General features: G+C 33.5%; 4 protein-coding genes across 6 annotated transcripts; 3 read left to right on the top strand and 1 right to left on the bottom strand.

The window, feature by feature from the left end:
• Positions 1-18,959: 18,959 nt before the first annotated feature.
• Positions 18,960-25,649, bottom strand: LOC130956095 (uncharacterized). Of its 2 annotated transcripts, XR_009077002.1 has the most exons (2): positions 23,465-25,649; positions 18,960-19,185 (listed from the first exon to the last, which is right to left on the bottom strand). XR_009077002.1 is itself a non-coding variant. In XM_057883125.1 (1 exon), exon 1 carries the CDS (start codon positions 25,555-25,557, stop codon positions 23,542-23,544), a length of 2,016 nt encoding a protein of 671 aa, XP_057739108.1. In that variant the 5' UTR covers positions 25,558-25,649; the 3' UTR covers positions 23,284-23,541. The 2 variants fall into 2 exon arrangements, 1 of the variants encoding a protein (XP_057739108.1); XM_057883125.1 differs by lacking the exon at positions 18,960-19,185 and having other exon boundaries at positions 23,284-25,649.
• On the top strand, positions 19,074-21,800 carry LOC130956097 (AP2-like ethylene-responsive transcription factor At1g16060). Its single transcript, XM_057883126.1, has 7 exons — positions 19,074-19,580; positions 19,721-19,803; positions 20,061-20,149; positions 20,250-20,323; positions 20,410-20,460; positions 20,550-20,626; positions 20,858-21,800. Exons 1-7 carry the CDS (start codon positions 19,240-19,242, stop codon positions 21,352-21,354), a joined length of 1,212 nt encoding a protein of 403 aa, XP_057739109.1. The 5' UTR covers positions 19,074-19,239; the 3' UTR covers positions 21,355-21,800.
• Positions 25,650-38,558: 12,909 nt separating the features above from the next.
• Positions 38,559-45,169, top strand: LOC130955954 (FACT complex subunit SSRP1). Its single transcript, XM_057882969.1, has 16 exons — positions 38,559-38,700; positions 39,599-39,784; positions 39,894-39,999; positions 40,553-40,689; positions 41,219-41,302; positions 41,384-41,478; positions 41,638-41,746; positions 41,895-41,981; positions 42,076-42,168; positions 42,342-42,539; positions 42,640-42,785; positions 42,875-43,022; positions 43,378-43,476; positions 43,592-43,768; positions 44,552-44,630; positions 44,729-45,169. The coding sequence occupies exons 1-16, from the start codon at positions 38,647-38,649 to the stop codon at positions 44,854-44,856; spliced, it is 1,926 nt and encodes a 641-aa protein (XP_057738952.1). The 5' UTR covers positions 38,559-38,646; the 3' UTR covers positions 44,857-45,169.
• Positions 45,170-55,102: 9,933 nt separating this feature from the next.
• LOC130957304 (pectate lyase-like) lies at positions 55,103-58,681 on the top strand. 2 transcript variants are annotated; one of them, XM_057884172.1, is made up of 3 exons: positions 55,103-55,305; positions 56,251-56,935; positions 58,167-58,681. In XM_057884172.1, exons 1-3 carry the CDS (start codon positions 55,103-55,105, stop codon positions 58,629-58,631), a joined length of 1,353 nt encoding a protein of 450 aa, XP_057740155.1. In that variant the 3' UTR covers positions 58,632-58,681. The 2 variants fall into 2 exon arrangements, with proteins under 2 accessions (XP_057740155.1, XP_057740156.1); XM_057884173.1 differs by having other exon boundaries at positions 55,240-55,305; positions 56,272-56,935.
• The last annotated feature ends 13,408 nt before the right edge of the window (positions 58,682-72,089 follow it).

Below are 72,089 nucleotides of genomic sequence, written 5' to 3'. Positions count from 1 at the left end.
AGAATCAGTGAAGTTAGGAACAAAACAATCCATGATCTTTGAAGGTATACTCCCATCATGCCATATTCTTTTGCACCGTATGCTTGACCACACAATGTTGACAAAGCACTCGCTATTCCTAATTGCAATAATTGTCATTAAAAACATAAATAAAATCAGAGGAAGAATTTAGTAGTGTGAATAGGAACCATATTATGATTGCAATTGCATTTGCAGTACAAACATGTCAAGACAATTCAACAAAATAAATTCATAGCATATGTTAAATTGAAACACAAAATACAAACAAAAATGCACGGATAAAACCCTTGAAGTAACACCATTTTGATTGTTCTGATAGCAGAAGTTCAAAAGGTTGAAATCTTTTTTTTTTCATTTAAAAAAATTACAAAAATCATTATTGATTGATAGCAGAAGTTGAAGCACACCAAAAAATATTACAGAAAAAAAAAGAAATTGAATTGTAATTGATAAAGCAGAGGAGAATCCTCCATATCCTTTTAACATAAATATTGTACTGTCCCCAAAATAAAAATTAAAAAAAGGAGAGAAGAATATCTTTTTATCAAATTTATTTAATTAATAATAAAGAAAATTTTAGCAAGCCACTAAACCCAATCCATTTGAGCATCAAATAGAAAAATCAATGGCTTGTAAACCCCAATCAAGAAAAGACCCAAAACATAATATTGAACCCAATCATAGAATGGTTGTATTACTGCTCGTTCAAGTACAGAAGTAGAATGTCGTACTCTTGCTGACACTACTGCTGAGGTTGTATCGATTCGTTGGCTTCTTGAAGATTTGGGTGCTCCTCAATTATTCCCGATTGATATTTTCTGTGACAATTGCAATGCTATTCAGATGGTCCATAATTATATTTTTCACGAACGCATAAAACACATTGAGGTTGATTGTCACTTTGTTTCACAATGTTTCCTTATTTATGTTGTTCGTCTCATAGCTGTTGGAACTTTGGATCAAACTGCAGATATCTTCATGAAGGTTCATCATCCTACTCATTTTTGAACTCTAGTATCCAAAATCAAGATGGTATCTTTAGCTCCCACTTGAGTTTATGGGAGGATGTTATCATAGAATTAGAATCAATTAAGATCAGTTAGTATTATTTATATTTATATAGAATATTTGTGTATTTATTGTAGATTTTGTGCTTTTATTGATTTTATTCTTCTAGCACCTATATATACCCTTTTACATTGTACCTTTGATTCACACACAATGCTACACTCTTCAGAATTACTCTCTTGTTTCTAACACAAAATTTTGGATTTTTATTTTTATTCAAGATTTATTTTTATGTTTTATTTTAGTTCTGTTAATCAAAAAGTATTAATATTAGTTTTTGTTTTTAACTTTTAGAATAAATAAAAAGATGAAAACTTTTTTATAAATTAGATGATTGAAAAATTACTTATTATAGAAAAAGTTAAGTCTATTTTTTTACTATAAGAGTACATATAATTCACTCTTGAATGTATTAAAATAAATATAAATTTATTCAATTTTTTAAAATTTACATTAATTATTAAAATTATGATATAATGGATGTGCTCCTATAAAAAATGAAAATGACTTCGTAACTATTTTTTTGTTAGAAGAAAATATGACTCAATAACTATAAAGTCTAATTTAAACAACTATAAATAAGTAAAATAAATAATGAAAAATGGGCATAAAATTTAACTTTTCTGTTATTTGGTACAATATTAAAACACTCTTCTACCTTAGCCCATGACAATAATAAAGAAGTCTCGTGACCCACAAATTTAACCCAACAAAATACATAAATTTAGTTACAATTTTAATCTTTATTATCTTATCTTATCTTTATGTTATCTTCTTATCTTATCTTATCTTTACTTTTATCTTTCGTAGACAATATTCTATATATATATTTGGTTTTACTTTCATAATTCAATCAATCAACAATCAATAAAATTTCTTCGTCTTTTCTTTTCTTTTTCTATTCTTTCATAATTTTATTATGTTATCAGAGCTCCTTTTGAACTCTGCTGACATCCATGGATAAACCAACCAATTCAGATTTTCTTTGAATTGTTGAGCTGTCTCTCTACTCTATCCTAGGTCAAGGAAAAAGGGCACACCAACAATTTCATCAGGAGCCTCTTTTGGATCTCTCGTCAGCCCAACACTCTTCTTTCATGGCACTTTTTTCCAATAAAGAAACTTATCATTCAAACCAACTTGGGCTTTTGTCAAGTCCAACTACTCATTATCTTTGTTCTTTCTGTACTTTTTCTATTGTTAACAATTTTTTAAATCGAGATTCATTCTTGAACACTTGGATCATTGATTCCAGTGCCACAGATCACATAGCATCAAATTTGTCTTGATTTATTTCTTTCACACAAATTTCTCCTATTATTGTTTATTTATCAAATGGTTCTCAAATTACTATTTCTTATAAAGAAATTGTTCAATTTTCACCATCCTTGATTCTTTATGATGTTCTTTGTTTACCTCATTTCATCTTTAATATTATCTCCATCTCAAAAATTATTTCAGCACTCAAATGTGTACTCACTTTTTCATCTTCTTCTTACACTCTATAGAGCAACAATTTGGGGACGATTGATTTGGGTAGAATGAGAGAGGGATAATATCTCCTTGAACCCAATTTCGGTAAAAATTCATCCACTACACATCCCATAAATTCCATCCAATCCCCACCCATTACACCTTCAAATATATGGCATTTTTGTTTAGGACACCTTTATGGACAAAGACTTAAAATCATTTACATAAACATTTTTCTTTTATCTCTATGCATCATGACGAGACTTGTGACGTTTGTCATATTTCTAAGTAAAAGAAACTTTCATTTTCTCAAAGTTTTAACAAAGTCAATGCAAGTTTTGATTTATTACATTTTGATATTTGGGGTCCGTTTCAACAAAATTCTATTCATAATCATAAATATTTTTTTACTATTGTTGATTATTTTAGTCGCTTTTTACATGGGTTATTTTATTAAAATCAAAAGGAGAAGTGCAAAATCATGTAAAAAATTTTATTACTTTAGTTGAAACATAATTCAACTCTAAAGTCAAAGCTATTCGTTCCGATAATGGACCAGAATTCATTTTACCTGATTTTTATGCTTCAAAGGGCATTATTCATCAACGTAGTTATGTTGAAACTCCTCAACAAAATGGAAGGGTAGAACGCAAGCATCAATATATTTTGAATATAGCTCGTGCTCTTATGTTTCAATCTAATTTACCATAATCTTTTTTGTCGTATGCTGCTAAACATGTTTATTTACTTAACAGAGTTCCATCATCCGCAATTAATTTTAAAATACTATTTGAAATTTTATTTAATCATCCACCAAATTATCACGACCTTAAATTTTTTGGATGCTTATATTTTGTTTCTACCCTAAGGGCAAACAGATCAAAATTTGATCCAAGAGCCAAAAAGACTGTGTTTATTGATTTTCAACATGATTTTAAAGGATATATTGTTTATGTTTTAGAAGATAAAAGAATTGAGATTTCTAGAAATATGATTTTTTATGAAATAATCTTGCCCTTAGTCACAAAAAATGTCTAATTCTATATACTCAACCCAACATTACCAAACACGCCTTCTCAAAAAAAGATTCAGTTAGTCTTCCAGTTGGACCCTCACCCATACCCATTGACGAACTTCCATAAAAAATTTTATCTTCGAGTAAAGTATCATTTTTGTCTCCAACGTTTGGGGTAAGTCTCAAAGTTATCCCTAACGTTTCAATCGTTCTATTTAAGTCCCTAACGTTTCAAAACTGACTCAATGTTGTCCTGCCGTTAGGGATCCTTTAACAAAATTGACGGCGGGACAAAATTGAGACGATTTTGAAATGTTAGGGACTTAAATAGGACGAAAACGTTGGGGACAAAAATGATACATAGAAATAAATTTTAATTTTATCCTTCAATAATATCAATTTTTACTATACATAGTATTCAATTATTTTTTAATCACATTTAAGTAAATTACACTTAATTATGTTACTTTTATTTTAAATAAATGATTTTTTTATAATTTTACTCTTAAAGATTTTTAGTTATCATGAAATGTTTGTAGAATGATTAGTATATAAACTTACAAAAAAGAAAAAAATAATATATATACAATAAATATAAATTATACCTTTTGTCTCTAATGTATCAAAATTCTTTAAAATTATAAAAAAATAAATTTATTTAAAATAAAAGTAATGTGATTAAGTGTAATTTAATTAGATGTAATTAAAAAATAATTGAATATTATGTACAGTAAAAAATTAATATTATTGAAAGATAAAATTAAATTAAAATTTATTTTATGTATCGTTTTCGTCCCTAACGTTTTCGTCTTATTTAAGTCCTTAACATTTCAAAATCGTCTCAATTTTGCCCCATCGTCAGTTCTGTTAACGGATCCCTAACGGCAGGACAACATTGAGTCAATTTTAAAACGTTAGGGACTTAAATAGGACGATTAAAACATTAGGGACAATTTTGGGACTTACCTCAAATGTTGGGGACAAAAGCGATACTTTACTCTTTTTCTTCTCCAACAACCCCTCTTTCTTCCTCACTGTCGTGTCCTGACCAACATGAACCCATGACCCTCGAATCCATTTCAAGTCATACAACCTCTCTGTCTTCCGCAATAGACATTAACCCACCATCACCTCTTCATCCCACGTCACCTTCCTCGTCACCTGAGCAACATCGTCCTCGTAATTCCGACTGACCTCACCGACCTCCAGCATATCTCTTTGATTACTTGTGTAATTTCTCTCTCACCTCCACAAATCTCTCTCCCTCAAAGTGTCATTATCCTCTATCTTCAGTTATGTCTTTTTCTTTTCTTTCATCTTCTTATCATAAGTTTCTATTATCTCTACATTCTAATGTTGATCCAAAGTCTTTCAAGGATGCCAATCAACACTCTAATTGGCGTAGTGCTATGAAAGATGAGTTGGATGCTCTTGAGTTGAACAAAACTTGGCGTCTAGTTGATTGCCCTGCAGGCGTTAAGTCGGTTGGCTGTAAATGGGTCTATCGTATCGAATGCAAATTTGATGGTTTAGTTGATCGATATAAAGTACGCCTTGTGGCTAAATGATTCACTCAAGCTGAAGGTGTTGATTTCTTGGAAACCTTCTTCCCTGTTGTCAAACCTGTCACTATCATATTAGTTTTGGCATTGGCCTCTATGAAGCATTGGCCCATACATCAATTGGATGTCAATAACGCTTTCTTACATGGGGTTTTTTTTAGGATGTTTATATGACTCTGCCACCCGGATTTACATCTTCTCGACCGAATCAATGCTGCAAGCTGCTGAAGTCACTGTATGGTTTACGACAATCTAGTCGTATGTGGTATGAAAAACTTTCTCATCTTTTGCTATCTCATAAATATCAGCAAACCTTATCTGATTATAGTCTATTTGTTAAATTCACTGGTACTCAAATTTCTATCCTTCTAGTCTATGTTGACGATATTGTTCTTACTGGTAATTCTATTTATGAACTTGCTACCATTAAGTCTATTTTGCACTAACACTTCCGAATCAAAGACTTGGTTCCATTTGAATATTTTTGGGTATTGAGGTTGCTCAATCAGCGAAGGAAATTTGCTTATCTCAAAGAAAATACTGTCTTGATCTTTTGGAGGATTCTGGTTTATTAGGTGCTAAACCTGCATCTGTTCTAATGGATAGTACCACGAGACTATATCAAGACAAAAGTTTCCTGCTATCTGACTATTTTGTATATCGCCGTTTAGTTGGGCGTCTTATCTATCTCACCGCTACTCGACCAGACATCATGTATGCCACTCAACAATTAAGTCAATTTATGGCATCTCCTACTGAATCTCATTTTTAAGCTGCAAAGCATGTGTTACAATATCTGAAAACTAGCCCCGGTGAAGGACTTTTTTTTTTCAAGAGAATCAGAAATTCAGCTTCATAGCTTCAGTGACTCTGATTGGGTCGGATGTCCTAACACTCGACGATCTTTAACAGGCTATTGTTTCTTCTTAGGCGTTTCTTTAGTCTCTTGAAAGACCAAGAAATAAACCACCATTGTCCGCTCATCCACTGAAGAAGAATATTGTTCACTTGCCAACACAACTTGTAAACATCAATAGATACTAAATGTGTTACAATTTTTACGTATCTCTCCTATCGACCCACCAGTTTTATATTATGATAATCAGAGTGCTCTTCATATTGCTGTTAACTCGATTTTTCATGAACAAACCAAACATTTAGAAGTTGATTGCCACTTGGTTGGACAAAAAGCTCAAGCGGGAGTAATGAAACTTCTCTCCATTTCCTCTTCTGGGCAGTTAGTTGATGTAACACCCTACCATACAGAGTCTTATGCTTAAGTCATAATTCAGAGATGGCAAGGTATTACGACCTCTAAAATAAAAAATTTAGTACATATAGTAGTATGAATGATTGATTATAACAAGGAGCCTTTGTAGAAAAAGGTGGTAAACAAAAAACCGCAACTCAAAAGCGCAACACTCCGATCGATAACGTAACGAACTAGGATAAACCAACGCGAGATTATATATATATACAAAAGAGTGTCAAAAACAGGAATATCAAGGCTCAAAATCCGGCTGCGAAGATAACCGGTCCGAGCATAACAATATATACATATGATAAAATAAGGAAAACCCCAAAGGAAACCCAAAGGGACACAAATACATAAAACCTATTCTCCAAATCCTCCCATAAGAGGAGTCATCACAGTTCGTATTATTTAATGGAGATAAAAGTATCTAAACAAAACGTATAAGCCAAAAATAGCCCCGAGAACAAAGGATCTTCGCAAGTATAGAAGTCTCCAGCATGCCTCAGCGGGAAACCTCACGTCCTGCATCTGAAAACCACAAAATCCGCATGGGTGAGAACCAGAGGTCCCCAGCATGGTAACAGCTTCCACATATATAATATATAATAATAGAGGAAAGCCAAAGGCAATCTTATAACTCCCCCCAGATAATATCGAAGCTTATAAACAAGCTAAACCATATAAGGACATCTGACTAAAGATTCTTCAGTCTAACTAATACTTCCCTTTCCAATTCCTTCAAACCTCCCAACCACCAGCAGGAGTATATTATAGCAAACACAGATATCAAACAAAGAATATACAAATAGTAGCAATTAAGACATTTAGACAATTAGCAAGTAATATGCAGTCAAATAGGCAATCTCAAACAATTCACATATGCATATGATGAATGCCTGTCCCTAGTGGCCGATGATATCATCTTGTCGGTTATAGAGCCAACCCGACAAGTCCTGGTCGCTAACCATTGGACTGTCCCTCTGTCGTGCATCCCCAAACTCGAGTTATACTCGTTATAAACGTGATCATAAACATGATCCATATCCTTCACCCTCACTGGTGAATATTTACGGGGTTCGAGCTCATCCGGGCCTTTCACAGTGCCCGGCCACACTTACAACATAGGGTTAACAGAGCTTCGAGTCTCAACCTGGAGCACGTGGTGGCTAGCCACTGCTACTACCCAAGGAAACTCGTACTCAGATAGTGGAAGTGCAATTTCACAATTATCAATAATTCAGCATCAACATGCATGAATTCTCATCCATGGATCAACATCCATACCAGCCATTCCGGCTCACGGTTCAATCCAGAACCAGCCAATATTCATAGCATACACAGCTATTCCGGCTCATGGTTAAATCCATAACCAGCCATTTCATAAACAATTACAGCCTTTCGGCCCATGGCATAACAAACACTTCCACCACCATCCTCCGCATCTCACATAATCATCTTGATCCTTATTGATCATACATTTTTCCCTTGCTTCACTCGCAAGTTATCACATTCACTAGCCCCTTTCTAATAGCTAGGCATATTATGATGATTTAAGACATGAATGGTGAGATCGGAGGCTTAGAAGTATGAGATTTGGCTTTTAAAACTCAAAAATCAACTTTGGGATGAAAACAGGGCCACGCGTACGCGCACTCCACGCGCACGCGCGGATGGCCTCGAAAACTCATCGACGCGTAAGCGTCATGCACGCTAACGCGTGGATTCCAAACTTGCCCATCGGCGCGCACGCGCGTCAACCACGCGTACGCGCGGGGTTCTCGTGCCCCAGGCACAACACCGGCACAGTTCTGGCATAACTCTCGGGAAAATGACCGGGCATTGGGTGCAGCACAATCGGCGCGCCCGCGCATATCACGCATACGCGTGGATGGCACTTCTCGGAAGATCGGCGCGCACGCGCCAGGTGCGCCCACGCGCAAGGGTTCATTCTGCTAAAAATTTTCTAAGTTAAAAGCTGCAGAATTTACAGATTTAAACCCCAATCTTCCAATGGACATAACTTCCTCATTTTAAATCGTTTTTCACCCGTTCTTCGAACGGTATGGACATCCCGGATCCAATTTCATTTCTAAACAGGTTTGGTACAAAACGGGATCCGTAGTCCAAGTTATGTCCCGTCAAAGTATGCCCAAAAACCATATTTTCATATAAAACCACAATATGCCATTTTCAAAACAAACCATTTTCAACTCCTTTCAAAGTCAATCAAAACATGCCAATTTCATCCCTTTTCTTTGAAAACAATCAAAATGTATCAAACTCAACATCAAGCCTCCTCAACTCACACATTGACACATTACCACAATATACCAAATCACTAACTCATCATTTTAGCCCACTTCACCCAAGTGGCAACTCAAACATATTGACATATCATATACTATTCCTCATGCCAATTTTCAACAATACCAATTCCAATAAACCATTATTGTACACAATCAACATCATACTCACAATCAACATGGTTCACCCACATTCAACCATAACCAATCATTAAGCATATCTCAACATGCATATTTCTCATACATCATACTATCAAGGCATCAATACTCATCATCACATATATGACCACACCATATATCTCAATCATTCAACAACTTCAACCATTCAATGCCTATCTTAGGGCCTCTGGCCTAAGTATTTCCTACCACATTACATATTAGATACGGGAAACCGAAACCATACCTTAGCCGAATTTCCCAAGCTCCACCGGAGCACTTCCAAACCACTTGTCCACAAGCTCTCAAGGCCTCAACACCTCCAAGAACAGATTTTTCACCACCAACCCTTCCCAAGCTTTTCAAAGTCACCAATCAAGCTCCAACATTCACATATACACAACCTAAGCCACAACCATCATACCCATACACAACATCTCAAAACCCAACATCATAAAACAACAAAATACACTAGGGTTGAGAATCTTACCACACCCAAGGTCCAAGGAGACAAGATTAACCTTCTCCTTCAAGAGAGTTGGGTCCTATAACATCAAAGAACCCAAAATCTCAACATTTAACCCATGAAACTCGAAAATAGGGCTGAGATTTCGAACAGCAAGGTGTGGCTTACCTCAAGATTGATTATATGGGTTTTGTAGAGCTCTCCGCGGTGAACGCGTGGCCGCAAACGGGGCGGCAATCGGAGCTCTAGATCAAAAGTTATGGTGATTTGAAGATCAAGTGAGAGAGAGAAGTTGAGAGAATGTTCTTCCCTTCCTCTCCACCATTTCAGCTTGTGTGTGTAACAAATGAGGAGAGAGAGTGCTGAAAACTAGGGTTTTGGTTAAGTTATGTTGGGCCAAGGGCCCACTTTGGGTCCGGTTGGCCCGGTTTGGCCCGTTCGGTCCAATCTTGGTCCGAATTCTACAAAATTGGTACCAAAATTCTCGTCTCAATCTCCTCTATCACATTTAGCCATAAAAATCACATTTTAGGCTTTCTAGAATAAATTCTCATTTATGGGTTAATTAGCCGTTAATTAACCGGGTTTTACAGTTGACATCTTTACCAAGCCTTTATCTTCTTAAATCTTCCATCTTAATCTCAATAAGCTTGGTATTCTTGACATCTTTCATCCTCCAGCTTGCGGGGGCATATTAAAACACTCTTCCACCTTAGTCCATGACAACAATAAAAAAGTCTCGTGATCCACAAATTGAACCCAACAAAATACATAAATTCAGTTACAATTTTAGTATTTATTATCTTATCTTTATGTTATCTTTACTTTTATCTTTTGTAGGCAGTACTCTATATATATTTAGTTTTACTTTCATAATTCAATCAATCAATCAACAATCAATAAAAATTTCTTCGTCTTTTCTTTTCTTTTTCTATTCGTTCACAATTTTATTAAAAATAAATATAATAAAATAAATAATTGTTCTCGTACATAAAATTTAACATTATCCCTTTCTAGAACCATATATTTTTTTAGTTTGTATCCTTATTTTTGTGTTTTATTTTAATTTTGTTAAACCAAAAAGTACTAATATAATTTAACTTTAAATTTTCAACTTTTATCATAAATAAAAATATGTGACTTTGTATGCATTAAATAATAAAAGAATAAAGTATCGTTTTTGTCCCCAACATTTGGGGTAAGTCTCAAAATTGTCCTTAACGTTTGAATCGTCCTATTTAAGTTCTTGTTTTAAAATTGATTCAATGTTGTCCTGCCATTAGGAATATGTTAACAGAATTGACGGCGGGACAAAATTGAGACTATTTTGAAACCTTAGGGACTTAAATAGGACGAATACATTGGGGACAAAAACGATACATAGAAATAAATTTTAATTTTATCCTTCAATAATATTAATTTTTTACTGTACATAGTTATTCAATTAGTTTTTAATCATATCTAGGTAAATTACACTTAATCACATTAATTTTATTCTAAATAAATTTATTTTTTATAATTTTACTCTTAAAATTTTTTACTCATAATAAAATATTTGTAGAATGACTAGTACATAAACTTGTGGAGAAAAATGATACATATATAATAAAGTAATGTGATTTTAGTCATTTTACAAATATTTTATGATGAGTAAAAATCTTTAAGAGTAATATTATAAAAAAAATAAATTTATTTAGAATCAAAGTAATGTGATTAAATGTAATTTACTTAAATGTGATTTAAAAATAATTAAATAACTATGTACCATAAAAGATTGATATTAGTGAAGGATAAAATTAAAATTTATTTCTATGTTTTTGTCCCCAACGTTTTCATCCTATTTAAGTCCCTAACGTTTTAAAATCATCTCAATTTTGTCCCACCGTCAATTTCGTTAACAGATTTCTAACCGCAGGACAATATTGAGTCAATTTTAAAACGTTAGAGACTTAAATAAGACGATTCAAATATTAGGAACAACTTTAATACTTACCCTAAACGTTGGGGACAAAAACAATACTTTACTTAATTTTGGCCGCCACCATTTGCCGTTTCTCGCGTAGTGTACAATAATCTTTAACTAAGAGAAGGAAATCGATAAAATTTTGGGATAAAAACCTTCAATAAATAAAGAAGTCTCTCATTAAGTTTATATCAGATTTAAACTAAATATTATACGTGAAAGTTTCCACAAGAATTGTTTCTAATGCAAAAGAGATATATTTATGTTTCTTCCATTATCTTTGTTCGAGTTTTCTTTTTGCATGCTTGATTATATTTGTATTGTTTTCTCTAAATTATTTTTCTTTTAACCGCTGAAAAAAATTATACAACATGCCATGTTTTTTTTTATTTCAAAGAATGCACCGGAGATAAATATGAAAATGTCATAAAATATGTCTACTTATTAAAAATTCTTAAAAATTTTTAATTCTAAGACCGTTAATGTTTAATCATTAAAACAGAAATACTTGAATGTGAAAGTATACCTAAATTCAAAAGCATAATTTGAAAGAGTTTGATTATTTGATCTTCCTCAACCAAAGTCTTATATATTCATAATAGGACTGAATCACAACTCCTCTGATGCGAAAAGGGTTGCGGAGGCAATTTTGATGTGTTGAGGACCAAAATCTTGAAGTCACTATTTATATTTGAGTGTAGCACCAATTAAACCCTAAAATCCAAATAAATTAGTATCTCTAGTTTTATTCTCATTTAATTCTAATATAAAAATAATAATGACTTATTTAATTTAGCATTTATGACAATAAATCAAATCGCTGTTATATAAGACATTTAATGTGAAATAACTTAATTTGTTATTATAATTAATATATGTATTGTTCATAAATAAATTAGGAAATAATAATTTCCTAACAATCTCCCACTTGAGCTATACATATATATTTTCCTGAGATAATCACATCTTATAAATTTTATGTGTGCATCTGAATGCTATTTCCTCGATTACTTTAACAATCTTGTCCGTCTCATATATCAATTATAAAATTACTTCAGCTTTTGTCACATTGGTGTCATGACGAAACCACAATGATTACCATACTAATATACTCAACGACATAGATCAAATTTAAATGAGAAAATTCAAAATTTTATGCGAAAATGATTTCATGCATGCTTATTTCCAACTGGTCCAATTTTAATACCTTTATAAGATCATGAGTTAGACTGAAAACAAAACTAAATACTTTATTTCTGCAGAAATATCAATTTTCGTAAATATATCTAAACCATATAAGAATCTAAATGCGCACTCCCACTGAAATAATATATCATAAACCAAATATGTATGCATTTATGGAGTTTGTGCTAATTTTTTCATTAGACATTTAAACATTTTAAACGATCTTGTTTAATAATTAATAATTTAAAATATTAGACTACTAATACATTATTACAAAATAACTCAAGTGATCTTTTAAATATATATATCGATAATTTATGACATGTGTTTGTAGTCACCTAATTGAATACCTTCAAAAGGTGTTTAATATTCAAGTGCTTTAGTGAAAAGAGTAATAAGTATCTTATTAATACTTTTCAAATAAACAAAAAAACTCTTTCAATGAGCATATGAATATATCTAGGATCAAAATTGTTTTAATATCCAACAAAGTCAGAATATGAATACCAAATGATCTTCAACTTTAGTTTCTGACTTCATATGTGTGAATATGTAATATTTTGCTATAACAAATTTGTTTGTCTACTATTTAGTGATCCATTCTTATTTGACTCAAATATTTGTCAAAGATACTAATAAAGTATACAATAACTGTAAGTGTACAAATTCATTATCCATCAGAATACTGCTGAAGTATAATAAATCTTATCTACTTTTGAGTTTTATGACTTTTTTGAGGCACCTAATGAGACTATACTTGTATCTTCTATAGTTGAGTATATAACCTTATTTATAGTTTTGCATATCACTGACATACAAGAATAGTGAAAATATACTTACTCCCACTGAATTGATATAAATCATCAACCACATTTATCTCAAAAGGCCATATAAGATAATAATTTGATGAAATATAAGTTACTATATCAGAAAGTCTCTTTTTCTTTAATTCCAAAAAAATCTATTTAAAAATAAACTAATATTAGCAGATATAACTTTAAAACAAAATAATATATTCACACAAACTACATATCATATGAATAAAATTCATATAATGGTGGGCCTATCACAAATATCTAGCACAACATTAATATTTAGTTTTGGACAGAAATATTAATTTGTAAACGATATTTTTACGGTAATTAAACATTGATAATAAATACTGCCAAATAATAAGTTTATCTTTGGATAAATTTATTGTTTACATGGAGTCAAACAAGTATCACATGTTTATTACCATGAATGTGTATGTAATTTGGCTAAGTACAGAACTTCCTTTGAGCTAATCCGTATTTGCATAAATTACATACACATAAATTTAATTTATTTAGTGTAGCTTACTAAATATTCTCAACAAAATTCTGTCAAACAATAAACTTATCTTTAAATCAAGTTATTGTTCACATAAAAACTTGAGAATTATATTTATTTATTATCGCATATTTTTTTTTACTAATTAACCAAATACCAATATACTCTTGGACCGATTAATAATTGCATAATTAAATAGAAAACCTCAATTTTATTTCTTCAATTGAGCTAACCCGAGAAGTTCCTTTAATTTATTTTCATTCTGTCTAAAAAATTAATAAGGTGTTTATAGACCACCAAAACTGAATAATGAGAATATAAACATGAGTGATCCAACTGAATTTTGAATCTATGTTTTGAATCAATTTGACATTCGTTTTTCCAAAAACAAAAAAAACTGATTGAATTATATTAGATTTCGGTTGGATGTAAAATATTTTTAGTTCAATTTTTTTTTATGGTATCTTCCAACTCGCTAAGTTAAGGGCTAATTTATCGCAGATCTAAACTTCATTTAATGGTTTATCATTTATAACATGTTTACAATCTTTTTAAGCTTGGATCCCACTAGGGAGACAATGGCATATTTGCATAATGTGTACAATGAACGAGTTACAAAATGAACATCTCTCATACTATCTATAATAACCATCCGAGTACTAGGGATATGATACCACTCATCCCAAAAAGTTTCAACTGATGGAAAAATGTAACACTAATGGTTATATCTCTAATACTCCATAAATCTCCATTGTATACATTGTACAAATATTTCATTGGCTTCTCATACTTTTCCTTTAAGCTTTAATGAAAGAGAGAAAGTGGAGGTGGTGCTATGGTAGTAGTGACGATAATAAAAGAAAAAGATGAGAAAAAAAAAAGAAGGAAGAGAAGAAGAAGTAGTAGATCAAGGTAGGATGAGGAGTAAGAAGAAGAAGAACGCATGATGTGAAAAACAGTTATAACAACTTGGTTGGACTTGGTTAAATATTTTGTTTGGTTGAAGAGTTTTACTCTTCTAATATATATAATATACAATAAAACTCTATAACCAAGCATAATAGCTAAGCGAGTACTGCGCGCGTTCTTTTCTTCTTCTTCTTTCTCCTAATTTTTTTCTTTCATTATCATTATCGTCGTCATCACCACCTCCTCCTCCTCCTCCTCTTCCTTCTCCTCCTTCTTCTTTTCTCATTTGATTTTTTCTTTTCCTTTCTTTTCTTCTTTTTTTTCATCACCATCATCAATATTTTTATCATCGTCATCGCTATAGCTATCCTTTCTTCTTCTACGTAAATAACACTATTCATTTTTTCAAATGTTTGCACTTGTTCTACTTAAATTTGCTATGTTATCTACTGATTTTTTTACTTATTTTCTTTTCTATCAAAATTTGTAAATTTGCAACTCAAGTTTTCATGAAATAAATTCTTAGTTCCATCACAATGTTTAGATGAAAATTTTGGTATTAGAATGAAGACATTTCGATGTTATTCTTTAAAAATTTGTGTTATTTTATATATCAGATACGTCATCTTTTTCTTAGACATAAATGTCACTGTTCATTATCTTTTGAATATTTATACTTGTTATGCTTAATTTCGCTGCATTATCTACAGATTTTTCCACTTATTCTTTTTTCTATTAAAATTTGTGAATTTGCAACTCAAGTCTTTATAAAATAAATTCTTAGTTTTATCATATCATTTAGTTAAAAATTTTGATATTAGAGTGAAAATATTTCGGTGCTATTTTTTAGATTTTCATATATGTTTTTATATATGAGATAAACATTCAATCCATTAAATGTGTAATATTTTTAGAAAGATTCAATATTTTTTTGTGTCGTGTTACTGAACTTCTAGTGTTAATTTTAAGTAATTTCAGTACTATCTTATTTCATTTTATAAACTCAATGTGATCTTTTAGTATGCAATTTATTTTTACATTATGTATCATTGTATTTAAATTCTGGTGTCACTTTAAATAAATTCCAGTGCTATTTTTAATTTTGACAAGAATTTAATCCAATTAGTGTGAACCTATTCCTTCAACTAAATAAAAATAATACATTATGTTCATTCAAGTCTAGTATGAAAAATAATGCTCTTAAAAGAAAGAGTAAGAACAAAAAAAAAAGAAGACTAATAAGAAGAAAAAAATACAATATTAAAAAAATTTTGCGTTTTCAATATTAAAATTAAGAAATTTTTGTGTTATTATTAAAAAATTTTAGTGCTATTTTTTTTGATAAATTTTGTACAATTTAAAATTTTGTGTTCTCCTTCTTATCTTTTGTTTTTTCTTTTTTTTATAATTATTTTTATTTCATTTTTTAAGAGGAAGCAAATTAAAAAAAACTGCAATAACACATAAAGATGAAGAAATAACAATAAAATGTAGTACTAATTAATAGAAGAAAAAAGAGAAGATAAAAACAGTGCACGAAAAAAAATAAAAACATGAAAAAGAAAAAAATATATAATTTTACGAGTTTGTTGTGTGAATAATTTTGTTAAATTTAAATTAATTTAATTGGATTTAGTTACTAAAATAATATAGATATATAACAAGACTAAAAAACTTAGATGTATGAGAATTTTTTTTTTAATATTGTATTATTAAGAGTAAAATCCTCTATAATAAACCAAATTGTGTATTAAATACTATTATGGCTATATAGTATATACAAAACATTAGTAATGTTTTGTGTTTCTTTAATTAAAATAATATTTTTTAACAAAACATCAATAACATTTTGTGTTTTAATAATTAAAATAATATTTTTTATTATAAAATGTCAATAATATTTTATTTTTTTATAATTAAAATTTTTTTATTACAAAACATTATTATACCATTACAACTCTATAAACACTAAAATCATTAAATATTTTTGTATTTTCCATTCAAATTCTTCATATATACAAATTTTAGCCGATGTATGACAGGACGCAATGATATATATCAGCGATATAATAAAAGAAAGGGTTTAGATTTATACCTCGTTTAATTTGGATAAAACGGTAAGACTAACACGTACATTAATCAAAATAAAATTGACTAAATAGTTGATAAAAAGGAATAACAAAAGCATGGTTTAGATAAGCTCTTTGGACTACATATTACTTCTTTTTAATATAAATAAAAGTTTAGATGTTCAGCTAGTATTAATCCATTGAGAGAAAGATATATATTTAAATGCAGTAAGAATATCAGGAAAAAAATTAAACTCACATTCTTTTACTATATATTCTGAGTCTTTATTATTATTATTATTATTATTATTATTATTATTATTATTATTATTATTATTATTATTATTATTATTATGGAGCGCAACTTAAATTTGCTCACAATAATAAAATGATACTAAAATACAAGGCCTACCATTAACTTGTATTCTTATTGTAAATTGTTATTAAATAATTGATTGTGAACACAACCCATACAGCACTCCCAAAGCGTACAAGTGTTTCTGTCTTTCTGATAATAGGTAACGCCGTACAGTTATTTATTTATTTATTTATTTCTAAACCAAAAAGGAAATGGAACTTTGAAATTATTTGTAATTTATAAATTATAATTGGTAAATAAAATGGACACCAAGCTTAAGAAGCCACTTCCTACCCGCATCATGAGATTGTTTTGAAATTCAAAAATATATATACACTAATAATTAGGATTTTTTATTTTAATAAATAAAATAAATATAATAATTACCAAATTAAATAATTTTAAAAAAAATTATCGAAATCTGCGATTTGCACGTATTTCGTTTACGCTGGTGTACTGTCGGAGGGTCTCTTGGTCATTTGTAGGAAGCATTTGGCGGATACGATCCCGCAATCAAACAAGTTTGAGCGTGAACGACTCGTTCCTCTGGGCAGCCTGCTATGGAGTCATCAGGCCTGGCACCAAGCAGTTGTTCCACCAACGCCCACGTCTCTGTGTGGTACCATCTACCGAAGTCACAGAGGCACCTCCCCCAATTGGGGCCCGTGTACGCGTAGGCCTAGGTGATACGCCACGTCTTGCAGTGTGATAGTGACCTCACTCCACGGGAGATGAAACGTGTGCGTCTCCGAACACTATCGCTCAACGAATGTCGAAATCAGGGAATTGTCAAAAGTGAAATCCTTTAGGAGCACCGTGTCGCCGAATCCAGCCTCAACCAGATACGAGACGATGGCGCCGGATGGAGGAAGGGTATGATTCACTCGACGAAGCAGTAGAAGGCGAGGCCTCTAAAGAATAAAAAAAATCAGCCTTATAAAAAAATAATTTTAAATTTTTTTTTGGTATTGAATTCTTACACTTTTTATTAGTTTCGTAATTGGATCAATTTAATATGATATACAAAACATTAAAGTTACAAAAATATTTCTTTCTAACTCACAGCTACTTCTACTTAAAAACATATTTCTATGTTTCTAACTTACACATATTTTTAAATTACATACTACATACTAAACAAAACCTAACTAAAACGTTATAAGTAGTAACAACCTAGTATAAGTAAAACAGAGTTCTAAACTAATAATTACGTCGTAATAACCTACCACAACCAAATAGAGTTCCGAATTTCTAATAAACACCTATTGCTAAAGTTACAAACTACCCTAACCATAGCTATATACAAAAAATATTTCCATATGGGATTGAACAGAATTAAACACAACAAAACTAATCTCAAAGTCGGCTACTCGAACGTAATACGACGTCTCGTTCAACCTGTTGATGTCTCCGTCGTTCCCTGCCTGGCGCGCTATCGCAGTATCAGTCGATAATATGGTCAGAAATGAATAATAGAAAGGAGAAAGCCGTTGAAAAGTGTAGAATGGGGGCACAGTCAATGTCTGCAAACGACATCTATTTAAATACGTCATCCAGTGTAAACAAGATAAGACACGTTAGCCTGACACGTGTATATCTCGTTACGTGCAAAATTATTTCGTTTACCATATAAACGAGATAAGCAAAAGATGCGAATTTCGATAATTTTTTTTAAATGATTTAATTTGGTAATTATTATATTTATTTTATTTATTAAAATAAAAAATCCCTACTAATTAGCCACCAAATCCATCATCAAATATTTATTTATTTTTTATCTATATATAAAATAATTGTTTAAAACTATAACATCATTTTAATCTTATAGCAACAAATAATTACGACCGGAATATTTATCATTAAATTCGGTAACTAATTCCTTGCTAGTTTGTAGGCATCTTGACAACGTTTAGTTAAAGGAGGACAAACCTCTTCCCTTCAACCACACTCTAGGGTTTTTATAGCAACAAAGATGAAACAAATTCAGAACTCTCTGACTTCGGTTGGCAAAAGAGGCTAAAATAAGTTCATCCTCTAGTTTCCATGTAATTATCGCTCCCCTTGTTTTTAACTACAAAAGAACAAAAAACATAGTAAGGCCAAAAACAAATGTGCCTACATAAGAATGCATACCCTTCTCTCTCACACACACACACACACCCCAAGTGAAGTTGCAATTGAGAAGGAAAAGGTAAAGGCTCAGAAAATAACAAAAGAAATGGAAATGATGACAAAGAAAGAAGAGAACATGAAGAGGAGTTGGATGTCAATGCCACAAAGTGAGTTCCAAGTAGCAGCAAGGGGTAACAAGAGGAGAAGGAGAGAGCTTACTGCAGTTGCACTAACAAATGAAGAAAACCAAAGTAAGGAACAAACATTGCAGCCACACCAACAGCAACAGAAAGTTGATCAAAATTCCACTACCAACACTACAAAGAGAAGTTCAAGATTCAGGGGTGTCAGCAGGTCCTAAATACTGAACTTATTCCCTGTTCTATATACTAATATTTAGTTTCAACTTCCAAGTCATGTTAAGGACCAACTTGACTTGTTCTTTTTCCTCCCTCTCTTTGGCTAATCCATTTTTAACCTATGAATTGAAACAGACATAGATGGACAGGTCGATATGAGGCTCACTTATGGGACAAGCTCTCTTGGAACATAACACAAAGGAAGAAAGGGAAGCAAGGTATTGGCAGCTTCTGTTTTTTTTTTTTTTCCTGGTTTAATGTCAATTGTTTTGTTAGTTAGGCAAGAATTTGTTTATTCTTCTGACATAATTTTTCCTTTCACAATCCTCAAACTTTGTCTTTGGAACTTGGATTGGGATTTGACTATTTTAACTACAGTTTACCTTGGTAAGTAGCTTAGTACAAAAGCCAAGATTTTACTTTGGTAACTGTTATTCAATAATGAAAAGGCAAATAATCTTCCATATTATCACAGGGGCATATGATGAAGAAGAATCTGCTGCTAGAGCATATGATTTAGCTGCACTTAAGTACTGGGGAACATCAACTTTCACCAATTTTCCGGTATGGTGATAGATATTCCCTACTAAGTGATAGTCTATTTTAGCTTAAGCTTAAATGCAAATTATTTATGACCTAATGATCCTCATACTTCTTCCTACAGATATCAGATTATGAGAAAGAGATTGAGATAATGCAAACTATGACAAAAGAAGAGTACTTGGCTACTCTAAGGAGGTAAGATAGATAAAATTCACAAGATTGGTTTAAGAGAATTACCAAGATCACTTCACTCATATTTTCACTTTCTTTTTAACTTGCAGAAAGAGCAGTGGCTTTTCAAGAGGTGTATCAAAGTATAGGGGTGTTGCAAGGTGATACTACAAATGAAAATATGAACATCATGAGTTCTGGATTGCAATAGATGAATGTGAATCACTAATACATGGTTAGTATATTGCAGGCACCACCACAATGGTAGATGGGAAGCACGGATCGGAAGAGTTTTTGGAAACAAATATCTCTACCTAGGCACCTACAGTAAGTTAAACGGCTAGACCCCATAAGAGCTCTACAAAACTAGACTGAAATTCTGCGTGCACACACACACAAGCAGTAGTTAACCAAACTTAACTTGGATTAGTTGAAATTTAGTGGATTTTAGTACTGATAATTGTGTTAAAACAAAATTGCATATCTATTGACTTTCATTCACAACTTCTCTAGACATGTCGTCGACCAAAATCTGAATCTTCCACTGTCCTGCAACAGGCACCCAAGAAGAAGCTGCTCGTGCTTATGACATAGCAGCCATTGAGTATAGAGGGATCCATGCTGTAACCAACTTTGATTTGAGTTCTTACATACGGTGGTTAAAGCCTTCAGGGGAGAACATCTCAGAATTGAAACAGGAATCAGAGGTAACACCGGAGTCTCAGACAGTGGTATCTCAAACTCATTCACCAATAGAGGGGTCTAAATCCTTGGCCGTTCATACATTTAGTCCAGATTATCTCGATTTACCTCAAAATCATGAAATCTTTGAAAACAAAACATTCCAATTCTCCAGCAATAAGTCATCTTCTCCAACCGCACTCAGCCTCCTCCTCCGATCATCGATATTTAGAGAATTGGTTGAAAAGAATTTGAACATGTGTGGAGATGAAACTGATGGAGAAGACAAAAAGGATCAACGCCCACAGATAACTAGTGATGATGAGTTGGGTGGGATCTTTTACGATGGAATTAGCAATCTCCCTTATCTGTGATCTCACCACAGAAAGAAATGAAAGAAAATGAGAGACATCCAATCCATTTCTTTGAACATGGAGAGATTCCAAAAGAAGAGTCATCCCTTGAAGGCAGAGTGCACAACTGCTAGAGACTAAAGGTTACTACTACAAATCAGAAGCATTATCTAAGAGTTCCGATTGAATTTGAATTTCTGCAAATGTGTAAATGTGAATTATTTACAGATTTGGACTAGACAATAATGTTAACCATAGTTGTTAAAATAAGCAGCTTGATTGCCCCAGTCTATGCACATGGAAGCCATAGTTGACACGGTCTAGCTTGACCACAAAGCACCTGGTGCTCATCCAAATAGCTTAGTCATATTATTTAGAGCAAATAAGTTAAGAATTCATGTATTAAATATATGAAACTTGTAAGTTGTAACACATATAATGCTAATTATTTTGTTTTAAAATTTATTGCTGTGGTACTTTGCTAATCATTCTACATTCATAGGCATATTTACAAGATAGTTTGTTGTAACTCCTACTGTCAAATGTTTGAAAAACCAGTCACTTTTTATAATAAAAAAGGGGAAGGGGAGGAGATAGAGTATGTTGTTTATAATGGGGAATAAAATCATATTCAAAGTTTCAAATGTTCAAAAGTGGGAAAAAAAGTTGCTTCTTATTCTTAAGCAACTGCAAGTCAAACTTGACCTTAACTAATGCATAAATAACAAGATAAGTTCCTGTTTAGTTAATGAAAAACAACTGCCTAAACCTGCAGTAGCTGAACATGGATGGTGTGACCAAGGGGTTGATTAGATAATGAAAAACCATGACATAAACAATCATATGCTTACTTTGTCTCTGTTGGTCACTTTTCATTCAACTTTCTTTTGACAACTAAATATTAGGTATATCCCTAAGGTTACAGTTTTTTTTATTTCACATAAAAAATTGAAGGAGTTGCTAAGTTTTGGGCGATCTTCATTGGTCCAAAATGACAGGTTCAACAGGAAAGGCAGAAGGGCAAACTAACCAGGATTCTTTAGAAACTAGAGATCAATTCTCTAATGGTTTTAATTGCAACTACCCATTCAATAGATAACAGAGAAAAAGGCCACTATTTCTAACCTACATCATTAAAACAATGGTAACATCCTACAGTATTTTATATGATATAAAGTAACGATGAGCTAATGTCATTATTCTAGAAAGGTAAACCCAAAAAAACAAACTGATCACAGAGAATGAGCAGACTGATGAAAACACCAGTTTATCTGGAGTAAAAAATTCAAGCAAAATCTAAGAGTGAAAAGTAACTGGGATCCCTAAAATTGGGAGAACAAATTGAGAAAACAAATTGCAAGATATATAACCTTTTATATGGATCGGAAGAGTTCAATTTTAACCCATGAGCTAGAGCTTGAACTTGCATTCTAGCTTAAGGCAAATGATGCAGAACACACTGGCTCACTCATAAGTCATAATATGTTGGATGATGTTTGAGATACTACAATAATGCAAATCAAACGTAGCTCAAACTTCTCTTTCAATAGAATTATTTATATTTACTTTATGTCTATTAGCCAATCCATTCAAGTTACTTTGGACATTATATATAAATATCCTATGACTTGGGACTTACTCTCTGCACATTAAAAATTGAAGTGGTTAATAAGTCATTGAGAAAGCAAGGCAGAAGGCAACCCCGGATATAATTTGTTCTTATCTAAAATTCAACTCAGTATAAGGGTTATAAGGATTTTAATGGATGTTACATGGAATACTTCTTCAGGCTTTATTAATAACATAAGCAAATGCCAGCCCTCTTTGACTATCTTCTAGATATTTTTCTTTATACTTTTCAATCCCAATTTTAGTATTGCTCTTAAGCACTGCAGATTCAATTCTAGGATTTCTAACCTACATCAGTAAAACAGTCATAACATCCTACAATTGAATAACTTTGGTTATATTGATGTGCCATATAGTAATGATGAGATAATACTACAATGCTGAAAAGGTAAGATATACCCAGAAAACAGATGGATAACAGAATGAACGAAGTGATGAAAACACAGGTTGATCTGAAATCAATACTTTAAGCAAAATCTAAATGCTAAATCCATCAGCATACCTCTTCTACAATGATACATGTGTTGGGTTTTGTTAAAATCTTACAGACTTTCTGTCCTCATGTGATGGCATCAAAATTTAAAATTGCTTTCTTTTGTTTCTGAAAAGCTTATCTCGTTTCGCATAAACATAAGAGAGGAAAAGGAAAGCCACTGCCGAGAATGAAACTGAAGCCCAGGGAAATGAAGGGTCCTTAAAGCACACAAGGGATGCCTCAATCTCCTGAGAAGCATGATAAACAATTGAGTGAATGGCATACAGATCATGATCGGAAGACCTCAAGTAATACAAAGCCATCTCGAAATCCAAATGCGACAGTGCAGACACAGCCTTGTTCAGCTTGTGCTTGAAAAGGTTCCACCTCTGAACAAAATCAACATGTTGCTTCCCCTTGAGCAGATTCCTGTCTCCCCCATGTGTTTCAATGGACTGAAGGACATCTATAGCGCTTGATATGCTGTAATTCATTGTCGTCAACAGAATATTCCTCCGCGCTGCATCTTTCTGCACAAAGGACAGAGACGACAGCTCAGAGAATGGCCCAAACGGTGTCTGCCCTATGCTCCAAGTATAATCCACCAGGGTACTGTTGTGCCTTGGGCTCCAAGAAAGATGTGTTGGTGAAACTCCCCACATGCTCTGCAGGATCGATCCAACCAGCGGCCTCACGAGCTCTCTCGTCTGTGTAAACACATGCCGGCCATTACAGCTATAATCACTGACAGTCTGTGTATTCCTGGTCCTAACTGCAATAACCATATCCTTAAAAGCAACACTCTGATGGTACCTATCCAACAACAGAAGCGAATTGTAGTCCAAATCAAACACATACACCGGCACAATCCTACCAAAATCCTCCTCCGGCATCCCGGCAGACTTCCTAATCTCGTCAGCTGAATCAGATAGAATCTGATGCAGCCTCTTAGAGTCCAAGTACTCACTCACAATCAATGTATAATTATCAAACAAGAACCTAGAAGTATACGAATTCATCGACCGTGAAATTGCAAACGAACAAACAGCACACTCAGTGTACTTAACCTCAAAGGACTTAAAGGTCAATGACTGAGAACCCAACAAAAGCCCATTCTCACCAACCTCATCCTTGAAAACCTTCTCAATCGCGCTCCATTCCAATCCACGAGGGTCCTTCTCCCCTGAATAAATATGCACAAACTGCACAACCAGCGAATTCTCGAAGGGAACCGGAATCCTCAGCGAAGGCACCATAAAAACCTGATATGCACTCCACACCAAGGAGGCAAGGTCGGCGGCAAATGCCTTCTGGGACTTGGGGCGGCCATGGGCGGCAGCGAGCGGGTGAAACTCGCCACGGGGGATGACACCGTCACCGGATATTGCAGGGCCGTAATCGAAGGGGCCGGCACCTAAGTCGATCCAGACATAACGCTCCTTAGCAGTCCAAACGCTGCCGAGGCATTTAGTGACAGCTGGGGACGAGTCACCGGAGCCTTCGTTGAAGCTATAAGCATAGGGTTTGGGGCGAGACAAATTGATGAGGTAGATGTAGACGCCTTGGACGGGCTTGAGGGAGTGGTAATCGCGCTTGATGATTTCGTCGATGGGGGAGTAAGGGATTGGGGTGAGGGAGGAGCGGAGAGGGGAGGGGGTGGAGTTGATGAGGGAGGAGAGGGCTTGGGAGAGGGCTTGGGAGAGAGAGGAGGGAGAGTGGGAGAGGTGGAGGTGGAGAGTGTGGGAGAGGGAGAGAGGGTGGGGTTGGGAGGGGAAGGGGGAGATGAGGTGGAAGTGGTGGGAGGGGGAGGAGGCGGCGGAGAGGAAGGAGGAGAGGAGGGAGGGGGTGTCGGAGGGGAAGTCGCCGACGAGGCGGAGAGAGAGGGAAAAAGGGAGGGAGAGAGACAGGAGGGAGGAGATTAGGGTTGGGATGTGGGGGTTTGGGTGAGAGTGGGAGAGGGACGATTTGATCGTGGATGGGAGGATGAGGAAGGTGTCGTTCGTGGCTTCTCGGTCGATGCGGGATTGCTGAGATAGGAATGAGTCTAGCCCTATGATTGGGGCGCCGCCGCTGCTCGTGGTGGTTGTCAGGAGGACGACGAGGAAGAGGAGAGTGGACATTGTGACTTATGAGTGATGATGCGGCGGCGGAGTGGGTTTGTGGGTCTCAGCTCCGAACCATTTGGCAAGTAGCAGTGCCTGAGTGAACTCTATCAGTCAACTATGCTTGAAATGAAAATCCATTGGTAGGGAGTGAAAATCAAATATGGTTAAATTTTCACTTTTTTTTTAACAAAATAACAATTAAATTAGTTTCTACATTTTTCAAATGAAAATTTATAATTTAGCGGTGCACTTAGCCAAACAATATAACTCAACGCAAGAGGAGATAAATTGATAAGGAAAAGAGTTGGATGTTTTACTGACAAGCCCGTTGGATGCTCTAAAGTCTCCTTTTATTAAGTTGAATTTCGATGACTCTGTTATTGGAATGATCCCTTAAAGTGTGATTTTTAATATTTTTTATATTTTTTATTTTATTTATAAAATTAATAGTAAAAGATTATAATTTATTTTTTTAAGTGAGATAAAAATAGAAAAAATTTAATTTTGTTCTGTTATAAAAGACGATCAGATTTTAGGAAGAAATATTTTAATTTCAAAAGTCTAAAAAATAATAGATAAGATATGATGATAGAAATACAAAAAATTTTCATATGCATACCATTATTATAAGAAAAGCAAATAAGATTCATGAATTTTTTATAAGAGATAGAACTTGGTCTTTTAATTCGGATCTCCTTTAGCAATAGATGTTGAATTTCTATAAAGATCTCTTTTACTCAATTGACCCGATTGAGGTGGACTCTTTAGGAGATTTTTTGAGAACTACTCTTAACAGAGAAGCTTGTGAGAATCTTACTAAACCAATGTCGATGTTGGAAGTCAAATTAGCAGTGAACAACATGAGTCTTCTTAAAGCCCTTGGATCGGACGAATTCCAAGCATTCTTTTTTAGAGAATATTGGGATGTAATGGGTCAAGATATGTGAGGTTTGGTTCATAGAGTGTTTCAGGGTGACACGATTAATCCAAGTATGCTTGAAATTCTTATTGTGCTCATTCCTAAGATTGAAACCTCTAGCCAAATGAAAGAATTTAGATCAATTAGTCTCTGCAACGTCATTTAGAAGATAGTAACTAAAGTGCTAGTAAGTCGTTTGAGACCTTACTTGTCTAATATTATTAGTCCGAATCAGGGAAGCTTCATTCTTGGGAGAGGATCTCTGAACAACATCATTGTGGTGCAAGAAATGCTCCATTTCTTAAAGAAAACGAAGTCAAGAAAGGGCGCTATTGCTTTTAAGATCGATCTAGAGAAGGCATATGATCAAATAGACTGGAAGTTTTTAAACTACACCTTGAGTAGTTTCGGTTTTTCTACCTCTACTAGGAGTCTCATTATGAACTGTATTCAAGTGTCATCTCTTTCAATCTTATGGAATGGGAGTAGGTTAGATGGATTCCAACCCAATAGAGGGTTGTGTCAAGGAGATTCGATGACGTCATATCTGTTTATCCTCTGTACATGGTGATGCTAGCTGGCTTTATTTCTAATCAAGTGGAGTTGGGGGCTTAGGACTCGGTTGCTGTTTCTCGAAGAGGATCACGAATCTCGCATCTCATATTTGTCGATGACCTTTTTCTTTTTTGTAAGCAAGCAAGAGTCAAGTTCATCAGGTCATGCATTCTTTGAACTTGTTCTGTAAGGCATCTAACATGAAGCTAAACTTAGATAAGTCCAAAGCTGTGTGTTCAAAGAGTGTGTTTAATAATCATAAAGTTGTACAGGCCGGTGTGTCATCTATTAAATTTGCTAATAATTTGGACAAGTACTTGGGGGTTAACCTCAATCATCCGAGGGCATCTAGAGCGGCTTGCCTGGAGGCGATGGAGAAAATTAAGAGTGGATTGTCTAGTTGGAAGGGTCGACTTTTTAATAGAGCCGGTAGATTATGTTTTATAAAATCTGTGGCAGCTTCTCTACCTAAATACCAAATACAGGTCTCCTTCTTCCTCAACAAGGTGTGTTCTAAGATTGATTATGTTATGCGTAATTTCTTGTGGAAAGGAAAGACAGATGAACGGGGTTTAAATTTGTTGAATTGGGATACTGTGATTACACCTAAGAGGTATGGGGCATTGGTGTTTGCGATTCTCAGTATGCTAATACTGCCCTTCTTGGCAAACTAGTTTGGCAACTCTTTCATGGTAGGGACAAATTATAAGTGCACATAATTCTAGCTAAATATGTTCAAGTAAACCTGGGTTTGGATCTTAAGTGTCTTATGCAAGCTTCGAGTATATAGCACAACATCACAAAAACATCTAGTAGGCTAAAAACGGCTATATTTAGTGCGTTGGTTCTTTAACTCAATCCTTATGGTATCATTCTTGGAGGCCTTTGGGGACTCTGGTTCAAGAGGTTCATTTTGTGCATATCTCTAACACTTGTCTCTCTTTAGGCGACATGTGGTCTGGTGGAGATTAGAATTTAGAAGGTTCGTACACTGTATTACCTGAGTCCTTAAAGTTAGAAATTACAAATTACAACCCTTATGTGCAGGAAGGGAATGAACCAAAGTGGTGTTTAATGACCCAAACGTTTACTCAACAATGGATGGTTATGAATGGTTCCTTGAAAGGAAGGTTGCCTGGGATACAAATGAAAATTGACTATGGATCTGGCATTTGGGAGTATCTAAGAAGGTCAAGAGAGACTAATTTGGCTCATTTTGCATGGGGCCATTCCCACTGCAAGCTTCCATTTCAGAAGATGCTTAATAACAACGGATCTTTGTCTTATATGCAATAAAGCACCTGAAACTGTAAATCACTGCCTCAGACTTTGTAATAAAGTGAAGCTGATTTGGGAGAGCTTGAAGGTGGGAATGCGAACTTCGGATGTCTCCTTCGATTTTCGAAGCTGGCTTCATATAAATCTTTGGATCAGGGAAGAGATTTTTGTAGTAGTCCTTTGGTGGATTTGGAGGAATTGAAACGATATTTTTAATCGAAATGACAACTGGAGCATGAAAAAGGTTGTCAAGCTCATTAGGCACTCTACAGTTATGCAACTATATATTAAGCGTTCTAATCAGGTGACTCATCATCCCTCTTTGTGTGATTCTTGGTATCCTCTCCCAATCAATGTTGTTAAATTAAATAATGATGCTAGTCTTTTTGAACAAGAACAACTTGCTGGTTTTGGGTGTGTTATTTGGAATAGTACAGGTAAATTGTTATCAGGCTGTTACGCAAGCATTTCGATAGAGACTATTATTTGGTGTGAGCTTTTCGCAATTTAGAGGGGTATTTGTTTGGCTTGGGAGAGTGGGCACAAGGAAGTGATTTGTAAAACAGATTATTTATAGGCTTTTCTTTTGACTAATAGGCTGCATTTGTTTATAGATACAGGACACTGAGACACAAAATCGTGTTTGGCAGAAGAGACATGGACAGAGACAATGTGTCCAGAGACACTGAATTAGTGTATTTTATGTCCATCTTGACAGAAAGGACACGGAGACACTAACAAGGGACACATCTTATTTTTTATTTTTTTCTTTTATTATTTTTGTTAATTTTTCATAATTATATTTTTTATTGTTATATTTTTCATCTCAAATTTTTTGAATGAAAAAAATGAGAATAAATTGAATTTTCATAATTTGTACTAATTTATCACCAAACAGAATACAAAAACACAAAAATTTGTGTCTCTGTCCATCAGTGTCTTGTCATGTCCTGTTCTCAGTGTCTTGTCCTGTCCTGTTCTTAGAAACAAATGCAGCCATAAGGATTCATTTCCAATGCAGAGGGAAGACAAGGACCTTCTTTTGAAGATTTCTGAGGTGCTGCAGCGCAATTGAGTGGTTCATATTTTAGTTAATTCAACAAACATTGAATTCAGTGGATAACCGTTTAGCTAAGACGGCTGCAAGTCATTCTCGTCCTTGCATTGAGTTTTTACTACCTTATAGTGTTGTTGATAAGATTATTAGGAAGGAGATGATATCTCTAACTTAGTTGCTCTTTGTGTTTTTCTCTATTAGTCACAAAAAATAAAAAGACAGTAAAGCGACTTGTGGTGGGATATTAAGAGACCATAAAAGTAAGTTCTTGGTTTATTACAATACGAATCTAGGTAGTTGTGGTGAAGCTAGCAGAGCTCTAGGGTATTTTATTGGGTTTGGACCTAGTCTTAAATCTTGAACACATAAATATTTGTATGGGAATGGATTCTAAAATAGTAGTAAGTATCTACTTTTAAGAAATTATCGAGTTGCACCCTACAAGAACGTTATTTTTGGCTATTAAAGAATGTTGCAGTAGGCAAAGTAATTGGAACATCTATCATAAGTTTCAAGAAGCGAGTGCTTGTGCAGATAGATTGCTATGGAAAGGTCATGAACTTTAGTCGGGATGTCATTTTTTCTTTTCTATTCTCGAGTGTATTTTTTTAAATTTCATGTAAATTTCATTGGAATTACTTTTCTAGGATAGTTTCTATCTGTTTCACTTATTTTTGGTAACCTCAACAGGATGTTAAATCAAGCTTATATCAAGATCTCAGTTCAGAAAGCAAATATGACTCCTCTAGAAAAGAATGGGCTCGACTCGGGAATTACTTAGCGTTTGTGTTGAAAAGTGTATAAATTTATCAAATTATGGCAAATAATGTAAAGAACTATAATAAAAAAATAAAATAAATGAAAGATTTAAATAATTAAGAAAATAAAATTGAGATTAAAAAAAGTAAAATACTTGAAAATAGGAAAAGAAATGCTCAAAGAAAATGAAGATAAAATAAATTAACAGGAAAGGAAAGGAAAGAACAAAGGAAATAAAAGAAAAGAAAAGAAAGGAAATAAATAAATAAAAAGTGACTCCAGACACTCACATACACTTGCACTCCATTGGTTTTTGTTGCGTCAGTGTGACTGAAAATTTGCAGAGTTTTGTGTGATGGCAATGTGTTCAGATTGAAGTCCCTGAACTCTTTTGAAATTCTCTTATTTATAGATAATGAGGAGTGGATTGCAAAATGCTCCTCTTGTGACACGATTTAACTTCCTCCTTTTTCGTAGGTTTTCACAACCCACTACCTTGCCTTGCCTTGTCTACCAAACTCGACTTCCTCGAGTGAATCTTGTACCTCAACTTTTTTATTGTACAAATCTTCTGAAAATAAATCAGATTTCTCGAATCTTAATGGGTCGAGATCATATATACAATCTACTGCACGTTCACCTGTACACTCCTTCTTCTCAGCCATGTAGGCTGAGAGTTGAGCCCAATGGCTTGCTATATCCATTAAGTGGATTCTGTGGCCAAGTTTTCCTTGGCCTTAGGGACCAACTTTATACCTTGGGCCGCAACATTTGATTAGAGAGGTGCTCATATCAATTTCTAGTGGTCGAACACTAGTATGATATTCTTTAAAGCTGACATTCATCTGTTCAACATAGCAGGGGTTGTTGTCTGCTTCAATCTCTTGGATCCTTTCATCCTCGTCGCAGAGCACCAATTTCTAATGCAGAGTTGAGGAAATTGCCCCTACTCCATAGATCCAGTCTCTTCCCAACAGCATGTTAAAAGTGGCCTTGGTAGGCACCACTATGAATACCATTCGTCTTTTGACACTTCGCACCTTCACCCTGAGTGGGATCATACCCAAGGTAGTTGTTGACTTACCATTGAATCCTATAACAGCTCAATTTATTTTGAACAAATCCTCGACTGTCTTCTGGAACAATGGCAACATACTTTTGGAAAACAAATTAATTGCTGCTTCACTATCGACTAGTGCGATTGATCACTAGTCCTTCCACCTTAGCCTTAATGTGTAAAGGTCAAATATGACCCTTTGTTATTTCGTCGAGCCTTTCAAATAGTTTTTTTTATCAACCTATTTTTGACAAATCTGTACTTGTCTCCTGGGATGACATCATTATAATCTCCTTCGACACCTCCTTTAGTTTTTGGCCCTTGGTCGAGGATACTTTATCCTCCTTCTTACTATGTGACTTTCTCTCCTTATTCAATTCTGGTTATGGACCTTCTGTGTTTGACATTAGCCCCTTGTACCTGAGCCACTGCTCTTAGAATGAAGGGAGTTTTTTCTTGAAAATTACGTCAAGATCTAGCTCGATCGCCACCTCTTTTACTTGCCCTTCGTCGAGAAATACCTCTTTTCCGGCTTCTAACCCAATTTCCAAAACCTCCTCTAAGAACGTTAAAGGTAAGGCAAAATAAAAGGTGTCCGCCTAGACTACTGCCACTTTCTTATGTGAATACCGAGTTCTTTCACTCCTCAATCTCACTCTTTAGTGAAAGTCTCTATTTCACTTTCAAAAAGCAGTCTACACAAAATTACCTCTTCGATGCTAAGAATAGGGTGCTGTCTCTTTCTAGTAAATAGAATCATTCCTATCATGACTGTAAAGCAATGGAATGAGCGATCTCAGATGTCATTCTTGCATCATGACGCCGAGAACCGTCTGCTCTCTCTTTTCCGCAAACTTAGTAGATGGAAAGAAGAAAGAGTAAGCAGAGATGGTACCACTAGGAGACAAGATCAAATAAAGGAACTTCACTCAAAGCTGGGGGTTATAATTCCTTGAGTAGTTTGGAGTATTGTTCTGTACCCACTTATTATTTGACACATTAGCAGGCGAAACTCTAGTTCGATTTGACACCCCATGGGATTTCTGATCGACAATGATCACCGTACGCATTTGCTGCTTAACAGGGGCACTTGCAGAGTTTTGACTCTTACTTCCCCACTTTAGTCGAACTTGCCTCAATCTTCCTGATACACATGCTCTCAACTCTTTTTGTGTGAGTCAAAAATCTTAGCAGCTGAAGTGTCGAACAAAGCACTGCATCGAGGACAAATAGCAACATTTTCTTCCTCTTCTCTTTGTCTTAGCAAAAAATCCAACAAATCCTCTCCCACTTTTGGGTAAACTGGCCTTTCTGCTTTGAACATATCTAGCTCAAATTGATCATTTTTTCCTTGGGCTCGACAAAAGCCATGTTGATTGAGAAAACCATATCTTCAGTTTCAGCAAAGTTTAATGTGACCTGGAAATGATCTAAATCTACTTTCATCTCAGGTTTCTCTGTGAACTTTAGTCGATCATCTTCAATTGCCTTCTGTATCAAGTCTTCGAAACATACACAATTATTAGTATAGTGGCTAAGAGCTTGATAAAATTTATAAAAGTTCTTATTTCTAATTTTAGAAACAAATGACATTCGTTTTCCTTCAAAAAGTATGAGTTGCTTGTCTTTTAAAAGCATGTCAAACATTTGTTTTGCTTTTGTCAAGTCGAAAGAATACCATTTTTCTCCTAATAAAGGAGTTTTGTCTTTTGCTAGATTAAGAGATCGATACACATAATGTGGTCCATATTTTAGTTTTGCAGCAAAGACGGACTTATTATTCAACTATTCTTCTCTCATACTATCAGCATAACTCACTTTCTTATTAAAGAAAATTTTCCTTTGATCAACTCATCTTATTCTCTTTCTTTATTCAACTTTTCAATTTGCTTAACCTTATTGGCTAACTGAGCCTAGGAATTGCTGGTTCACTAATTTCTTTCGAACATTGAAGTCAAGACCATTGATGACCATTTTGACTATACCAGGTTCAAGAATAGGAGTGAAATATTTGTTTTTCATATTCTTGAATTATATCAAGTAGTCATCGATTGACTACAATTTTTCTTTTTCACTGTGAATAAATCAGATGAAGTTACTTTCATTTCACCTCTAAAGAATTAATCATGAAAACTTCTTTCTAACTAAATTTAACTATAGATTGAGTTACGTTGTAAATTTGAAAACCCTGTGAATGTATTCTTTATCGGAGAAGAGAAAAAATACCTAATTTTCAAGTATTTATTGCCAGCTAATTCACCAATTTCAACTGTATAACAAGCTATGTGCTCGACAATTGGTTTCCCACTCTTACCTGCAAATTTAGTGAAGAACTTTGGAGTTTTGACTCCCTTGGGGAGTTCAGCTTGCAAAACATAATCTAAAAAGGAAGAGATAAAATAGGGTTGATTTGTCACCCCTATATTAAATCCTGCCCTATTGAAGATTTGTTCGACAACTTAGGTTATTTTTTACCATAATCTTGAGCAACATTATTTGCTCTAAACCCGTTTAAAACCCTATTTGGATCATATCCTCTATTCAGAATTACTTAAGGATTGTTTGCATGCATTCCACTTATCAGCGATACAAACGGTCAATTAATTGCTCCTACAATATCATCGACATGTCGAGCTATCTACTCTATTCTTGCATTATCATTTTTCACGATTAGATTTAAAATTATAGCCATTTGCTGGGTAAGTATATTAACTAAGTCTTCTATTTGTTGTCTAAATACAGCAAAAGATTCAAGCGTGTTAGGAGACATTATTCCAACAGAAACTTGTCTCGACATCTCTAGAAATATAGAAGCACATCCTTCACCAATTGGCAACCTTACTGGGTTGCCCCTGTACCCTGTGTCAAAAAGACGTTTGGCATCATCAATGTAGGTTGTGAAGACATGGGTACTGATTCTAAATATGGGGGATTATTCATTAAATACTAATAAGCATTATAATTTTCTATATTAGGATTATAGTTACCTGGTATGCCCACTGGAGGGTAACCTGTAAGAGGTGTAAGGTTATACAAGTGATTCTCCCTTGTAGTGGCTGTACCTCTCATATATCTCGTGTTGGGATTTTTCAATGGCAGAGAATAATTTAGAGGCAATTCATATAGAGGCCATGTAGTGAACACAGTCGAAGGGATTTCTTCTGTAATCACAGGGTTCATCCTTCGACTTGAGGTACTTGCAAAATAGCCTCTATTTCTAGGCCTTTTGTACTTTCTTCGGTATCACTGTTCGACGTATTAGTGGAAGTAGATGTTCTATCAGACATTATTAATTTGTCACTGCGTAATTACATGCAAAGTTTGACACGTTGCTTAACTCAGTGTCCCACTAGACGTACCAATTTGTTTCACTTTATTTTTTGTAACCTCGACAAAGTGTCAAATCAAGCTTATATCAAGATCTCAGGGTATCAAAAAAGAGTGAGATCAACTCGAAAATTACTTAGTATTTGTGTCGAAAAGTGTATAAAGATATCAAATTGTGGCAATTAATGTAAAGAATTGCAATAAAAGGAAATAAAATAAATAAAAACTTTAAATAAATAATAAAATAAAATTAAGATTTAAAAAAAGCAAAATACTTGAAGAAAGGAAAAGAAATGCTCAAAGAAATTGAAAATAAAATAAATTAAAAGGAAAGGAAAGAACAAAGGGAAAAAAAGAAAATAAAGGAAATAAATAAAAAGTGGACTCCATACACTTACATGTACTTACATTTCATTGGTTTCTATTGTGTCAGTGTGATAGAAAAATTGCATAGTTTTGTGTAATGGTGAGGTGATCAGATTGAAGTCTATGAACTCATCTGAGTTTCTTTTATTTATAGATCATGAGGAGTGGACTAGAAAATGCTCTTCTTGTGACACGATCTAATTTTCTCTGTTTTCTTAGGTTTTTACAACCCACTACCTTGCCTTGACTATGAAGGACCTTGCTCTCTAAGGTGGACACCTCATGTCTTTGATTTTACCTTGGTCTTTAAGGCTGCGTTTGTTTACAGAGACATGACACTGAGATAGGGACACAGAGACACAAAATCGTGTTTGACAGAGAAGACATAGACAGAGACAATGTGTCCAGGAACACTGAATTAGTGTATTTTGTGTCAATCCTGACAGGAAGGACACGGAGACACTAACAAGGGATATAAATTTTTTTTCTTTTATTATTCTTGTTAATTTTTTATAATTATATTTTTTATTATTATATTTTTCGTCTCAAATTTTTTGAATGAAAAAATAAGAATAAATTAGATTTTTATAATTTGTTCTAATTTATCACCAAACAGGATACAAGAACATAAAGTTTTGTGTCTCTGTCCTTTATGTCTTGTTCTCACTTCTCAGTGTCTTGTCTTGTCAAATTGTCATGTTCTAAGAAACAAACGTAGCCTAAGCTCCATATTTTGTATAGTGCTTATGGATAAAAACCAAGTGCAAGTCTAAACTTTTGACGGTCCTTCTCGACTTGACTCATCTCATAGACAAAGTTTTGCTTCCTTAAGTCGAGTCCTTATTATGTCAGAACTTCAACCATGCATGATCAACTGGTTTCTTCCTAGATCTTTTTGACTCAATTCATATGAGTTAGTAGATATCATATTTGAATTTCTCAATAGTTTAAAATTTGTACTAACACTATCTAATTTGTTTTGTCTGGGCTTAATGCCCCGTTGTTTATAAAAAAATTACAAAATTAAATAAAGTACAGTTTAATATTACTCAAATACAATAATTAAAAATAATTACATTCTTATGTTTAATGCATATAAATTGCTATAGGATGTAAAGTTTTATAAATTTACATATAAACTTTCTTATTAACTGAAAATTTACTATTTACAAATATTTGCATTAAACCGATGTTACCTCTCCTTAAATATCTAAATATCATTTTACTTTGTAAATTGATAAATTATATTATATAATGTATTATGTTCTGGCTCAGCTCTATAGATTGGGGTCCACCAAACGGATCTGACTTTGTCCGTACGCCATGACACCCCGTACATATCTCGATCTCTCGAGATTTGATAGCTGGTGGAAGCTTTCGAAAGGTTAGGCCTTGGCGAAAGAAGGCCCACCCAGATAATCTAGGATAAAAGGAGAGGGACCTACCCCTATCCTCATGTACGTCACTAGAACCCTAATTAGCTGCCTCATCGTACGGATCCTTACTTTGGTATCGGAGTATCCTTACAGGTGGCTCCACCTGCCAACCAACCGATGACTCACAGGCTCGATCCCTCACCTTATCTCTCTCATTCAGATCCTGATCCTCACTTCCAAGGATCTTTCTTCAACCGGTCTAACTGACTACCGAACAATAACGCCATCTATGGGGACTTGACGCGAGCTGAGGATGGAAGTTTTCCTCCACCCAGAAGACGAGGCTGGAAAAGAGGCGAACAGTAAGCGGCAGGGGGTCGCCTTATGAATAGATTGAGCATGGGGACGTCCTAGAGGCGACAAACCCCTTTTGACCATGATTTTTCCCATGAGCAGTCCCCCAAAAGGCGTCCGTTTGGAGGGTACGAGCAACGATAATTCCAGGATCATGCAAGAACTTAGGCATAGAGTTCAAAACCTCAGAAGAAAGTTGGCGGCGAGAGACCGATATAACCCTGAGGTTAGCTGAAACACTTGCTCACGCGCAGAGGCCCAACTTAGCCATTTTTACACTCGGTCCCCGTTGAGAAGATAAGGAGAAAGACAACTTGAGGGGGAGGAGGACGAGGGGCGCGACCAAACCAACAGTCGTACCCAGCCCTTTTACTCCCGAGACAAATCGAGAAGCCGGGAATGTAAAGAGGAGTAGAAAAGGAAATGCCAAGATCCTATGGTGATCAACGCCACCCCCTTCCACTATTCCATCCTCAAAGTCTGTCTACCCAATAACTTTGACAAGCCGATGGATATGAGGTATGATGGTACCAAAGACCCACAAGAGCACATCACGGCCTTCGAACCCAGGATGAACCTAGAAGCTGTGGGAGATGCGGTTAAATGCTGGGCGTTTCCATGACCCTGGTTGGGTTGGCGATCTCTTAGTTCAATTCTCTTCTATAAGGCTCCATAACCACCTTTTTAGACATTTCTCTTAAGATTTTAGCCTAGTTCGCCACTCGCATCGCCAAGACAAGCACCCACTCAACTTCTTGGGGATAACACAATGGGTTGGCGAGTCCACGAGATTACTAGAAAGTATTTGGACCGTTTCAACGATGAGCGCTTAGAGATTGATGGCCTTACGGACTCCGTGGTCAACTTGTGCCTCACTAAAGGCCTAATGAACAAGGACTTTCAGAAATACTTGACCATCAAGCCTGTTTGTACATTACATGAGATACATTGCATGCCAAGATAGTATATAAATAACGAGGAGGTCAGTCAGGTGGTAGCCGCCAACAAACGGCAGCTAGCCCGCTCACTCGTCAGGTTGTCAACCCGGAGAAGCCAAGGGACCCTTTGAGAGAAATGACGTTTAGGAGACCATTCAAGCCTTTTCCCTGAATAGAAAAGTTCACAAATTACACCCCCTTGACCGTCCCGATAGTGGAAGTTTTCCAACAGATCATGGATAAGGGCATTTCACCTAAACTAAGGCAATTGAAGGACCGAACAGGAGGAAACAAGAACACATCATTAACAAAAACACTTCGAATTCATTTCTAAATCCGAATGAACCTAATTAAACTAAAGAAAACCCAAATTTACTTAAGAAATAAAAAATTTGATCAATACTTATTAGTAGTATCAAGTGAACATCAATTAACACATAAATGAACCGAAACAAATTAAGAAATGAACCGAAATTATTTAATGATGGCAGTAGAGAAATAAGAACCAATAAATATGTTTGCAAATGCTGGTGTTATTGGTGATGAGGATAACAAAAAAGAAGAAGAAAAACCTGCATGCGTGAATTTGGAAGAAAAAAATAAGAAGGAGGAGGAGGAGAAAAAGGGAAGAAGAAGAACCTATGTATGCAAATTTGGAAGAAGAAAAAGAAGAAAAATAAAGAGGAGGAGGAGAAGAAGGAAAAGAAAACAGATAAGGAGAAGGAGAAGGAAATAGAGAAAGAGAAAAAGAAAAAGAAAAAGAAGTAAAAGGAGAAGTAGAAGGAGAAGGAGAATGAGAAGTATAATTTAAAAAGCTGTTATAACAATTTAGTTAGATTTGGTTAAATATTTTGATTGGATGTAAAGTTTTATTGTTAAAATTAAAGATTGAAAGAGGGCTTTTACTCATTACATAATCATCACATGGCGGTTAAAAAATATGACCGAGTCCGGTCTATCTAAAACACGGACCTGACCGGCTCATGTGGTCATTAAATAGTACCGTTCGCGCTTCCGCTACTTTTGATGAAATAAATACGAGAGACATTTTCATTGCCAACATCCCATCCACACCCTCACCCTCACCCTCGAGCATCGACAACAGCAGCATAAGGACCATGGCGGATGGTCATCAATTCAACAACATCACCCTCGGTGGCCGCGGAGGCACCGTAAGCTCTTTTCATCAATCTCCACAATCTTCTAATTTCTTTCGGTTCTTTCTTTTCTTTTTTATTCATTTTTTTTCCTTTCTCGAACCACGATTTTGTTCTTGCTTTTTTGTTTTCTAAACCCTGGTTTTGAATTTCGCTGCAACCAGCATTGAAATTTTCCACGAAATGTTTGATTTCTTCGCCTTATCTGTATCACTCACTGCTGCCCTTGTTTGGCGGCTTTCTTTTGCTGCTGGAAGTTTACTCTTTTTTTTTTGGAATTTTTATTTTTTAATTTTTTTGTGTGGAATTTGATGTGACGATGTGAAAAAGCGAAACGGGAACCTGAAACCAGCTGGTTTAGCGAGCAAATCTTAGGGTTTTATTCTGCGTTACTTACTTTTGTTTTTCGTCTTTTGTGCTTAGGGTTTAGTTTAAGAAAGAACTTTACGTTGTGAATAGGTTAAAGTTTTTTGGTTTTTAGTGACTACTATTAGAAACTTTTGAGAGTTAGGGGAAAGTAGCGAAGTAGAAAGTAGAGAATGGAACGAAAATCATTTTGTGAGTTTGAACCACGAGTGACTGATAAGAATTCGGAGAAGATAAAAAAATTGTCTGAACTCGATTGATGAACACTAGGGCATAAAGGGTGGTTCAAATATCATTTCTCTTCAATTAATACACATAGGGTAACGTTGAATCTGCTCCCTTAATCATGGTTGCATTACCTATTTACCTGTTCCATGGCAAGCTTTGTTTGATCAATTTTTTGTTGCTAACTTTTTCAAACAATACAATTAGTTACATTATTTCTTATAAGAAGAGAAGAGTAAAGCTTATGTGAATAAGTGAATAGTTGCAGAGAAACCAGAAATTATTTTGTATAATACTTCTTTTCGTGTGATTGGGGTTGCAGAATCCAGGGCAGATGAAGATATATTCAGGAGGTATTATATGGAAGAGACAGGGGGGTGGTAAATTGATTGAAGTCGATAAAGCTGACATAATGGGAGTGACATGGATGAAGGTTCCAAGGACTAATCAACTAGGTGTTCAGATCAAGGACGGTTTGTTTTACAAGTTCACTGGTTTCCGTGACCAGGTTTCTCTCCGTCCCTTTTGAATGTGCATTTACATACTTTTGTGATCAAGAGAATCATTCAGTTATTAAAAGATCTTTCTTATGGAGTTAATTTGTACAATTCTGGCAGGATGTTTCAAATTTGACCAATTTTTTCCAAAATACATGTGGGATAGCAGTAGAGGAGAAGCAGCTTTCTGTAAGTGGGCGCAACTGGGGAGAAGTTGATCTAAATGGTTAGTGATATATACATGAATTAATGTGTTGTAATCTTTTCCCTCTTGATTGTTCTGTGTGTCTCAAACATTCTGCTTTGCCATCCATACTTGCTATGCCTAATACTTTCAGAAAATTGTGTGTTTGGAGAAACAAAGTCTTTGATATCAAATCTTTGTTTATCATATCGATATTCATGAAGATTACCATGAGTTCATGAACTAGTTCCTTCTTTTTTCTTTTTCCTTGGTTCTTAATTTGAAGTTTTTATTTTTATTTTTATTTTTTTAAGTTTGAATTCTCTTACAAATTTAAGTATCAATATCTGAGATTACCCCACTAGGTGCAATTTAGGTGTAAAATTAGATATCACGTTATTTTATACTTTGATCTTGTGAAAATCTGAAGAAAAAATCATTTGAGGAGTGGGGTTTTCATAGAGGAACTTTTATTCTTGGTTTTTTCCTTTGCAATCGAATGTGTCCTTTCAGTTTATGCTGCATCCTTTTTGATATACTTGGGTTCACTATTTTTGTGCTGTGTGAATATTCCTGAACTTTTGTTCTGTTTCAGGAAATATGCTGGCTTTCATGGTTGGTTCAAAACAAGCTTTTGAAGTGTCTTTAGCTGATGTCTCTCAGACACAGCTTCAGGGGAAAAATGATGTGATCTTGGAGTTTCATGTGGATGACACAACTGGAGCCAATGAGGTACATACACATAAGAAACGGGAAATTTTTGGCATCCTTACAAAGAAACAAAAATCTAGAACGAAATGCTAAAATAAAATGTGTAACAACTCATGTTAATGCCTTTGTATCTGGATAAATAAACACATTAAATTGACATTGAAAAGAGCACCACGTGAAAAGAGTTATTCTTGACTCTAATAAAGTTTATAGTTGAAAAGGACTCCATAAAAATTCTTTCATTCTTTTGTAATCGAGTCCACCAAAGATTAGAAAAAGCTAAGGATTGGCACAATATATTTACTTCTTTACAAGAGCCAAACCCTGTGAACTTGGTGAGAGAAACCATTGGGCAAACTCACCACACTAAAGATTTCAGAAAGCTTGTTCTAGATAGACTAGGCCATAGGACAATGCAGTGTTCATAGAGTCAAGAATAACACAGCTAATTTGTAAAGAATATTCGTAATCTAAGCTTAGTCTGGACTATTATTATTATTATTGTTGTTGTTGTTGTTTTTGTCTAATATTATGTATATTATGGTCTCAGAAAGATTCATTGATGGAGATAAGTTTCCACATCCCAAATTCTAACACGCAATTTGTTGGTGATGAAAATCGACCTCCTGCTCAGGTGACTTTTCATCATTTGATGACATCTGTTGTGGTTATAACTGCTACTTAGCTGACATTTGCACACTCTTGTTGGTGTAAGGTTTTCCATGACAAAATCATGTCCATGGCTGATGTTGGTGCTGGAGGTGAAGATGCTGTTGTCACATTTGAGGGTATTGCGATCCTCACACCTAGGTAATGTCTTCACATGTACATATAGATTTAAACACACATGAATGATTCAAACACTTTTTGCTTCTTATTGTTGTTGTCCTGTTTCTATTGATTCGATGTCTCAATTCAGGAAAAGAATTAGTTGGTCTTTTTTTAACCAAAAGTTCTACTTTTTTGTAGGGGAAGATATAGTGTTGAGCTACATCTTTCATTCTTGCGGCTTCAGGGACAGGCTAATGATTTCAAAATCCAGTATAGCAGTGTAGTTCGCCTATTTTTACTTCCCAAGGTTTATTCCTTGATCATTTGCATTCTTGTATTTACAAATAACACTTTGATGCAGCTAGCTAGCCATCTCTTTAGTTGATGTCTCTTTCATCCTGACTTGTTATAGTATACTGACAATTCTCATGTTTCTTATTTGTATGTACCCCTAGTCTAATCAGCCACATACGTTCGTTATTATTAGTCTGGACCCACCTATTCGGAAAGGACAAACTCTGTACCCTCATATTGTAATGCAGGTATTATTGTTAAAATGGTGTACCAGTTGAGTGGATACATATATTCCTTGCTTCTGGATCTAACAGTCTTTTTGTTTTGGTTTGATCTATATAGTTTGAAACTGATTATGTTGTTCAAAGTGAGTTGGCTATGAGTGAAGATCTTTATAACAGCAAGTACAAGGACAAGTTGGAGTTATCCTATAAGGTATTTGGCTAGACTGTTATTAATTGATGCATAACCGCACAGTACTTCACTGTATGGGAAAATAAGAGAGAACATTTTGGATATCTTAAATGATGCAAGAATTCATGGAACTGGTTGCTATGCCTATTACATGTGATAGAATAATTGATGATTATTTCCTCTTTAATAATCAGGGGCTCATGCATGAAGTGTTCACAACAATATTGCGTGGTTTGTCTGGTGCCAAGGTTACCAAACCAGGAAAATTTAGAAGTTGCCACGATGGTTATGCAGTGAAATCATCTTTAAAAGCTGAAGATGGAATTCTTTATCCCCTTGAGAAGAGTTTCTTCTTTCTTCCTAAACCTCCAACTCTTATTCTTCATGAAGAGGTAAAATGCAGTGTGCTCACAGATGAACATATATAGTTTACTATTTGACATGCAAATGAGAATATATATTGGAGGTTAATTGTTCTGTCTTTTCTATTAGATCGACTATGTTGAATTTCAGCGGCATGGTGCTGGTGGTTCAAATATGCATTATTTTGACCTTCTGGTCAGACTAAAGTCTGATCAAGAGCATCTTTTTCGTAATATTCAAAGAAATGAGTACCACAATTTGTATGGTTTTATCAGGTAAATGTCAGTTAGATGCCACATTGTTACATATGTGCACAAGTAACTACTTATTTTATTAACTTTTCATGTTTTTCCTTCAAATGCAGTTCAAAGGGATTGAAAATTATGAACTTAGGAGATGCCCAACCAGGATCTGTTGGTATGGCTAAGGTTCTTGAGAATGATGATGATGATGCTGTTGATCCACATCTCGAGCGCATCAGAAACGAAGCCGGTGATGAAAGTGATGAGGAGGTGCCTAAATTTTTCATTTCACTCCGTGTCCTATCCTTAATTTCTCATAGCATATATTTAAATGGTGTTTTTCTTGTAGTTTAGGAGACATCATTTTTTTATCATCGACTTATTATTTATACATTAGATTAATAGCTATCATGTATTTAAAGTGTAAATTACAAATTTTGATTATTAACCCAAGAAAACTCTTTGAAATTATCAAAAGACTTCTAGCATCGAAGGGCTGAGCATAGACATGGTCTATGACAAGGCGCAATTGCATCACTTGATCCGCATAGCTGACCTCATCTAGTGGGATCAGGGCCAGATATCACTATGCAGTACTAAATTCCATGTGATAAATAATCTGCAGGATGAAGATTTTGTTGCTGACAAGGATGATGAAGGCTCTCCAACTGATGATTCTGGAGGAGATGATTCTGATGCTAGTATAAGTGGTGATGAGAAAGAGGCAAGTGATTCACTTTATTTGCCTTTGCTGTCTTGTGGTATAATCTGGTGACAATGGTTACTTCCCTCTACTAATCTTTAACATATCTAACACTTCAATGGTGGTCGATTTTCAGAAGCCTGCCAAAAAGGAATCAAAGAAGGAGCTGCCTTCTAAGGCATCTACTTCGAAAAAGAGATCAAAAGATGCTGATGAAGATGGAAAAAAGAAAAAGCAGAAAAAGAAAAAGGACCCAAATGCACCCAAGAGGGCAATGTCTGGTTTCATGTTCTTTTCTCAAATGGAAAGAGAGGTACGATTTTGTACATATCTGGGTAGGCCCATTTGGATTTAGGCTGACTGGGGGATGTGGGTGAGAGTATTTCAGTTTCCCCTTACGGATACCTACCCTTCATGATTTTGGGTTCCAGTTGGTAGTTCAAGTTACTTATGTTGCTCTAGCAGATCATTTAAGGAGGAAGTCGAGCATTGATGCATCCAGAAAACTTTTGCAGCAAGACACAAATAATGTTGCTTCACATAAATTTTTATCTTGATGTGGGGTGTCAAATTAATAAGATCATGTGAATGCAATATATATATTTAACGAGTAATATGATTCCCATTGAGTGGTGGCATGACATGAACCACTACGGTCATAACTTCTATATGTGCCTGGAGTAAAGTTTCTCCAGTATGATTCTTATAAGGCCAGATTCTAGGTAATCTGAAATCTTTTGGCAAGCCTATATTAGTGCAAGAGAAACCTTAGAGCATCCTGCCACATTGTTTCTGGACTCATTCTCTGATTACAGTATTGGGAAATATGATCTTTAGCAAAACTACTCATAGCATTTTTGGTTGAGTTGAAAAATGCTGTCTTACACGGAAATTCATGCATATAATTAAGTAAATTGGGAGAGACTGAGGAGCCCAACTTTCCTTGTCAGCGTGTTAGGTGCATTTGGTTGTTTGGATCTTAGCATTAATTGTAAGAAATTAGATACTGTAGCTGAGATTGCTGAGCTGTTATGTGGGGATTTATAAGTTGATTTTTCACATTTTCTTAACTTTTTTTCCCCCTTTTTAATCGCAGAATCTAAAGAAAAGTAATCCCGGAATTTCATTTACGGATGTTGGAAGAGTACTTGGAGAAAAATGGAAAAAGATGTCAGGTATGGCTGATTGCTAATTTAATTGTTCAGTGTCAGATATGATCCAAGCTTACCTTATGCCCAAGTTTTATTTAATTATTTTCCTGTTAAATGCACAGCGGAGGAGAAGGAACCATATGAGGCGAAAGCTCGTGCTGATAAAAAACGTTACAAGGATGAGATTAGTGGCTACAAGAATCCGCAACCCGTGAATATCGATTCAGGAAATGAGACTGACAGTGCTTGAGCTACTTGATTTTGAAGTAATTTTGTGAGCTTCTAACGGTATATTAACCTGTGAAGTTAACCGGAATGAGCTGGAGATTAGCATGCCATGGGTTACAGAGTACAAACATCCGCTTGTTTGGATGGTTAAGATACTTAACTATGTAGTGGCAGAAAATTATAATCATGCCTTCATTTGGAAGTTATCTTTGTTCTTAAAAATGTTCAATTAGCAGTTTAATTCGTAAGAGATATACATGATATTATTAGCATATTGTAGGAGCAATTTGTAGTTTATATTATCATTATAATTGTTCCTATTAATGTTGGTATCATTTTCTTCCCCTTTAAAAACTTAAATTGCATAACATACAAATAAAGATATACCGTGCAAAAACAATGTGCGAATGTTGATCCTTTCCGAGGAAAATAGAGCCTCTTCAATTTGTTACCTGGTAACAAGATAAATATGATATCTAGATCAAATATTAAGGAGAATAAAAATCCAAATCATAATTCTAATCAAGCCTGACTAAGTTTTTTAAATTTATGGGCGAACGTTTTACTGCTGTCGCTGCTGCTTCTTTTTTCCGATGTTGTGCTTTTTTTTTTGTTATTTTTTTTTGTTATCACCAATAATACTAATATTTTGTTAATATCTTTATTGATTTTGATTTTGCTGTTGCTATTATTAAATAATTTTGGTTTATTTGAAGTTCATTTGTATTTAAAAATGAATTTAGTATTTTTTGTTGATAATTGGATTTTTTTAGTACTTGTTGAAATTTGAACTAATTGAGGTTCATTTGTGAATTAATCGAGGTTCACTTGATGCTGTTGTTAAATATTGACCAAATTTTTTTCTTTAAAAAAATTTGATTCATTTTTTTTAGTTTAATTTAGATTCATTTGGTTTCGTTTCATTTGAATTTTTCTTTCTCATCTTCTGTTTTGTCTTTTTTTTTCATCTTTTTTTTTTTTATCTTTTTTCTTATTTTATTTTTTAAAATTTTTTTATTTATTTTCTTGAGAGAAATAAAATCAAACAAAAAAATAATAAATGCAATAACATAAAAAAAAGAGAAGAAGAAACAAAACTAAAATGTAGCAATAGAAGAAGGAGGAGGAGGCGCGTAAAAAACAAACACAAAGTGAAGTAGGATTTTGTTTGTGTTAGTGAAGTGTGTGTACACACTATATATAATGAAAATAATTTTTGTTGAATTTAGGTTAATTTAATTAAATTTAATTGTAAAGAATATTTGAATGTATAGCTCTCTATTAAAAAATATAAGATCTAGATTTGGTTTTCATCCGATTGGATTCAAGTATATTTGTAGTATGGAAGTGTTCTCGTAGTATCTAAGATCGGATTAGATTTTAATGAATATTTGAGATAAATATGATTTCACCTGATCTATATATTTTTTTTATCGGTGACCATGAAAAGTTTATTACGACATATTTCTATCATTTTCATATTTTTAACAAATGATTAGTTTAACGGGAATAATCAAATAACATGGTTTGCTTGTTTATCGTTTTTTAATATGTTGACAAAAATAAAACAATAAAAATCTCCTACCTGATTGGAGTAATTGGAGTGGTAATTATCTCTTTCAACACATGACAATGTCGAACTTTTCAATAAATCCAGTATGTATACTTATGAAAATTAATATATATAATAAATAATATAAATATATATAAAAGTTAATAAAAAAATTCAATTTAAAAAATTATAGGGATAGATATAAGTGGGACGAATATCCATATTAAATTTCCTACTTGCAACTAGTAACGAAATGGGTTTTGTATAAAATAAAGTAGGACTAAACAAGATTGAGTAGTGCAAAAATTTATCTTTATCTACCCGTGTCATTCTTGTAGAGTATGTATAACAAATTTATAAATTTGGATAAATTTTATTTCTATTATAATTTAGTAAAGATAATCTAATAGGTGAAAATGGTACTTAGAGGTGTTAAGAACACTGAGTTAGAGAGAGAAGAGTGGAGAGAAGAAATGGAATTGATGATACTTGATCTTACAATGAAAGATCACAACAAGATTAAGCTTACACTCTTGCCTTACATAGTAAACTTCATAACAGACTTTCCTGCACTTGCATACATAGGATATAATTAGCTAGTAACAAACTTCCTAACTAATTATACAAAAAATTATATTCTACTACTGATGATACAGTGAGACTGTATCAGATAACATCCTCCTTCAAAGTGGGAGTGTAGATATTCAAGAGTCCCGACTTGGCATGGAGACCAACAAAAATGGCGGGGGACAAAGGCTTGGTTAAAAGATCAGCCACTTCGAAATAGGCAGGAGGTGGATGAGCCCTTCTAGGAACTTGTTTCGAATCACGTGACAATCCACTTCGATGTGCTTGGTGTGCTCGTGAAAGACTGGGTTGAAAACTATGTGAATTGCGGATTGACTGTCGCAAAATATGCTAATGGACTTGGAGAGTGGCATACCCAGGTCATTGAAGATGTAGCTGAGCCAGATTGCTTCCTTGGTTGCAACTGTGAGAGCGCCATACTCAGCTTCGGAAGAACTGCATGAGACAGTTGTTTATTTCTTGCTTTTCTAGGAGATCAAGGCGGGGCCAAAATAAAAATAAGGCAGAGATGGAATGCCGCGTATCTGGGCAGGCAGACCAATCAGAGTCAGAGAAGTCAGTTATGGACAAGTCATTAGTTACAAGGAGGAACAGACCTTGGATAGGAGCATTTTTCAGCACCACTCTCTTTGCAGCATCAAAGTGACCTGTGGTGGAATGGTCAAGGTATTGACTTAATCTTCCAATGACATAGCTGATGTCAGGATTTGTGTGAGTGACATAGAATACTTTGCCAACTAACTTCCTATATTGAGAAGCATCATGTAATAGTGAACCAAAATCTTTGCTTAGCTTTGCACCGTAATCCATAGGAGTAGACACTGGCTTGCAGTCCTCCATTTGATATTCATGCAGCATGTCAATCACATATTTTCGTTGTTATAGAGCGATCTCCTTGTCTAATTGGGAAACCTCTAATCCGAGGAAGAATTTTAAGTCACCTATGTCCTTAATTCGGAACCTCTGAAATGTCATTACCAGCAAGAACCAAATCGTCTACATACACCAAAGCAACTGTGAATCCACAAGACGTGTGCTTGGTGAATAAACTGTAATCTGACCTGCACTGTTTATAGCCAAGTTCTATCAGTACTGACTTCAATTTGTTACTCCACTATCTGCTCACCTGTTTTAGGCCATACAAGGACTTTTCAAGTTTGCAGACCTAACATCTCTCTACAACCAGATCAGAAAGTGCCGCCATGTAAACTTCTTCATCCAGAGCAGCATGAAGGAAGGCAGTATTAACATCAATCTGTTTCAGGTACCAATTCTTGGCAGCTGCAAGGCCAAAGACCACTCTCAAACTGGTTAGCTTAAGCACTGGACTAAAACTGTCCCTATAGTCTATCCCTGGGACCTGTATATAGCCTTTTGCCACAAGGCGCGCTTTGTGACGCTTCACAATGCCATCGGAGTTATGTTTGACTTTGAAAACTCGCTTGCACTCTATGGCCTTCTTGCCGGATGGAAGAGAAGAAATCCTCCAAGTTTTGCTTTCCTTCAAAGAGTTTAGTTCAGATTTGATGGTCTCTCTCCAACAATCTTGAGTCATTGCTTCCTCATAGTGCTTAGGTTCAGTGTTTAGAGATAATGCAATCGAAAATACTATGTGATTATTTGAAAGTTTATCATATGATAGAAATTGTGATAGGAGATACTTGGTTGGAGTGCCACTTGCTGAGCTGGCTTGAGTAGTAAGACTCTGCACTGATCATCCTGAAGATATGATGGAAGCCGCCTCATTCTAGTGGATTTTCTTAGAGTAGGTGCAGGTGTGGAGTTATGTATGTGTGCATCATGCTGTGAGTTAGTATGTGTGTGTGATGATGAGACTGCATCAGGTCCAACATCATTGGGGGGACCATGATGTTGTGCGTAATCATTTGGAAGGTCAGCGTTTGAAGAATTAGCGAGTGAAAAATCAGGTGTAAAAAAATGTGAAGCTAGTGAGACAAAAGTGCAAGAATCATATGTGAATGGATCATGTTTAATGGTGTTGGTTTCAACAGGGGATAGTGTGTCAGGTGCAAATTTCAAACAAGGAAAATGTGTTTCATAGAACTCCACATTTTTTTATTGAGAGAAAAATTTATTTGTTGTCCATATTCATAAGTACAAATCCCTTAACACCTTCCCTGAATCCTAAGAAAATAGATTTTCTTGCTCTAGGATCAAGTTTTGTTCTGGCTGCAGTGAGAGTGCTTGCATAAACCAAATAGTCGAAAGTCTTCAGAAATGTGAGATCAGGTAAGATGTTATAGAGGATTTGATATGGGGAGAAATTTTGCAGGTGACTGCTAGGTGTTCTATTGATTAAGTAAACAACATGCAAAATGATGAAGTTCCAAAAATACTTTGAAAAACTAGATTGAAAAAGTAGGCTTCTAGCAATAGCCAAGATGTGTTGATGTTTTCTCTCAACAGTTGTATTTTGTTGAGGGATCTCAACACAAGGGGTCTGATACACAATCTCTTGTTCATCATAAATGGATTGCATCAGAAACTCTGGACCATTGTCAGTCCTAATAGCCTTCACTTGACATTTGAATTGAGATTTAGCAAATTGCACAAAATTTTTGACAATATAACTTGCTTCAGCTTTTGTTTTCATGAGATGAGTCCAAGTGAACCTGAATTTATCATCTACTATAGTAAGGAAATACTTGTGGCCTGAGATTGAAGGAATTGTCAAGGGATTCCAAATGTTAATGTGAAGCAAGTCAAAAATATTTTTTGATATGTGATTACTTCTTGTAAAAGGCAGCTTTCTATGTGTTGCCAAATAACATATATCACAAGGTTCAATAGTAATTTTGCAATCAATAAAAGGAAAACATCTTTCATTACATTTAATCTTTCAATGGGCAAGTTTCCAAGTCTAAAATGCCACAAGTTTGTATACTTATTTCTTGTACTGGAATTGTTTGTGTTGGATGATGTAGCTAATAAACTGGTAATAGGTGCAGAATTTCTTTCCTAAGCCTCATTAGTCAATGTGTAGAGTCTATTACTCGTCTCAGTTGTACCAATCACTTTCCCTGAGTTGGTATCTTGTATCTTACAAACTTTATCAGTAAAATTCATATGACAATGCAGATTTAATGTGGCTTTCGAAACAGAGATAAAGTTGAAATTGAAGGATGGTATATAGAATGCATCAAGGAGGTATAGATCATTGGAGAAAATGATAGTTCCAACAATTTTACTAATGGTGAGTTCACCATTGGGCAATTTAACAAGAATAGGAGCTATTTCATGATATGTATGAAAATCATATAAAGAATAAACGTGGTCAGTTTTTCTGTGTCCAAAACCCAAGATGCAACCTTTGTATTAGAAAAATTTAATGCAGCAACATTTGATTTAAAGTGCATGATGTTTACCAAACTATCTAGATGAGGCATTGGTAAAGGCTGTATATTATGAGGGACAACATTTTGAGTAAGCTTGTGCTCGCTATTGTTGATGAGTGCTAGCAAGGCTGTCTTCTGCCCTAGAGTGAAATAAAAGCTTGTTGAATTGCTTCCTTCTCCACTGCAAGGTGTATTAAGCTTGTCATTTGCTTCCTCAGGTTTGCTGCACTCAGATTGACAAAAACAGTGTTTTGTCTTTGTTTTAGGTGTGGCGACAACCCATGCTTCCTATAGCATGTATCTATAGTATGACCAGTCTTTCTACAATATGAACATTGTGATTTGTTCCTTCCTCTTTGATTTCTTCCCATGGCTTGAGCTTTGTTCCCTCTGCCCCTCCCTCTCTCTTTGCTATACACACCATCATCAGTGTTCAAGAGAGAAGCAACTTAGTTTGGGCTATTATTCTTTTATCAGAGCTTGAATCAATGCTTAGACTGTGAAACTGCCTTTCTTGCTGTGTGAGGAGAAAAAATACTGTGTTTATGTTCGGAAAAGGGTCCATAAGCATCACCTGTGATCTAACTCTAGAGTATTGCTCATTCAAACCTCTAAGGAACCTAGTAACTTGATCTTTAGCTTTGAATCTTCTAACCTCTCCTAACCCACACTTACAATTTGAACCACACTCACAACCTGAAATCACTCTAAAGTTGTCCAACTCTTCCCACATTGATCTTAATTTATGAAGTAGGTTGTGATAGTCATATCTCTTTGTCTAACAGTATACAGTTCTTGCAATTCTGCTACACAGAATTTATCCCCTTGGTAGTAACTATGTTTTAGGTCATCCCAAAGATCAAATGCTATATTGTTCCATATGACACTCTGCGAGATAGCAGGTTTCAAAGAGAGATTTATCCAAGCAATTACATATGTATTTCATCTTTCCCATGCTTCAAAATTAGGATCAGACTTGTCTGGTTGGTTATTCTTCCATCAATGAATTTAAGCTTGTTCTTTGATTTTAAAGCAAAATTTATAGAATGATTCCAACTATAGTAATTTTTATCATTCAAGATTATATTAGTGATAGGAGTACCAGGATTCTTGGAGGGACGAAGAAACAGATAACTCGCCGGATTTTGATTCTGTTAAGAACTTTGATGATTGATGTGATCCTAAATCGCTGAAAGCTAGTTCAAGAAAGCAAAAATTCCTTGAGAATCCAAGTTCGCAAACGAAGATGATGATCAGGAGTTGGACTCTCCAACTAGATCCATCATTGCTTACTCCAGATCTTGTTTCAATTGATGTCCAAGATTCCAGAGGATCAAGCTTCCTTCTTCAATCTTTCGCTGGATCATCGTGTTCAATCTTTTAGGTTCACGCTTATCGCACCATGTGAAAATTACCGCACCATGTGAAAATAGAATTCAGAGGTGTTAAGAACATGATGAGTTAGAGAGAGAAGAGCGGAGAGAAGAAATGAAATTAATATTACTTGATCTTACAATGAAAGATCACAACAAGATTAAACTTACACTCTTACCTTATATAGCAAACTTCATAACAGACTTCCCTACACTTACATGCATAGGATATAATTAGCTAGTTACAAATTTCCTAACTAATTTGTACAAGAAACTCTACTCTACTTGAGGTTGTACTGGTGATATAGTGAGACTGCATCATATGACATAATCAACTGACGCAAGAGTAAGTAGAGTTAGTAGGTTAATTATGTTAGTTAATTCTAATAAGGGAATACAAGTCCCATATTCTTTAAGATAGTGAACTTTGTGTTATGTATGAGTCCCACATCGTCCAAGTTATGAAAGCTTTTCCTTCTCCTATTAGTATAAATAACTCATGTACCTTTTATTTATGAAATAGAGTTGAAGTTGATTTTTGAATATGAAATAAGCTGTGTGCTTATTTTCCTCTAGACTCTTTTGAGAGTAAGAGGTGCATCCTTGACTTGGCCGACCAAGGTGGGTTCATGGATATTTTCACGATAGTGGGGTTGCTAACCTCGCCAAGATTGGTGAATCTAAACTATGTCATCATAGTGGGGTTCTTAACCTCGCCAAGATTGGTGACCTAAGCGACATTTCGGCGTCAGTTTGGTATCAGAGCAAGGTCGGTCCTTGTGGCCTTCACCTTGCTTTAGTAAAATTTTATTTGATTTGTGGTGCAGGTTTTTAGCATAGATTTACCAATGGAATCTTTTGGTGTGAATTCGTCAATGAAATTGTCTGCCACGGATTTTGTAAAATTTTATCTGATTTGTAAGTGTGGGTCTTTGGTGTGGAGTCACCACTAGGATCTTTTGGTGTGGATTCATCAATGAGGTTGATCGATCTTTTGGTGTGGATTCGTCAATAGATTGATCATCTGCTATCACAAGTCTTTTTACGCAAGAGTTCTTTCAATCCAAGGAGAATGACGCAGGAGCAATTAGAGTTAGTAGGTTAATTATATTAGTTAATTCTAATAAGGGAATACAAGTCTCATATTCTTTAGGATAGTAAACTTTGTGTTATGTATTAGTCCTACATCGTCCAAGTTATGAAGACTTTTCTTTCTCCTATTAGTATAAATAACTCATGTATCTTTTATTTATGAAATAGAGTTGAAGTTGATTTTTGAATATGAAATAAGCTGTGTGCTTATTTTCCTCTAGACTCTTTTGAGAGTAAGAGGTGCATCCTTACCTTGGCTGACCAAGGTGGGTTCATGGCTATTTTCACCATAATGGAGTTGCTAACCTCGCCAAGATTGGTGAATCTAAACTATGTCTCCATAGTGAGGTTCTTATCATCGCCAAGATTGGTGACCCAAGCAACGTGCCGGCGTCATCAACTCTTGCCAATTAATATCTTGTATTGTGGGAGGATACCACTTCTCATGTTTAAATCTAAACTTACAGCTTGCAGAAAAGGTGTCCATTGGAGTACTTAGTCAAAGTACTGTAGCTTCTCTTCCTAGCTAAATTATGTTATTGTCAGCAGACGAATTATATTTGGAAGTTCTATTGCAGATCACTTACTGTCTCAACTTTCTTGTTGGATCTGATTGAGGAGAAACCGTCCTCAATCTTCTAGGGCAACCACCTAAACTTGCTTGGGGTCGTAACACTTGTGGCCTTGTGGGGTTGAGGAGAGATAAGAGTTTCAGTGCTAGACAGACACACTATAGATAGATCGAGGAGTAGATACTAACGAGTTGCATTTACGCCAGACAAGTTAAAAGGATTTCTACTTGTGAGAAGTTGCCTAAACTGCATAGGACCAAATTATCCCAACATTATTATTGCTTGTTACTAGGAGGAGTTTTGTTGAGTTTGCTTTCTCGGTTTATTTATTGAAAAACTTTTTTATTAATGTTGTATGCATGTGTATTAGTGTGATAGTGTAAATGCATCGAAACTCTTTTAGCCTTTGATTTTCCGATCCAATTTTCAAAAGAGCTGGGTGTTCGTCCCTGCTGATGGTCATGCCGTAGGAAGGAAAGCTTTACACTTTGGTTATTGAAGAAAGAAGGATGATAAGGAAGACAGATGGCGGGTGTTGGCTTTAGATAAAGCTGTCAAGGGGATGAGTAGTGGAAGAAATTAAATGGGAGTGGAACTAATTAATAACCAGAATTACTTTCTCTTTCACAAAATAAGTGTTGTCTCTTCTCATGCTTTTATGCTTGTAGTGGTGGTAACTGGTAAGCTACAAACTGTATATATTTTTCCTGCTGGCTTTTCTGAAAAGAGGAGTGTTAGGGGTCAGCAACTTTTATAATTTATAGTTATTGAATAACTATCAATAATATTTTAATGGTGTAAGATTTTTTCTAATGGTGTAGAATTACTCATTTTTGTTTTTGTTTTGCTAGTTATATACAATTTAATAAAGAGCAATGCTAGGGGACCAGCAATATTTGTGATTGGTAGTCATCAACTAGCCATCAATAATAATTTGATGGTGTGAGATTGGTGTGAGATTTCATCCAATGGCTCACATTTCTCTGCTGGTTACATACTGGTCAAAATGCAATAAAATTGCTAGCCCCTAGACTTTTCCTTTAATAAAATTGCTGCCCCTAAATTTTTCCTTCTAGAAATACATTAGTAATTACCAAAAGTCTTCTTTATTTTTTTTTCTTTTTTCTCGTTAGAATAGCAAAATTAAAATCACTCGGGAAAAACCCTTCTAATCACAACATTGAACAAGTCAACATAACAAACGTGTGGTCAAATTAACTGAAGAAAATCAAGAAATACTGAAAATTTGCATTGCCAAATTAAGATCTAAGCTAAAACAATATCATAACAAAACCCTAATAAAATGCACAAACATTTGGTTGTCCTTGCTATTCAGCTCCCAATAACCACCAGAGTCATTGATCAAATTTAGACGATAAAACCAACCAAAGAAAACTAAATTATAGCCGGTGGTTGGCCACTTTATCCGCTATAGCTCTATATCTAAATTTAGAATTAACAACATTGTTATTTAAACATGCCAACTTCTCATTAATAAGTTCTATGCCTTCTATGCCATGGCCATGTTCCCTAGGCATTAAACTGGTATAGGCAAACGGCAAGGTCATATTCATATTGGGCTTAATTGCTCAAAAATCAATAGACCTTGGCCAGGAACCCTTGCCAATATAATATATATATACATACATATGTTCACCTAAAAAAAAAATATACATATATATATTATAAATATATAACTATATATATTTAATTATATTAAAAAAAAGGGACAAAAATGGCGGGAAGTGCAACTAACAAGGTTACATTTGTTTTCTTGGCTACTTTGGCAATTGTTGTTCGATGCATTGAAGCTGGTGGGAATGTGGTGTTTGATGATCATCTCAGAGAACAAGAGAGGATTGCTTATGAACTTGCCCTCAAAACTTACGTCCCAGACCCTTTGGAAGTTACATTCGAACTCAACCATCATGTTAACTTGTAATTATTCAATTCTAACTCTCATCATATATGTGTGTTTTTGTTTTTGTTTTTTTTTTTTAATATACAAGTATTATTAACTCTAGCTTGTTAGAATGCATAATTTCTTGTAGAAGTGGTTGATCTTTTCTTTTGTCGTACACATCTAATATTCTAAAAATATATGAATATATAGGAATATATATAGCAGTTAATTTAGTGATTAAATTTTAATATATATGGAATATTTTTATATAAACAATGAATTTAAGTTCTTTACTCGATTAAATATCTAATTATTTTTTTAGTAGTGTTAAATAAACAACTTTTTTTTTTACCCAAAACCCCCTTTTTCTTCTTTTTCTATTCTTCTGCCACAATTTTTTTTATTTATTTGTCCTCATCTTCCTCCATATTCTTTTTTCTGCTTTTTCTTTTCTTTCTTTCTCTTTTAAAATTTTTTGTATTTTTTCAAAATAAAAATCTATGTTAGTTTTAGAAATTTTTTGTATGACTAAAAAGAATGAATTTAATTTGATGCATTGTAAAGCGTTTTACACAGTCGTGTAATTATATCTAGTTTTTGGGATAATTATTTACATGAAAAATGTAAAAGATAATTATTTTGATTAATGTAACGTTACATAATTGAATACACGTATAAAATTATTTTACACTGACAGTACATTAAAATTAAATTTAAAAAAAATAGAAAAAAAAATCTTTGGGAGGTAATTAGAAAAACACTTATTTATATAATATTTCTTATTTTTATCATCCTAAAAAAAACAACTACATTTTAATAAATGAATCAAATTGATGATCTTGACTTATATTATATCACAATCCTCTTATTTTGGGTAAAATTGAATGAAGTGCATTGTAAACAACGGATCAAGTTTCTTCTTCTTCCTTTTTTTTCTTTTGCAATTAAACATTACTTCAATTAGAAAACTGAAATTAAAGTGTGTATTTGGCGTCTTTTAGATTCATGAACAAAACTGAATCAAGGAGGAATCTGATGAAGATAAAGAGAAGGAACAGACGTTTTATCTGTGAAGCCACCAACCCCATAGACGGTTGTTGGAGGTGCGATCCCAATTGGGCCAGAAACCGCTTCAGGCTGGCGGAGTGCGCAAAGGGATTCGGAAGAAGAGCCAAGGGAGGCTTAGGCGGCCCAATCTACGTCGTCACTGACGAATCCGACAACGACATGATAAACCCTAGACCCGGAACCCTAAGATACGGAGTCCTCCTGAGGGGACCAGTGTGGATCATATTTGCAAGAAGCATGTTGATCAACTTGAAGCAAGAGTTGATCGTGACCTCCGACAAGACGATCGACGGGCGCGGCGCCAACATTCAGATCAGGGGCGGCGCCGGGCTAACGTTGCAGTTCGTGAACAATGTTATCATTCATGGGATTCGCATCAAGGGAGTGAGGTCCAGATCTGGTGGCATGATAAGGTCAAGTGCAGATCATATTGGTCTGAGGATGAGGAGTGATGGTGATGGCATCACCATCTTTGGGTCAAGCAACATTTGGATCGATCATATCTCCATGTCTGACTGCGAGGATGGCCTCATCGATGTTGTTGCCGGTTCCACTGGCATCACCATCTCAAATTGCCATATGACCAAACACAACGATGTAAGTACTACTAAAACTAAGTGCAAGTACATATTATCATACTTTAATTAATTGAGTTGAGCGAAAAATAAACTCTTAAAAATTTATATTTTAAATAAGAATTATACTATGTATATATTAAAATTAGTTATTAAAATTAATTATTAATATAAAATATATGTTGAAATATAAATATATATTAAAAATAAATTAAACTACATATATATTTATATATAAATATATCGATAACTAATTTTAGTAACTAATTTTAATATACAAATAACATTTTTGTTTGAATAAATTAATTTTTTTTTTAAAATACTAATAAAATTTTTTAACATAATAAATATAAATAAGTTTGTTTAAATTAAAATTTTCTATCTTAATCATATAAGGACTAATTTAAAAATAATATTCTAAATTTACTATCCTAAAATATTTATTAGTATTTTTTTAAAAAACTAATATATCCAAAAAGTATAAATTTTTTGTAATTTATTTGTCACTTTATTCATTAATTTTTAATTGATTAATATTAGCGAATACTTATGCCTTCAGTAAAAAATAAGTTTCTTGAACACTAAAATTCAAATTCTAAATTATAAAGTCTTGATATTAATTTAAATCATAATTCATAAACTCTAAATTTTAAATACTAAATTTGAGTTATTAATATAAAATATAATAAATAAAAAATTAATTTGCTGTACTCCTTACTTAATAAAAAATTTTTAAGAATGAACTATTAATATTGGTCAATTTTTCATTATAATTTTTTAGAGGATTTATGTTTTAAGATTAAAATAATTTAAAATAAAAGATAATTTCAAAATGCTGACCAATGCATTGAAAAAATTACTTCTCTAATTAAACTCTAAATAATTTAGCCAAACTGTCTAGACATATTCACCTGACTAATTACCTTAAAACTAATTATTTAGTTTACTCAAGTATTTAGCATTTTTGTATGAATCATTTATACTAAAATTTAACCTTCAATATACTACTATCCTATAGGCACAACAATAAAAATAAGTCAATAATTAGTTAACAAAAATTTTGCACATTAAAAGAATATATATGCAAAATCTAAAACCTTACATTCAAAATTCATATTAACTGATTATTTATTAATGTTGATTGATTTGCTAGATTTATTAATGTTGATTGATTTGCAAAATCTAAAACCTTACATACTAGCATATGTGCTATCAATGAAGTAATATGTATGGGTGCATGGTGTTATTTGCAGGTGATGTTGTTTGGAGCTGATGACAGATTCACAAGGGACAAGATCATGCAAGTGACCGTGGTATTCAACCACTTCGGACAAGGATTGATTCAAAGGATGCCGAGGTGCAGATTCGGATTCTTCCATGTTCTTAACAACGACTACACTCACTGGCTCATGTACGCCATTGGAGGAAGCTCAAACCCAACAATTCTAAGCCAGGGCAACCGCTTCATCGCTCCAAACAACATGGCGGCCAAGGAGGTCACCCACCGCGACTACGCCAGGCCCGAGGAGTGGGCCAACTGGCAGTGGCGCTCGGAGAATGACCTCTTCATGAACAATGCCAGGTTTGTTGAGTCTGGAGCTCCAATTACCAATCTACCCTTCAGGGGGTTCCTCATGACCCCTCGACATGGTTCTCATGCTAATAGACTCACTAGTTATGCTGGTGCTCTTACTTGCGTTGTTGGCAGGCCTTGCTAGATACCTATTATCATCACTTGTTTTTTTGTGTGCATATCATTCAAACTAAAACATGCAACCATGTACACATAACACATGTTTTGATAATTGATTATTAATGTGATATTCCCCTGATTTAGATGAATCGCCGTACCATATGTGCAAGCACTAATTCTTAAATATTTTACGGTAAATACGCGTTTTCTCTTTTTACGTATAGATTAATCACACAAAATATATATATAAATATATAAAAATATTATTTATATACTAAAATTAATAACTAACATTAACTATTATATATTCATGTATAAATACATATCTTATTTAACTCATTTTCAATAATGTATTTTATATTTTAATATATATTTTATATTAGTAGTTAATTTTGATAGATAATTTTACTGTACATTTAATATCATGTTGTCAGTGGCTAAGGCATGTGTTTCAATGGCAAAAGTATTTGCCTCAAACCAAAGCTACACAAATTCGAATCTTAGTAGTGGTTGAAAAAAAATATCATGGTTGTCAGAATTTATAATTAATAAATTAAATTTTTAGAATATAATTTAATTTATATATGTTATATATTTAAAAATATATATATAATAAAAAACAATTTGGCCTAGGCAGCCAAGCTTCTACATATAAAGAGGACTAAGTTCGAATTTAAAGAGAAATTTTCTTTTATTAATTGTTGACTTGCGATTTTAATCGGTTTGTACTGATTTTAATTGGTTTTGTTCGATTTTAACGGATTTTATTCTTTAAACGATTAAAATGTTAGACTGAATTAGTTTAAGATCTAATTTATCGATTTTTTAATCGAATCGATCGATTCGATTTAATTTTTAAATATTGATAATATATATCGTTTGAAACTGATCACACTTAAAATTGGCTGATCAAACTAATCTCAATCATTTCTGCGTTTTAACGTAGGAAATCCATTTTTCAAATGTAGTACCTTGCATGTCAGCGTGTTATTTTTAGATGTGCGAATCAGTCAAGCGTCTTCTTGACGGGATACGTGTGTCGGTTTAGCATTTTTGCATTGAGTTTGTTACCCGGTTCAACACTTTCGAGTTAATAACGACAAAAAATACCAGTTGTTACCATGCCAAAAATTAAAGTGATAATTGGATAATATGTTTCAAAAAATGAGGAAATTCATGTGAAATTGATAATTAAAAACCGTTAGATAATTTGACTGATTTAATTACATTTTTATTTAACGGTTCTCAATTATCAACGTCAACTAAAATCTAATTTTCACCTTAAAGAAATAATAATTTAGTAATTAGTTATTGAAACAGTGACACAACAGTTAAAAAACCACAATAACTAATTCTATCGTCACATGAGTTCTGGAAAGAGATAAATGATTGAAAATAAATAAATATAAAGTGTGCTCTTCCTCAATGTGTGGGTTGGATCAAATCCGATAAAAATCTATACTCGAAAAGAAATGAGGTTATTAATTACATAAATCTTCCATTTTCTCTTTTTTATTTTCGCCAATTATCGATTATGATACATTGACATGGATAGAGACTAATAACCTAAAACCCCTCTAAAGAGTTCCATTATCCAAATTCAAAATGAAAATCGAAACATAAAGAGAGTAAACAATAATGAAAAAAGGGACAGAGCATAGACACAAAAACAATAGAAAGAGAGGATTTAAGGCCACACAGAAAAGAAGTATCCCAATTGATGATGCTGCCAACAAAACCGTCCATATAATTGCAACTCTTATGCAATTGTTGCACCTGCAGCAAATGCTCATTTTTTTTTCTTTCTGATAAAGTAGTAAAGAAGGATTCTTTTGATGCCTATTGAGGTAAGAATAATCCAATCTTTTGTGAACTCAATTTATCGCAGACGTGATTGAATTTATTAGTAGTGCAATTGGAATGAAAAATTTGGGCTCTTTATTGAAGATGATGCTGAAATTAAATTGGAGAAACATTTATTTTCCTGTTTAGATTTCATCATTTATTTTTTATCGTATTAAATATATAATAAATTAAATGAATTGTCCCTATTTAATGTTTGACTAACTTTTTTCAAGGTTTTATCTAAAAATTAATGAGAGGACAATTTTTTGTCTGAATACATTAATGAAAAATATTAGAAGACTAATAAAATTTATTATTTTTTGCCGTAATTAATTACTAATGTTTAAAAGGGTAGGCTAAAAATATGTTGTTGGATTATTAGATTAAAAAAATAAATTAATAATTAAAAATGATGACTAAAAACAATAAATTTTGCTAATCTTTAAGTATTTTTTATATTAATTATTCAAAGATTCTACTAATAAATAGAATTAGAAGTGAATCGAGACAAATTAAATTAGGTCAAGTTTAAGCTCAAACTACAAAAAATCGAGCTCAATTGCAATCCAACTTATCAATAATCGAGCATATTTATAAAAGGTTCAAACTCACCTCAACAAAAATTCACGAGCAGACTTAAATAACATAAAAAAAACCCTATAATTCCATACAATTAAATTATAATTTATTATATATAAAAAACTCTCATTTATATTTATTGTCTAATTATCAATTATAGTTTATCTCATCTATCAAAATCATATATAAAAAGATGACTATAAAATACTATTTCAAATTATTAATATATAGATAAATTATTTTTTTTCAATAAAAAATTATTTAACTAGAATAATTGTCATTTCTAGCTCATCATTATTAAATCTACGATATATTAAAATTTAGATATGATAAAAATAAAAAAATAATGTACCTTCATATATCTAACAAATATAAATATCATAATTATGTGTGTAAAATTATATATCATGATTATAAAATAAAAATATAAAATGCATAATATATACATTAATGCAAATAATTGCAATAAATAATATATATATATATATAATTAATTTATTTACAAATCAAGGAATTAAGTTTATTCAATCTCATCAAATTTATTTTATTTAATATATAAATATAAATTCAAGCTCAAGTTCGAACCATTTAACAAATTGTTAACGGATTGAACTTGAACTAATTCATCAGCCAAGTTCACTCACTTTAAGTCCACCTAACTGAATTAAAAAATCAAAAGCGAAAGAATCTTATAGATAAAGTAAATTAATGTATTTTCAAACAATATATTCACTTCTTAAATTTATCCCTAGAATAAGATAGTATATTCTTCCCGTTTCAAATATTTGTTAAATTTGAAAACATATATAGATATACCACCGTTTTAGGATTGGTAGATATTTTAAATTGGATATATTTTAATTTGCTATAAAAAAGAAAATACATAAAAATTAAAAGATGCGTTTTAATGATTTGAAATTTTGCTATTATATATACCAAAAGTGGTCTCTCGAGAAAAATATCATCACTAGTTAACTTTTTGAAATATTTTTAACATTAATTAAGTCTAAAATGCACATGGTCTCTGTTTGATTTTTCAAAAGTCCGTTGAGATAAAAGGTTGAGTAGGATGAAAATTGAATTTTGTGTGCAAAATCTGTAGAGTATAAGGTTGGTCGGCTACGTCGGTTGATCGACGGGTAGAATTTCCTACAGAAACATTCTGATGTTAAAATAAGTGTCCGTACAAAAAAAGGCTAATTAGAGTAAGAATATGACGTACTTTGAGAAGGGATAAGTCCCTCCCCTTTATTCCTCATCTTCGGGTGGACCCTTCCATTTGGTCCCATTTGTTTAGAAGTTTTTGCCAACTGTCCAGATTACCATTAGGAGGATGGCATCACGCGAGGGACACTGTCGGTTAATCGGGTGGTGGACTCGTCAGGTCGTGGGTCACCAGGTGGACTCCCGATTCCTGTTGGGCTGCGCTGGAACAATACTCCTAATGCGGCAAGTCGTAAGAATTGTAGTTAGTGCATTAATCTAACTTGTGCCTTCACATGTAGTTGTCTCCCTCTGATCGCGACTCGCGAGCTCGTCAGCGAGATTCACATTTCCAGCGCTTTCGTCGCGCACGTAAACTACCCCCAACCGCTGCTTGGAGAAGTTGCTTTGATACTCGTGCCAAGAGCATTTAATGCTCTTTATGTGATTTGAAAGCTAGCGGAAAGATCCATTTTATCCCTAATCTTTTGCGCTTTTTCCACGACGGTTACCATCTACTACTTATATTTTCTTTTCACTTTTCACTCACCTTTTCACAGCTGCCACTCCCATTACTGTCATTTCTTCTTTTTCTTCTTAAGTGACTTGTTGCTTCTGCCTTTGGACCGTTCATGATTTTTATGCCACTGCCACGAGGAATTCTCCATTTCTTACTTCTTGCATTTTTCTTTATCACAAATACTGGTAAGTGGTCAATCTTTTGTGTTTATTTTGTTTTTTACTACTATTGCTTCCTTAGTTTTATGCTATTATTGCCTCTTTGATCAGAACTAGCTTTTACTAGGTAGCTTTTAGGGGAATACCGTAGGTGTCTTTTTCATGGTTTTAGGCCAAAAATGGTTTAGTGTAGGATAGCAATGGTTTAGTGTAAGATAACTTAGTTTTAGACTAAAACCTGCCTCCGATCTCACGATTTAACTTAAATGGTGCTCCCACTGTAGATATGGCTATACAACCTTCCGTGAATCGCTACGCATGATGTACAATTGATGTCACTAGTACCTCCTCTAGGGCGACTGCGGAAGAGTTGCAAGAGCTCTATGATTCGGGAGCGCTATGCGGAGGAGGTTCCGATGAGACTAACTATGAGGTCTTGGTCCCGGGTTCTCGTTAGCGTGTCAGCCAGCTCAACCTTGAGGCCCCTCGCATCCCTAATTGGATATGGGTGACAAACCCATGTTCACTGTCCTAGGAGTTCGATTTTCCTTTTCTCCATTCGTCCTTAGCCTCTTAAATCGATGTGACATTGCTCCCTCACAACTTCATCCAAACAGTTGGCTGCCATCCAATGCTTCGAGATGGTATGTGAGTACTTAGAACTCCCGGCTTCCGTCAAAATTTTTCTCTTCTTTTTCTTACTTACAAACCCCCCTCGAGAGGGTAAGCATAAAAAAGGTACCCCTCTTTCTAGGCTATGCAAAAACGGCAGATTTTTGGTCTCTTCGAAGACTCTTTCCATGATTTTAAGGAAACGTTTTTCAATGTAAGACTGGCTTGGGGTCGCCACCTTTTTACTCTTTAGGGAGAAAGACGCATACCGATCTACTGGAGCTTCGGCGTCAGCTCCAATTACCTAATAAAAGTGACCTACGAGGGGTTAGGTCGGCAAAACCATCAGATTGCTGACATTTTGTTAGCAATATTGGGTCCAAATAACCTTAACCCCATCTCTTGATGGATTGGATAACTGGGAAGTCGGTCGGGAGTGTGTAGGTGAGTTCATGTTTCTTATTTCTTATTGTTATCCTTTCGATCTTCCGGTTCATGTATTTTTTATCTGTTGCCAATTTCATAACTTATTTTTTTGTAGTTGGGATGGCAGGTGGAAACACTTCTCTAAAACATTTGATGATCCATCTTTTTTCTGCTGATACTGATAATGACTCTGCCTCTACCGAACCTCAAATTGAGGCCCCTCACCCTGACGAACTATAGCTTCAATCTCAGCCTCCTCTCGGGCTCAACGCTGGTGGTGAGGCCGACCAAGGCCAAGTAATGGGAATTGCTCAGTCTTCGGGTGCTCACAGTGAGGAGCCCAAATTAATCGTAATCCCCAACCCAAAGAAGAAAAAACCTAGCTTCAGGCCTGTCATTCTATACACCAGAATTTTAGAAATAATTTTATAGAGCACACTACTAAGACTTATGGGTCTAATTTACTTCATTGAGTTTGCATTATTAACTTTTGGCATCAAGCAAATATGGGTGTGATTAAAAGCTCTTAGAATTTTACCTCCCAAAAAAAGCTTCTAACTACTCTAATGACATCATTTTTTATCGTTTTCCAGAAAAATTGAAAAAACTTAGTAGTAAATCCATCATCCCCAAGAGTTGAGAAGGGGTTTATGGAAAAAATTGCTGATTTTATCTCCTTGTCTGTCACTGGCTGAATTAGTGGCAACGTTAATTTTCTGAAGCACTCCTTGTATTTTCACCTCTGGTTCAACTGGATTGCTAAAGGTGAAGAGGTTTTCAAAGTATTGTTGAGCGATCGGTGTTATTCCATCCGGGTCTATTATTGAATTTCGTTCTTCATCCTTCAAAGCATACACCCTATTCCTTCTTGACCTGGACTTGAATTCAGAGTGAAAAAATTTAGTGTTCCTATCGCCCCAATTCAACCACTACACCTTGGATTTCTCTCTCCAACATCGTTCCTCTTCCTCCAATGCCTCATTTAGTTTCGCTTCTAATACCCGAATCTCTATAGGATTAGCTTGGTCTCTTTTTCCAACTTCAGAAGCCAGCTTTTCTACTAAACTATGTCTGCAGTTTTTTCAATTTTTCAGCCAGTTTGAATATTAGTGAACCTGAAATTTCTATCTTTCAAGACTCCTTAATCAAAGCCACTACTTTCTCCTTTTCATACCATCTTTTATGGAAGCGAAATCTTCTTTTGTATATTCTCTCTTGTCTGTCTACACTTAGAAGTAATGGTTTATGATCTGATATAAGACTCTCTAAGTGAGTGGCAAAAGCATTCGGCCATGTCACTCTCCAACCATTTATGACCACCAGTTTTCTGTCAAGTCTTTAACAAATAAGATTACCTCCAAATTGATTATTGCACCATATGCATTTGTCTCCCTCAAATCCTAAATTAGCAAGCTCTCCCCAATTAATAAAGTCATTAAAATCCTCAATTGAAGACTCTGATTTGCATCTTCTTCCTTCCTTCTCATGGTGAGCTTGGATGGCATTGAAGTCTCCCATCACTACCAGCTGGCTATCCCTACTCTGTATTAGTTATAGAATTTTTCAGAATTGCTCTCTTCTTCTAGCTTTATTCATGGCCAAGTAAACTGCGATTACCTCCCATTGTTGATTAGTTCCCTGATGGAGGCATTTGAAGTAAATAAAGAAGTTGTATTGATCAATAATCTGTACATCAACTTCATCTTTTCATGTCACTGCCAATCCTCCTGCTTGACCTACTGGGTCCACAGTGAACAATTTGTGAAACCAATCCGCCTAACTGTCCTCGCTACTGTTGATGCATTGTTCTTAGTCTCACATAGGAATAAAGCTTCGAGGAAATGGGAACTTATAATCCCTTGGATGCTGTGAACTGTCAGAGGATTTCTCAAACCCCGACAGTTCCACATTAGCATCTTCATCCCTTCTTGGGTGCCATTTTTTGGGTGGTATTTTCTCCTATTTCAGCTGATGTTACCTCTTTGTGGCACAATCTTTTTCTATTTGTAATATCCTGTAAGCTCATATTTCTTCTCTTTGTTCTTGAAACAAGTTTAGGTTTCATTTTTCTTCTAGCCAATGGTTTCAAATTTGGTTTCCTCCCTCTTTTTCCTTCATCACTCTAGCTTGTAGCTCCAAAGGGGAATAAGCTGTTGTCAGTTGGTTTCTCCTTTCTAACCTGTTGTTCCTCTTCTGCTTTCACCATATCTCTACTATCCACCACTGCCTCCTGTCCTCCATCTCCTTCTGCAATTCGCTTTTGTTGTTGACATCCTATCTCAGTTCCTCTATTTTGTGAGTTGCCCACTTGTATTGATAAACTAGCAAAAGCACAAATTATATTCACTAAGGTAGGCTTTCTAATTGTTTGTTTCCTCTCTTCCTCCTTTGCAGATCGGTTTCAGATTTTGATTCTCTTTTTGCACTTCTATCCTCCTCCCCGTCTGTTCAGCCCTCAACTATGGCCCCCATTGTTCCTCCTTCACCTGTCCAGCCACCGTATCCTCCAAATTTATTTGACAGTTTTTTATTTCATGTCCAACAAATCCACAATAATAACAAAATTACCAATCCGTTCATATTTTAGGTTCACTTCAAGTACTTTTTAGTTATTGTCAGCAATTTTAAGAGATCTTCTCAGTGATTTTATAATGTCCAGCATAACCATAATTTTCAGCAACCTTTCCTTCTTACCTCTAACCATAAACAGATCTGATTTTATCACCCTCCCAATTGCTCCTCCCACCATCTATCTAAGACTTCTTGTTTTGCATTGATATGGGAGTCCCTATAGTTGGATCCATGTTGGAACCTTTGCAAATTCTTCATCCTTAATTAGCAGTTCCTCACTCCAACGACTCAAATTTAATATGTAGTGTTTAAACATCCACGATGCTCCTCTTTCTATTTTGATCAGATCTATTTCTTTATCAAAAAAGAACTGAAACATGTTCCCACCATAGCCCATGACTTTCAATAGTCCCTGGACTGATTCGCTGATCTGAAAATAGTCTGCCTATCAAACTCTTCGTGCATTCTTCTATCCCTTCCCTTATGTCTACATCATCAAACAGAATAATTGGATCATTATCTGTCACATTAATATTGTTTCCTTCGTTTAGATAGGCAGCAGGTACTGCCATTGTTACCTAAGAGGCTCTATAAGATAAACTCACAATTAGGATTCTCTTAAAAATCCTAGTAGAGTAGGGTACGCATCGTAACGTTATCTTAAGTTTCCTTTTGCCATCATGCTTGTTAACTTCTACGTGTAATGAAATTTTATATATATATATGAGAAGTTTTATCCAACCTTCTCTAAAATAACATGAAATTTATTCTTTATGACGTGTTATTGAATGATATCTTAATCTAATTATTAACTATACTTAAGTAAATCATAATAAAATTAATTTGTAATTAAGTTATTATTTAAAATAAATTATTGTATAATTTTAAAAATATTAATAAAAAACTCTTCTTTTCTCAAATCTTCTTTCTTTAACCCTAAGAGAAGAAAACTTTCTGTAATCTTCTCTCTAATCTAATGGTTAAAGTACATTAATTTCCTCTCCAATGATTTTCACTCCATTGTAAGAGCAATATCAAATATTCAAATAATCATTCATTTTAAATAGTAGCTTAAATAATAACAAAAGATTTTTGAAACCCAACTCACTATAGATAGAGCCATTGATGAATAAGATGGGGTCACCCATTTATTTGTTTATCCCACATTTTAAATTATAACATTGTAAGATGCGTAAAATTATGGGAATAACAGACGAGTTTTTTTTTCGGAAAGAATAATTTGAAAAAAAGAAAACAGATTTGATTATTAATATTTTTAGAAATTATATAATTATTTATTTTAAATAATAACTTAATTAAAAAATGACTTTATTATGCTTAATATATTAATTTTAATTAAATTAAAGTAACTCAAGTTACTAATATAGTTAATAATTAAATTAAGATATCATTCAATTAGAAAAATTAACATATCATAAAAAATAAATTATATATTATTTTAAAAAAGATGATATTTATGTCAAAATAAAATAACTCTTCTTTGTATGTATGTGACTTTAATATAATATTTTCTTGACATACATATTAAAACCTTCAAAGTCAGTTACTATAGATGCATCCTCATAAAAAAAAAAAAAAAGAAATCTATTCATATATGAATAGAATATTTTTTTAAAGGAAACTTCTATTGCAAAAGGAGTATAAATTCACTCACATAGTCAAATTAGTCCATCGTATATAGTTCGTACCATTTGATGGTAACCAACCACAACAGATCCATCTACATTGATTTGATTTTATCATAAGAAAGATACAACACTGCCAAATCCATTTGTTAAGCATATATGCTTGTTATGCCTTTATTTTTCCTTTTATTCCAAATTCCTACCTAGCTAGCTAGCTAGCTACCTATATTGTTAAACAAAGTTCAATTGCTTAGTGTAGGTAGTTTAGTCTTTTCCTTCTCCTTAGATCCTGAGTTCGAATTCCATTGTCACCAAAGAAAAATATTCATAAACAGAAATCAACAAAGAGGGAGGAAGATTGTCCACCAACATGCATGGTTGGCCAAATCCTTGGCAAATCAACAAACATAGGCCTTCAAAGTGGCCCACCAAATATGTTGTTTGTCTAATTCTTTTGGTGATTAATGTTGATGTTGAGTGTGCAAGGTCTTAGTCTAGTGATAATGATCTTTATCTTGTAATATGTGCATTTAAGTTTGAGATTCGGCCAAGGCTAATAATAAATGAAAATTTTTAGTGTTGGATTTGTGAGTATGTAGTGTAGTATTTTAATGTGTAATGTCTAGAATTAAGAATTAAGAATTGTCCATCCTCCAAACTAAAAAAAATAATAATAATGTTGATTACATGCAAAGAATCAAGGGAGAAGAGTAATTAACAAAATTATTTATAGAGTTTACCATAGTAGCTTCAATAGGAGATGAGAAAGATTATCGGTGGTCTTTTTGTCGGTTTATTTTAACAAGTTAAAAATCAACATTTTAAATTTTTAATCGTCTATTTTAAATAATAAATCTAAACTACTTAGTCACCAAAAAAAATTTAAACTACTTATTGTATATTGAAGAGAGATTAGATCATCTTGTTGAGTTTATAAATATTTTATTATTTATTATGATGATATATATTTGATTGAGTTGATTAAGAGTTGATTTCAATTTATGTAATGATTGATTGTGCAATAAAATTTTAGGATTGGCATTTAGTTTAAATATTGATTAAGTTATAATTAGAATGAATCAACTATCAATAACAAGATATAAGGAGAATATGGAAGAGATTATTGCTGATAATAGAAAAGAAAATAACATATATTTAAATAGATTCCTAATAAAATTCACATTGGATGTTTTTGTCTACAAAAAAATTTATTATGTTGAGATTTCTGAATTTTATAAAAATAAGATATATAGGACATTTCGTTACATTTTTAAAGATCTATTTATTCAAATAAAAACAATGAATCTAGCTAAAGTATGGACTTATATGTTTTATTTTTATAAAATTCAAGGACTTTAATGTAATAATAAAATTTTTTAGAGATAAAAATGTCTAACGCAAAATTTTTTAGGAATATATTTGGATATATACTAAAAAAAATTATTATGACAATTATAAAGAATGACATGATGACTCACAGTAACGATTAATAAGAATGACAAGCTTCAATTTTTCTATAAGAAGAAGATCAATTATCAAAAAGAATTAAGGAGAAAAGTTTAGAATAGACAACCTGCACTTTTGAGTGTTATTATTTTTTTATTGGATTTCAATTTGAATATTTTTGTTTAGTTTTTTTAGAGACTTTCTAGTCAAAAGAAAACAACTTATATTTCTATGAAAGATTATTTCAAAAAAGCCTATAAAAAAAGGCATGAATTAAGAAGAAAAGCCTAAATAGTTTCAACTTAAGTTTGAGTCTTTCTCATTGGTTTTTGTTTGATCTTAACATTTTTGTTTATCTTGATTTATGAAATTTGGAATTGTGGCTTCATTTAGTTTTGGGATAGAACCAATGACTGACCTAAAAAAATTTAGTTGTGGTGGCAAAAACATAATAAAATTTAGATATAGATATATTTTCTTTTGACTTCCCATGATACCCAACAAGTTAAAAGACTAATTTATCATGAATTTGAGTTTCATTTAAGTGGGCCAATGAGTTGCTACACATACGAGATGGAATTCGAACTTCCAACACTTGCTTAAATGAACGACTAAGCTAATCACTCCACCAATCCAAATTTGTTCAGATATATTTAAAATTTTAAATTAAAACTATTTAAACTATACATATTGATAAGAATTAGAAATATATAGACAATCACTTATTATATTATTTAAAATAATAAAAAATAATTTTACACAAAGTATAAAATTAAAAATAATAAAAAATAATTCATAATAACTTTTTTATTTTTAATTGACTAAATATTATTTTTTTATATATATTCTTAAACAATTAAAATAATTTATAATAACTTTTTTTTTATTTTTAATTGACTAAATATTATTTTTTATATATATTCTTAAACAATTATTTTATTTTTTATTATCTCATATTTAATTATGAAATCTATTTATTATAGTTTTTATGGTATAAATAAATTTTTTAACCAAAATAATTACTATAATCAAGACCATTTTAATAATGAATATTAATAGAGTATATTAATATATAAATAATATATTTTTCTATCTTAAATATTTTTTAAAAAGTCACTAATAATTTAAGTTGTATTTAATTAAAAAATTAATTTTTAATTTAATTATCAATTAATTAATTAATATAATAAAATTAATTATTACTATTTTTTAAATTTATTTATTTATTTATTATTTTTATAATAAATCAAATTTAACAATATAATTATTATTAAATGTTAAGTTTCACAAAATAATTTTTTAATATAAAATATAAAAAATTATTTATATTTTATTTTAGGATATATATATATATATATATATATATATATATATATATATATATATAGTATTAGTTTTTTTTTTAATTTTGTGGAGGCAAATGTCCCCTCTTAATTGAATATAAGTTCATCCCTGAATAAAATCAGTTTAGTTAATTTGTTTTTAGTTTTGGTTTTTGAATTCGTGTTTGTAATTTTGGTAATTAATATAGTAAAATTTTGTTATTATTATGGTAGAGATTAAACATAAAATTTATTATATTTTGACGTTAAATCAGAATATATATTGGTATTACCTTTTTTACTCTTTTATTTTGAATTTTATGCTATTGTAAGAGACTAAATAAAAAAAAATTATTTGTTGAGTAACACAATTCATTAAAAAAGAATATCTTGATTTAAACCTCCCTTTGTCAAGATTTATAAAATCTACGAGTCTAAATTTATCAAGAAAACAAAAATGGACGATATTATTAAACTTAAAATTGAGCTATCAATTTTAACAAAAAAAAAAAAGGATCTTGACTCATGCTACTATCAACTGCAGGACGATAATATAAATATGCAACGACGCGTCAAGAAAATAGAATATTTTGTCTTTAATAAGATTATTTTTTTATGTGTCGTCGACTTGCTATGGATGGGAGCTCAACTTTAGTTGCTAATTTTTCTCCTTTATTCATGTATCCCCAGAAAAGAACGGCAAAAATCGGAGAACACCTTTTTCTCTACTCAAAAAAATTGAACAGTTGTTCAAATTTGAGGGAGCAAAATAATTTTGAAGACTAGTATCGTGTGATTGGAGCAAAGTATATGATTGGAAGACTAAGAAGATCATAGATTTCAGGGAGCACATCAAGTTTAACAGGGTTTTTATAGGTTTTGTTTAGTAAATTTTTTTTTAAATAAAATTTTTTATTTTATATTTGATAAATAACAAAAATATATTTGTGTTTGTAATTTCTAAAAGATAATAGTATTTTAAAAACACTTAAAGTGGAGTTTATTAAAAATGATTTATGTTTATCAATATTAAAAAAAGTTTAATATATTAAATATATTAATTAATATCTAAATTTAATTCTTATATTATTGTCTATTATAATATTTTTAAATTTTAAAAGTTATTTTACCAAATACACTTCTTATTGCTTATTT

This window comes from Arachis stenosperma, chromosome 10, assembly GCF_014773155.1.
Source record: "Arachis stenosperma cultivar V10309 chromosome 10, arast.V10309.gnm1.PFL2, whole genome shotgun sequence".
Taxonomy (NCBI): domain Eukaryota; kingdom Viridiplantae; phylum Streptophyta; class Magnoliopsida; order Fabales; family Fabaceae; genus Arachis; species Arachis stenosperma.
Note: the sequence above shows the minus strand (reverse complement) of the source record. Positions and strands in the feature narration are given on the sequence as shown.

Bases quoted from the DNA above. Each gene is read 5' to 3' on its own strand.
- LOC130955954 (XM_057882969.1), top strand. From the start codon at position 38,647: ATGGCGGATGGTCATCAATTCAACAACATCACCCTCGGTGGCCGCGGA. The intron at 40,690-41,218 runs GTACATACACAT...TTATGGTCTCAG, and splicing joins ACACAACTGGAGCCAATGAG to AAAGATTCATTGATGGAGAT. The intron at 44,631-44,728 runs GTATGGCTGATT...TTAAATGCACAG, and splicing joins AAAATGGAAAAAGATGTCAG to CGGAGGAGAAGGAACCATAT.
- LOC130957304 (XM_057884172.1), top strand. From the start codon at position 55,103: ATGGCGGGAAGTGCAACTAACAAGGTTACATTTGTTTTCTTGGCTACT. The intron at 55,306-56,250 runs GTAATTATTCAA...CTGAAATTAAAG, and splicing joins CTCAACCATCATGTTAACTT to TGTGTATTTGGCGTCTTTTA. The intron at 56,936-58,166 runs GTAAGTACTACT...TGTTATTTGCAG, and splicing joins ATATGACCAAACACAACGAT to GTGATGTTGTTTGGAGCTGA.
- LOC130956097 (XM_057883126.1), top strand. From the start codon at position 19,240: ATGCATACCCTTCTCTCTCACACACACACACACACCCCAAGTGAAGTT. The intron at 20,324-20,409 runs GTAAGATAGATA...TTTAACTTGCAG, and splicing joins TACTTGGCTACTCTAAGGAG to AAAGAGCAGTGGCTTTTCAA. The intron at 20,461-20,549 runs GTGATACTACAA...AGTATATTGCAG, and splicing joins AAGTATAGGGGTGTTGCAAG to GCACCACCACAATGGTAGAT.
- LOC130956095 (XM_057883125.1), bottom strand. From the start codon at position 25,557: ATGTCCACTCTCCTCTTCCTCGTCGTCCTCCTGACAACCACCACGAGC.